The 57,649-nt window shown below is 42.8% G+C and overlaps 1 protein-coding gene and 1 pseudogene across 1 annotated transcript; both read right to left on the bottom strand.

The window, feature by feature from the left end:
- Nucleotides 1–21,936: 21,936 nt before the first annotated feature.
- Nucleotides 21,937–22,269, bottom strand: LOC136171459 (tumor suppressor candidate 2 pseudogene; annotated as a pseudogene).
- Nucleotides 22,270–34,285: 12,016 nt separating this feature from the next.
- ARL14EPL (ADP ribosylation factor like GTPase 14 effector protein like) lies at nucleotides 34,286–56,898 on the bottom strand. The gene is made up of 4 exons (XM_065941753.1): nucleotides 56,820–56,898; nucleotides 42,055–42,159; nucleotides 39,911–40,050; nucleotides 34,286–34,998 (listed from the first exon to the last, which is right to left on the bottom strand). The coding sequence occupies exons 2-4, from the start codon at nucleotides 42,148–42,150 to the stop codon at nucleotides 34,776–34,778; spliced, it is 459 nt and encodes a 152-aa protein (XP_065797825.1). The 5' UTR covers nucleotides 42,151–42,159; nucleotides 56,820–56,898; the 3' UTR covers nucleotides 34,286–34,775.
- Between the last annotated feature and the right edge of the window lie 751 nt (nucleotides 56,899–57,649).

Genomic DNA, 57,649 nt, shown 5'->3' with positions numbered 1-57,649 from the left:
AACCCTTACTGTACAAAGCAAATATAAGTAGAGCCTACAAGAATGGAAGCCATGGGAAACAGTCATGTCTGAATCTAAATTCAATTAAAATAACTTGGTTTGCAGCAACAGAATCCAACTCAATACAACTTGAAGGAAAACAGGGAATCATATTAGAATTCCTCAAGCTGGCACCAACTAGGTCAAGATACTCACATTCCCCCCAATTTAAAAGCTAACACATAAATCTATACTATCTTATCCCCTCCTTTCTTTCACTAGGACACACAGAATATTTGTTTACCTACGAGATTTTTATAAGAATATACTTACCTGACAAATACAGAATACCAGTGAATTTATGTTTAGGAAACTTTTCTCTCTCCTCACAGGCTCTAATCCCATAAATCATTAAGAGACTGGTAATAGGTAAGAGACTTTCTTTAATGAATACAGTAGTACTTTTAAATTTGAAGACAAGAGAACCTGAAGATTCTGAAGGCATAAGTCCGTAAAACATAAAAGGGACAAAGCGTATATAAGTCATCAGTTAATACAACAGAGTGACATATTTAATTTATGTGAATTTAAACAGGATTCACTTATATGACTTCAACTATACACTTTGTAAACAGAGAGAGAATACTAACTAAATAATTGTTTAGTCACTCAGTCGTGCCCAACTCTTTGCGACCCCATAGACTATAGCCCACAAACTTCCTCAGTCCATGGGATCCTCCAGGCAAGAATACTGGAGTGGGTTGCCATTTCCTTCTCCAAACTAAATAATTAGGTCCACCATTCCCTAAGCGAGTTAAGTCCTGCAGTCAGTGTGAGTGTGAGATGGAAAATGTCTGTTTCCTCAACGTGCACTTAGATCTCGTGTGCACTAAGGTGATTCCAGGGCTAAAAGACAGACATGCACTCCAAGTCTAAATGTTCAACTACAGAAGCAGCAAACAGCTCCAACAAACTTCTGAAGAAAAATAATACAACTGAAATTGGCTTATGAAGAGATGTTATGTTAGGCTCCAACTTGGTACTTTCCTAAGGAATTGCCTCTCCCTCCCGGAAACAGTCTCTATGAGATCATCACCTTCTGCATTGACCTTGACCTGTGAAGTCGCTCAGCTGTGTCGACTCTTTGCGACCCCATGAACTGTAGCCTACCAGGCTCCTCTGTCCATGGGATTTTCCAGGCAAGAGTACTAGAGTGGGTTGCCATTTCCTTCTTCAGGGGATCTTCCCAACCCAGGGATCAAAGCCGGGTCTCCACGCTACAGGCAGACGCTTTACCATCTGAGCCACCAGGGAAGCCCATTGACTTTAAAGACCCTAAAACCCATCTCTCCATAAGATTCCTTACATGTAAAAGAAAAAAAAGAAACCATCCATCAGTCTTTCTAACGTTAATGTGCAAGAAGTTTATGGGAGGAGCTGGCAGAAATGAGGATTAGGGACAACTATGTGGGTTAATAAAGGCAGTCTTTGAATGTAAAGACTTGGGTCAACCTGAATTATGAATCACTTAATGTAATTTTCTGTGACTACCATATACCTTCTTGAAATAATGACCTACAGTACCAGAGTTTCTCAATATGAGGAACAGAATAACAGTATTACTAATGTATAATCACTGAGCCACATGTTTCATTAAATTCAATGAATATGTACAATCTAACTTCCAAGTTTGTCAACTGATTCCTTTTAACATATACCAAATGAGGTGCTTTTTTGGCAAAATTAAAATAGTGATTGAGCACATAGAAAAATAAACTTCAATGTCCTCAAAATGTATAAGAAAGTGAGGTTTTTTTAAAAAAAAAAAAGAACATTCTTAAGATCTTCAAAAGCATTTTATTAATAAAGTACTTTGGAGTGAAGGGGGACAAGGAAACATTTATCTCCCCCCATTCACTGATACATGACACATGCGCCCTTAAAATAAGGTGGAGCTTAAAATATGTGAGCAGAAAAACAAATGGAGAATATAGCTATAAAACAAAGTTCCAAACACATCTTCATCATCTTAATCCAACAACAACCCTGGACAGATAAACATTAAATGTAAGTCACAGTATTTGCTTCCAACAGCAGGTTAACTCCTCCCTCTGTACCAAAAGTAACCCACACATACGTGGGCATTAAAGAGAACGTTAAAGAGATACATTCATTTTTATCCTCTCAATGGGAGAAAAAAATTAAGGCCCATGTTATAAAATGAGAAACCAAGTGTCCAAGAAACTTACATTTAAATGGAAAGTGGGTGCTAATTTTTCTGTATATAGAAATGCCAACAGCACCCTAAACACACTGTAACAACAACAACCAAAATCCTCACACATTTCTATATGCCGGGGTTTACACCTGTGATTGTCCTTTATGTTAACATACTAAGACCTAATTATCATAATGGGGAAATGCGGTGGTGCCCACAAGTCAATCTATCAGATAACTTAAAGTTTTAAAAGCAATCTTTCTGAAATGTATGGTACCCATTCTAGACTTCTGTAAACAAAGTATATTGGATTACACTAGTTTCTAGTAATAAATTGGGTATTTCTTGTGTCTGATTTTCATAATTCTTCTATAACCCAATAAAGAAATTAACTTAAGTTTGGTGACCAAGTAGTGAATTACCAACTATCAATACTTTCAAGATAACCACACCCTTGAAGTAAAAGTGGAAGAGAAAGATTATATACTGGTTGATAGCAAAACCACAGAATTATTATTAAGAGGAAGAATGAAATCGTGATACCAGAATTTTCCCAAAGCAAGTTCCACAAAATCTTTGTCACAAAACAGATAAAACAGTTCCATGGTCAAATATGTATGAAAAATTCTGCACACAATATTCACCCTTAAATATTTATTATTAACACTACCATAAAATATACTCTGAAAAGTTCCATAATTTTTTTTAAAAAAGTATTTTGAATGAAGACAGAATTTCCCAAACTTTTGATCATGGACTATCATCAAATTTTCTAGAGACCCAGTGTTTTGCAGTATTGTTGCGGAACAACACCTTGCAAAAAGTTCAAATAGAAACCTAGAGTTGCAGTGGAATCATAAGAACAAATTATAAGCTATAGAAATACAAACATACAAGCTTTTAAGGTGAAGTTTTTGAAGAATTTGGGTGAGCAATCGTGGAAATCTTCCTATATCTATTTCATTTATCAGGGACACTGCTTTTTCATGCTAAAGAAATTCACAAAACAAAGTTTTAAAATGAGTTTTCCCCAAGTGGTACTGTCATTGCTGTAAGTTCAGTTGACTCTAAGTTTTCATTTCAACAACTGACTGCTATAAAGGTAAGTCTGAGTGAAATTAAGAAAAACAGATGACGGCCAGCAAAGAAGACAGGACATTTCCAAAAGACATCCCTAGAAGTACTTCTGTTGAAAATGTCTATTTGGCAAATTTTCTCTTTCTTCTGGGCCAGGCAACTCTATTTAGGAAAGCTTGCACTCTGTGGGGAACCAGTTCAATTTAGGAGTGGGTGTTTATGTATCCCCTTAACTCAAAATAGAACTCTGAAAAGAGTGAGAGGAGGGAAGCGGCAATTACACCAAAAAAAGAAAAAAAAGACCGCTACATAGAAGATAATGGAATAAAAGCAAACACTAACGTACAATATCATTTGGGGTCCCTAAGTACACAGTTGTTTTAAACCCTGCTTAAAGGCACCCAAAGCCAGTGCTCTGGGACAACCCAGAGGGATAGAGTTGGGAGCGAGGTGGGAGGTGTGTTCAGGATGCGAGGGCCACATGCATACCTGGGGCCCATTCATTCTGATGTGTAGCACCATCACAATAATGTAATTACTCTACAATTAAAAATAAATAAAACCCTGCTTAACTGCAATCAGCTTCAAATTATGTGATAAGAACAATTCTATTGCACCACGTTGGCTATGGTTCACTGATGTAGTTTGTCACCCAGGACACTGGTGTGAAAGGAATTAGCTCTCAGAGCTCAGTCAAATAAGGAAAAGCTTCAAAATGACACGTCTCCTCTTCAAAAAAACCGCTCTCCAGTCTAGACACAAGGAAGTCATTCTTCAACCTGTTATACTTCCGCACTTTCCTGCGTCCACACACCACCTACACTATTACTTATCTTTCAATAAATGGAGTCATTTTTACTTAATTTTATTTTATACCAGAAGTTTGTATCACCACCATCGACAGCCGACCTTACCTACCACGAACAGAAATTAACTACATATATAAATGAACAAAAGGAAATAAAGTGAAAGCAAAAGCAATGTTACCAAATTCCGGTCAGATGCTGTTACCAGCTCCAAACTCCTGACCTGGAGCCTATTCTATCTGGATTGAAAAGGTGTATTTATTAACACGTGTTGGGTATTAAAGACCATCCAGGGACCAATGGGAGTCTCATACTCAGACTGAGGGACTGAAAGTGGAAACGGGTCGCCTTTCACGTGATTTCAGTACTACCCCAGGATGGCTTGGGAACCTGTGCTACAGCCGCGGGGAACAGTGACAGTGGCCAGACCTCAGCCTCCAGGCTCACTGGGAGCCCGCGCGAGGGGGAGCCCGCCTCCGCCGGGCGACAGCGGGGCACCCTCTGGCCGGCACTGCCAGCGCCGCCCGGGGACGGGGACCCCGCGCGCAGCCGGGGCGGCCTGGGGCTCTCCCGCAGGATCGGCGCTGCGGACGCCGCCAGCCGCACGGCTCCCGGGCCCCGCAGCCCGGATCAGCCGCCCGGAGCCCACCAGCGGCGGTGCCTCGCCGCTGCAGCGCCTGTGTGTTCGGGCGGCCCTCGAGGGGCCAGGGGGCGGCCCCCGCTGTCCTGCCCCATCGCTCAGCCATTCCGAGTTAAGGCTGTACACGAATTAATTTACTTACATGTACTTATTTACCTATTATATGTGTGTGTGTGTGTGTGTATATGCACACTTATATATATACACATACACACATGTTATATATTTACCTATTTTATATGTGAACGTCCAGATGTTCCTGCTGGTTATAGAAAAGGCAGAGGAACCAGAGATCAAATTGCCAACATCCGCTGGATCATCGAAAAAGCAAGAGAGTTCCAGAAAAACATCTATGTCTCCTTTATTGACTATGCCAAAGCCTTTGACGTGTGGATCACAATAAAGTCTGGAAAATTCTGAAAGAGATGGGAATACCAGACCACCTGACCTGCCTCTTGAGAAACCTATATGCAGATCAGGAAGCAACAGTTAGAACAGACTGGTTCCAATTAGGAAAAGGAGTACTCAAGGCTGTATATTGTCACCCTGCTTATTTAATTTATATGCAGAGTACATCAAGCAAAATGCCAGGCTGGATGAAGCACAACACAAGGTGGAATCAAGTTTGCAGGGAGAAATATCAATAACCTCAGATATGCAGATGACGCCACCCTTATGGCAGAAAGTGAAGAGGAACTAAAAAGCCTCTTGATGAAAGTGAAAGAGAAGAGTGAAAAAGTTGGCTTAAAGCTCAACATTCAGAAACGAAGATCATGGCATCTGGTCCCATCACTTCATGGCAAATAGATGGAGAAACAGTGGAAACAGTGGCTGACTTTATTTTGGGGGGCTCCAAAATCACTGCAGATGGTGATTGCAGTCATGAAATTAAAAGATGCTTACTCCTTGGAAGGAAAGTTGTGACCAACCTAGACAGCATATTAAAAAGCAGAGACATTACTTTGCCAACAAAGGTCCGTCTAGTTACAGCTATGGTTTTTCCAGCAGTCATGTATGGATGTGAGAATTGGACTATAAAGAAAGTTGAGCGCCAAAGAACTGTTGCTTTTGAACTGTGGTGTTGGAGAAGACTCTTGAGAGTCCCTTGGACTGAAAGGATATCCAACCAGTCCATCCTAAAGGAAATTAGTCCTGAATATTCATCAGAAGAACTGATGTTGAAACAGAAACTCCAAGACTTTGGCCACCTGATGGCAAGAGCTGCCTCATTGGAAAAGACCCTGATGCTGGGAAAGATTGAAGGCGGGAGGAGAAAGGATGAGATAGTTGCATGGTATCACCGATGCGATGGACATGAGTTTGAGTAAGCTCCAGATGTTGGTGAAGGACCTGGTGTGCTGCAGTCCATGGGGTTGCAAAGATTTGGACACGACTGAGCGACTGAACTGAACTGATTTTATATGTATGCACTCCATATGGAGTGGGGATATTTTTATGTATTATGTAGATAGTGTGTGTTTAAACAAATATTTAGGAGCGTGTACATACATATACACATAAATTTTTTTGTTTAAGAAAAGTTTTAAGCACTGTCCGCTCAGCTGGGCAGGCCGTGGGTCACTCTCCTCGAGGAGCCCAGGACAGCTCCAGCCTGTGTCCTGCTGCCTCTGCCCTTCCTGTGTTTGCATCCCTGGAGCTCTGCAGTGCCTGTGGAGCCTGTGCTCTAAGTCCCTGATTCATTCAGTAGTGTTTGCTGAGCACCCACTGTGTGGCAGGCACTATGCTAGACACTCAGGATGGAAAAGACCCAAATTCCTGACCGTGGCGTTTGTCAGCAGTTAGTTCGGTTCAGTCATGCAGTCCTGTCTGACTCTACGACCCCATGGACTGCAGCACACCAGGCTTCCCTGTCCATCACCAACTCCCAGAGCTTGCTCAAACTCATGACCCCTGAGTCGGTGATGCCATCCAACCATCTCATCCTCTGTTGTCCTCTTCTCCTCCTGCTTTTAATCTTTCCCAGCATCAGTGTCTTTTCCAATGAGTCAGCTTTTCACATCAGGTGGCCAAATGTATTGGAGCTTCAGCTTCAGCGTCAGTTCTTCCAATGAATATTCAGGGTAGATTTCCTTTGACTAGACAGACTGTTGTAGGCAAAGTAATCTCTGTGCTTTTCAATAAGCTGTCTATGTTGGTCGTAGCTTTCCTTCCAAGGAGCAAGCATCTTTTAATTTCATGGCTGCAGTTACCATCTGCAGTGATTTTGGAGCCCAAGAAAATAAAGTCTGTCACTGTTTCCATTGTTTCCCTATCTATTTGCTACTATACTGCATATTAGCTGAGATGAAATCCTGCAGAGACTGTAATTAATATAAATGCCTATATGTGGAATCTAGAAAGATGGTACAGATGAACCTATTTGCAAAGCAGAAATAGAAACACAGAGGTAGAGGACAGATGTACGGACACCAAGGGGGGAAAGTGGGTAAGGGCGGAAACGAACTGGGAGATGGAGATAGACATTGTTATACATTATTATGTAGGAAAATAGAAGACAAATGAGAACCTATTGTATAGCACAGGGAACACTGCCCAGTGCTCTGTGTTGGCAAAGAGGATACACGTGTGTGACATGTGTGTGGTGTGTGAGACATGTGTGTGACACGTGTGTGTGACACGTGGGTGGGTGTGTACACATATGTCTGATTCACTTTGCTGTATAGCAGAAAGTAATACAACATTGTAAAACAACTAAACTTCAATAAAAATAAAAAATTTTTTAATAAAATAAAAGGACAGGAGAGCAGAAAGACAACACGAGTTCAGGAATACCTTCGTCTCCCTTAGAGAAAAACAGCTAGTGTGTTAAGAGGATTCAGAGCTGGGAAGAGTGATAAGACGTGGAGGTTTGATCAGGTAAACTTCCTGGGGCAGGTGGCATGAAGAAGCCTTAAATTATCCGTTTGGTATGTACATTCAATCTGATAAGAAATGGGGAGTCATTAAATGTTTTCAAGCAAAGAAAGCTTTGTGTTGAGAGGTGTGTGTGGTTGTTGAAGGTTACTGTCAGCAGAATGATCATTGGATGGGGAAGAGGTAAGCAGTAGAGCCAGAGAGGGAACTACTGCAATAACCCATGGAAAGCGATAAAGTGCTCTGCAGTAAAACGGTGCTGGAGAATGAAAAGACGGTGGATGAATTAGAGTCACGTTTCAGCTGCAGAATCTTCAGGAGCTGAGAAAAGATTGATTTTTATTTTTGGACCTAATTATGTTTTACTTAAAATTATTTTAATTAGTTGGCATTCCAAGAGTAGCCCTGAAACATTCTAACTGAAAGGAGACGCCAGATTGCAAATTAAAAGTGAATAATCTAAAACTCCTAGAGGAAAACACAGACAAAACATTCTCTTGACATAAATCACAGCAAGATCCTCTATGACCCACCTCCCAGAGTAACGAAAATAAAAGCAAAAATAAACAAATGGGACCTAATTAAACTTAAAAGCTTTTGCACAATGAAGAAAACTACAAGCAAGGTGAAAAGACAGCCCACAGAATGGGAGAAAATAATAGCAAATGAAACAACTGACAAAGGATTAATCTCAAAAATATACAAGTAGGTTATGCAGCTCAATACCAGAAAAATAAATGACCCAATCAAAAAATGGGCCAAAGAACTAAACAGACATTTCTCCAAGAAGACATACAGATGGCTAACAAACACATGGAAAGATGCTCAACATCACTCATTATCAGAGAAATGCAAATCAAAACCACAATGAGGTACTGTCCCATGCCCCTCAGGATGGCTGCTATCAAAAAGTCTACAAACAATAAATGCTGCAGAGGGTGTGGAGAAAAGGGAACCCTCTTACATTGTTGGTGGGAATGCAAACTAGTACAGTCACTATGGAGAACAGTGTGGAGATTCCTTAAAAAACTGGAAATAGACCTGCCATACGACCCAGCAATCCCACTGCTGGGCATACACACCGAAGAAACCAGATCTGAAAGAGACAAGTGCCCCCAATATTCATCGCAGCACTGTTTATAATAGCCAGGACATGGAAGCAGCCTAGATGCCCATCAGCAGACGAATGGATAAGAAAGCTGTGGTACATATACACGATGGAATATCACTCAACCATTAAAAAGAATGCATTTGAATCAGTTCTAATGAGGTGGATGAAACTGGAGCCTATTATACAGAATGAAGTAGGTCAGAAAGAAAAACACCAATACAATATATTAAAGCATATATATAGAATTTAGAAAGATGGGAAAATGACCCTATATGTGAGACAGCAAAAGAGACACAGATGTAAAGAACAGTCTTTTGGATTCTGTGGGAGAAGGCAAGGGTGGGATGATTTGAGAGAATAGCATTGAAACATGTATATTATCATATATGAAACAGATCACCAGCCCAGGTTCGATGCATGAGACAGGGTGCTCAGGGCTGGTGCACTGGGATGACCCTGAGGGATGGGATGGGGAGGGAGGTGGGAGGGGGTTTCAGGATGGGGAACACGTGTACACCCATGGCTGATTCACGTGAATGTGTGGCAAAAACAACCACAATAGTGTAAAGTAATTAGCCTCCAATTAAAATAAATTAATCAATTTTTAAAAATTGAATAATCCCCACATGGGCTTCCTTGGCAACTCAGATGGTGAAGAATCTGCCTGCAATGCCAGAGACCTGGGTTTGATCCCTGGGTCGGGAAGATTCCCTTGGAGAAGGGAATGGCAACCCACTCCAGTATCCGTGCCTGGAGAATCCCATGGACAGAGGAGCCTGGTGGGCTATAGTCCACGGGGCTGCAAAGAGTCAGACACGACTGAGTGACTGACACCACCAATCCCACATGGATAATTGAGTCAATGGTAGAATGTGTTGAACACATACAAATACATTTGGTTCCACAACACTCCACACATTTCTCAATTTATGCAGTATCTGAAAAAAAAAAGTGCATGTGAATCTACATAAATTATAGATCTCTGACACAAACACAGATTACCTCACCTAACACCATTTTAATAGAGTCCCATGTCCCTCAATTTTTTAATCATTTCCCCTATGTCTTGATTCATTGCCTGAAGTCGAGCCGCTAACCAGCTAAAACTATTTTGAATCTCGAGGAGGAGGAGAGGTTAATCTCCTCCTCAGTTCCCTTCAGAACCATAGTAGGGATTTTGAGCCAAAGAGCATCAGGGTGGTTTGAGCCCTGAGTCTGTGTAACCTGAAACAGAGCACTTTACTGCACCGCATTTCCTATTCCTGCTCTGCAAAACAGAGGTGAGAAAAACGTCAGCTCCCCTGGGCTGTGGTGAGAATTAAACAGCCTGACTTGTATGTGTGAGAATCACTCCAGTTTCCCTTATAAAGCAAAGCACAGATTTCCAAGGTTTTCAGTTCAGTTCAGTCGCTCAGTTGTGTCCGACTCTTTGCGACCCCATGAATCGCAGCATGCCAGGCCTCCCTGTCCATCACCAACTCCCGGAGTTTACTCAAACTCATGTCCATCGAGTCGGCGATGCCATCCAGCCATCTCATCCTCTGTCATCACCTTCTCCTCCTGCCCCCAATCCCTCCCAGCATCAGGGTCTTTTCCAGTGAGTCAACTCTGCCCGAATCCTGCCACCTCACCTCAGAGGTCTCCTTTCTGATCCCTGCCCTGCCAAGTCTGGCAGCAAGTTGTAGGGGCTTTAAGATCACAGGAATAATTCAGCATTGCGAGGGGTCACGTTACTGAGAAAGTCAGCAACAGGCTGAGGCCTGGGGCTCAGTAGGGTGAGCATTTCTTCTCTGGAGATATATAACTTGAAGACAGCTTTACTCTTAGAGCGGAGTCTCAACCCAAGGGCTGCTTGGCCTTGAGTGCTTCAACTCTTAGTCGATGCAACATTTTCTATTCGCGTGTGCTCAGCTGGTTTACCAAAATGTATCAGAGCACAGGTTGGAGTGAGATTGGTTACAGCCCTGCCCTGTGTCCTGAGAACTCAGCATGACCTCTGTCCCAGTAGCCCCTCCACTTGGGGGGGGGGGCGTGGCCAGGCTGCACAGCACATACGATCCTAGTTCCCTGACCAGGGATTGAACCTGCGTCCCCTGCATCGGAAGCACAGAGTCTTAACCACTGGACCTCCTTGGAGCCTAACTCACCTAACTCACATTAAGGTCCCCATGGCAGTGTCCTGCAATGTAGCCTTAGTCTACAGCTGCCTTCTCCCCACTAGTACGATATATATCTTCAACACTCAGTGAAACAGAACCAAAGTGTGGGCCCTTTCTCCCCCCAAGTAGTCTCCTCCAACACTTAAATCAACCTTGGCTACATCAAGGAATCCCAGCCCAAATCCATTCCAGCCACAGATGTGAACGATTATCTTTGGAGGAAGGATAATACCTACTCAGCCATTAGAACAGTATCTGAGCCTGAGGAGCCCAGTCTAGCTGAAATGACCTTTTCAAAAGCTCTTGATAAGTGAAGTGAAGTCGCCCAGTCATGTTCGACTCTTTGCGACCCCATGGACTGTAGCCTACCAGGCTCCTCTGTTCATGGAATTTTCCAGGCAAGGGTACTGGAGTGGGGTGCCATTTCGCTCTTAATATATATAATCAAATCGAGGGGTACAGGCACTTCATTACAACCCAGGTCATTCTGGCTATGGGTTAGCTAAGGATTTGACCCAGGTCCTTAACAATGTGAAAGCCTGTAGTCCTACAACTCACGATCAAAGGTTGTTTAGAGTCACATCCTGGCAGAGGATGAGAACTGCCCGCCACCCATGCCCCATCCCCAGGTGACGAGCAAACATAAAAGCCACACTCAGCTGCTTCCAACAGTCAGTTGCAAAAGCCATTGGCCCAGTTTTCCTCCTTCCCGCCACTTCCTCATTTCCGCACCATCCTCAGGTCACACATTTGGACCTGCTTTTAGCTCTGTCGTCAGCATTTGCCTCATAAGTGAAAGTGAATCGGTTGGGTGTAAGGGAAAAACAGCCTTCTAGATGGTAAACATGTAATGTTTCCACATTTTCTCCCCAGACTCTCAGGGGAATGAAGTTTTAAAGTCACATATTTTAATTTATGAGTTGGTTATGTGCCTGCTCCTATTTAATGTGAGATGCGTTAGGAATCAAGAAAGCATAAATGTAAACGATTCCTTGAGTATCTGCACACCAGGATGTGAGGTGACAAGCAAGCGGGAAGCTTAGGGGAAGAAGAAAAGAAGGAATAGCGCTGGACGCCCCTGGTACCACAGTGGGCCCGACTCTGCCTGCCACTGCAGGGCACGCGCTGCGAAGCAGCTTAGCCCGGGGGCCACGGCTGCTGAGTCCAGGTTCCACAACCGCCGAAGCCCCTGCGCCTGGAGCCCGCGCTCCACCGCAAGAGGAGACACCGCAGCGAGAAGCCCGCACACGGCAGCGGAGGGGCCTCCACTTGCTGCAGCCCGGGGCTCACCCACAGCAGCAGAGACAGCGCAGCCACACATGAGTTCACTGATTACACTTTTTTTAAAAAGAAGGAAGAGTGTCAAGGGCGCAGGCCACATTCGTTCACACGAACAGTATTTATGTTCACCCACCTTTAACTGCATGGAGAGTGGGGGAGGGAATGGGAGGGAAACTTTTATTAAAACTTAAAATATATATGTACACTTTGTGATATATGAACAGATCCCGTTTCTAGTCTATTCTCAAATTTAAACTTGAAAACCATCTCAAATGATCACCTCTCCATGTTCATTTGCACCTGATTTCCTCCACTCACCCTCTCAGAGACCTGTGCCATTAGCAGGACTGGTATTCACACGTAGGATGTGTGAAACGTTGGGTGGTTTCTTCAGTAATTTTCATGAGTGAGCACAATTTGAAAAGAATTGGATGATGCTTTCCTTATAACCACATCCGCAGAGGCACAATGGCCGACTTCCCTCTACTCAATGACTAGTAAAGGATATTAAAACAGTAAATACCACAAATAGGAAACAGAAAAAAAGTCCACCCATCAACAGCGAACAAGAAGGGAAGAACCACGCAGCATTTAATAACACACTTGAAATAAGCATTTGCCAAGACAAGAACGAGCGTCTGTATTGCCTAACATGTATCCTAGAGGTGGTCCCCAAACTGCTGAAACAGTGCTACGATAAGAAGGCATCCACAAGCCAGAATTCTCTTTATACTCTCCAACTTGGGGAGGAGCAGAAGGTGTGGGGACTGTGCCAGCTGTCGGCCAAGGCGAATCATGGGACATCCTCAGAGAATACACATCTGTGAAGGCAGATGCAGAGCTCCATGGGGGATGGGGGAGCCCCCGGGGAGCTAGTCTTCTAGTGACCCTCGGGGAAGGGAAAAGTCGACCAATAAAGCAGGAAAAACAGGTATACTGCGTACGAGAAACAGATGAAAAGTTCAATCTAGAATAATACAAAACCTAACAGAAGAAAATGCCAGCTGCCACATGACTGCTCAAGACAGAACTTAATACGAAAATAAATTCAGTGGAACAAGAGCTAAAAGATAACCTGATGAAACAACAAAATTTGATGTAAAAGGCATTGCAAAATCAAAGAAAGAAATTGAGGACTACGAGCACATCATTTCCTAATATGTAAATCAGAAACTGGAAGAAACAGACTAGATACAATTGCAAACTGAATTATTGACAGAAAGGAAGGGCTATTCATAGCAAATGCAAAGGAGAGAGAGAAACGCAAAGTAGATGCTGAGAACAAAGAAAAGTCAACCTGAGGATAACTGTGTCCAGAGCAAGAGTCCAATAAAGACAGACACAGGTACATTCGGCCACTGTCATAATGGGTCTGACTCCATTTTTTCTATGACTGCTGACAGCTTTCAAGCCCCATTCTTTCCTCTTCCCTTCTGACCCACATCTGGGCAAACTGATGAGGAAGGCCCATCCCTCCCTCCTCAGGCACTGGCAGGACGTTCAAACTGCACAAGCCCCTAACTGTGTAGAACTCTCCTCCTGGCCCCCCCTCCCTAAACACCATAAAGCCCCAAGCCATTCACCTCCCCTGTTCTCTCCCTTTCTGGACCTGTTGGGAGCGGGTCCTGCTCACCCCAGAAAGCCTCATGCTGTGAGTAATAAGCCTTTTCCTGTCTTCTTGGAGTATATGTGTGATACCATCAGTCTCAACAGAAAACCGAATTTGGGTTGGGGAGTCCATCTCCCCTCTGTGAGATGGTCAAAATGAATATATACTCCTATAATGTGGGGGAAACTGACTGTACTTTGATGGAAGAGTAAAGTTGTATTTTGGAAGAACCTGACATAGAATGATGATGATGGGAAAAATTCTGGTGAAATTATCAAACTCCAAGGATAAAGAATACATACTTCAGGAATCCAGGTGAAAAAAGTAAGTCACAAGAGGAAAGAAGTCAACAAGTCTCAGACTTTTCCACAGCAATGTCTGTAAGTTTTGAGAAAAGCATATTATGTTCAGTCACTATGCTATTCAATTATTAAAGCAAAAGTCAGATATTCTCAAATATGATCGTATTTGTAGTTTTCATGAGTTCTTTTTGGGAAACCTGATAGTTAAAAACAAGCCAACCAAGAGATTATCAAAATAAAGAGTACAAGAATGAAAATGTGACAACACACAGTGGACATTAAGTTCATTTAGAACCAAGAGTTAAAGTGGGAATTATGGTAATGATAATTTCACACATTATCATTATCATAATCATTACCATTACATAACCATTACCATTACATAACCATTACCATTACCATTACAAACCATCACACATAATCATTACCATAATTAGATTTAATTAATCTAAATATTTTAATGTTTGAGAACATAAATTTAATCTATAGATAAAAGAGCTAATTTATATAATGCACAAAATAAGTGAAATAAAGTTTTAAGAGTACTGGTTTCTTAATCTTTCATGGCATGGTATCAGTCAATTCTATCTTAAGTGAAATACATCACTTAAAAAATAAATTGACTGTTAACTTCTTCAGTTCAGTTGCTCAGTCATGTCCGATTCTTTGCAACCCCATGGTCTGTAGTACGCCAGGCTTCCCTGTCTATCACCAACTCTCGGAGTTTACTCAAACTCACGTCCATCAAGTTGGTGATGCCATCCAACCATCTCATCCTCTGTCGTCCCCTTCTCCTGCTGCCTTCAATAATCTTTGCAAGGGTAACAGCCTAGAGAGCTGTCGGCTGAATATGGCTAATGGACTATGGAAATATTTTACTTCTTCATTTTCTTTGACCTACTCAGTGGTGACATTGCCAATGTAATCAGGGAGATTTTTATTTTGAAAATAATACCAACAATTTAATATCCATAGCTTACTTGTCATGTTGTCATATTGTCATTGTTTCCTTGGTCCTAAAGCTGCTTGAGTTTGTGACCTCTGCCTCAGAGGAATATTTGACTTTGTTAAAGAAACAACTTTTTCCAATCTGAAATTTCTTCCATTTCTCTTCTTTCCTTACCCACTTTGATAAAACTATTTCTATATAGCCATATATAGCTTTCAAAAACTGCATTGAGATCTAGAAAAATATCCATCTAGAGGTTACTGGAATTTGGTTTGGCTAATGTTTACAGTATTATTTCAGGTTGGTAAGATTTTCTATAATTTTTTACCCTCTACTTTGTACTTCTCTGTACTGCTTGAATTTCTAAATGTATAAAAACAATAAAGTTATTATTCAAAATAGGAGGACAAAATGAACTCGTTACACATTCAGGTTATTTTTTAATACATTCCTGAAAGAGGTTACATATCAATAAAAATATTTTGATCCAAGTATAAACATCATTCTCACAGTAATTTATAATATTAATTTATTAATTATAAAATTTACTTAAGATATTTTTGTGTTCAAGGAAAAGTCCAAAATAAATTATGAATTATAATTGCATTTGAAGGGAATGCAATCATATGTCTCTTCAGCGTAACTCCCTGTTATTTACAGAAGATTTTTAAAGGCTTTCTCTATACTGTGTGCTTAGATTAATAAATTGACCAGACGGCATAGTTACTATCCTTGAGGAACAGTCAGAGTAGCATTACCAAAGACAAAGCAGTGCTTCTAGCCAGCCAAACAGCCAGAGAGGCCCTAACCTGCCTCCTTAGAGCCACACATAACAACACGGGGCTTGTCTGATTCTTCACCCAGCTTCCTCATTGTTCTAATCATATAGGACAATCCAGTCAAATCTAATCTGCCCATTCTCAGTTCTATATCTAGAATTGAGTAGTTTCTCCTTTGCAATCTGAAAAAGCATGGGTTTTCATTAATATTGAAGTATCAGTACTGGTACATTAATTGGTTCATTAATTACAACAAATATGTTGTATTAACCTAAGATGTTAATAACTGGGAAAATTGGGTGGGTGGTACACTCTGTACAGTATCTGTAATTTTTCTGTTTTCTAAAACTGTTCTAGAAGAGGTTTATTTTTTTTAAACCAATTAACTATTTGCAACCTTTTGAATTATAAAGGAAATACTGCTGTTAAAATGACAGGTATAAAACTTAGAAATATCATCAATTCCTTGGACTTTCTCAGATCAGCATCTCTTGATCACGGGGGCGGGGCAGGGGAATGCCTTGCTGTGTAGTTCATTTCCTCCCCACAAAGGAGGGTGATATTCCCCCAGCTGCTGAGAAGGTTGTCAGGCTTCTCCATGGATCTCCTCACCTAAAGAGCTCGAGGTCACTTCCAATTCTCAGGGCGGCCTGACTCCAATCTCTGTAATGTAAATGCTCATGTTGTTCTTGTTCAGTCGCTCAGTTGTGTCTGACTCTTTGCGACCCCATGGACAGCAGCACACCAGGCTTCCCTGTCCTTTACCATCTCCCAGAGCTTGCTCAAACTCATGTCCACCGAGTCAGTGATGCCATCCAACCATCTTGTCCACCTTTCCTCCTGCTTTCAATCTTTCCCAGCATCAGGGTTTTTCTAACGTGTCAGCTCTTTGCATCAGGTGGCAAAGTATTGAAGCTTCAGATTTAGCATCTGTCCTTCCAATGAATATTCAGGAATAATTTCCTTTAGAATTCTCTGCTTTGATCTCCTTGCTGTCCAAGGGACTCTCAAGAGTCTTCTCCAGTACCACAGTTCAAAAGCATCAATTCTTCAGTGCTCAGCCTTCTGTATGGTCCATACATGACTATTGGAAAAACCATAGCTTTGACTAAATGGACCTTTGTTGGCAAAGTAATGTTTTTACTCTGCTGCTTTTTAGTATGCTAAGTTGGTCATAGCTTTTCTTCCAAGGAGCAAGCATCTTTTAATTTCATGGCTACAGTCACCATCTGTGGTGATTTTAGAGCCCAAGAAAAAAAAAAGTCTGCCACTGTTTCTGTTGTTTTCCCATCTATTTGCTATGAAATGATGAAACCTGATGTCATGATCTAAGTTTTCTGAATGTTGAGTTTTAAGCCTTTTTCACTCTCCACTTTCGCCTTCATCAAGAGGTTATTTAATTTCTCCCTTTCTGCAGATACGGTATCATCTGCATATCTGAGGTTATTGATATTTCTCTCAGCCATTTTGATTCCAGCTTGTTCTTCATCAAGCCCAGCATTTCACATGATGTACTCTGCAAAGAAGTTAAATAAGCAGGGTGACAATATGCAACCTTGACATACTCTTTTCCCAGTTTGGAACCAGTCAGTTCTACCTGTTGCTTCTTGAACGGCATACAGTTTTCGCAGAAGGCAGGTAAGGTGGTCTGGCATTCCCATCTCTTTAAGAATTTTTCAGAGTTTGCTGTGATCCATACAATCAAAAGCTTTAGCATAGTCAATGAAGCAGATGTTTTTCTGGCATTCTCTCACTTTTTCTAAGATTCAACAGATGTTGGCAGCTTGATCTCTGTTTCCTCTGCCTTTTCTAAATCCAGCTTGAACATCTGGAAGTTCTCTGTTCAGGTACTATTGGAGCCTCACTTGGAGAATTTTAAGTATTACTTTGCTAGCATGTGAAATGAATGCGATTGTGCAGTAGTTTGAACATTTTTGGCCTTGCCTTTCTTTGGGATTGGAATGAAAACGGACCTTTTCCAGTCCTGTGGCCACTGCTGAGTTTTCCAAATTTGCTGGCATATTGAGTGCAGTAGTTTAACAGCATCAGCTTTTACAATTTAAAATAGCTCAGCTGGAATCTCATCACCTCCACTAGCTTTGTCTGTAGTGATGCTTCCTAAGGCCCACTTGACTTCACACTCCAAGATGTCTGGCTCTAGGTGAGTGATCACACCATCATGGTTATCTGGGTCATTAAGATCTTTTTTGTATAGTTCTTTTGAGTAATCTTGGCACCTCTTCTTAATATCTTCTGCTTCTGTTAGGTCCATACCATTTCTGCCCTTTATTGTGCCCGTCTTTGCATGAAATATTCCCTTGGATCTCTACTATTCTTTTTTTTTAAATTAATTAATTAATTAATTTTACAATATTGTATTGGTTTTGCCATACAATGACTTGAATCCACCACGGGTGTACATGTGTTCCCCATCCTGAACCCCCCTCCCACCTCCCTCCCCATCCCATCACTCTGGGTCATCCCAGTGCACCAGCCCCGAGCACCCTGTCTCATGCATCCAACCTGGACTGGCGATTCGTTTCACATAATGATAATTTACATGTTTCAATGCCATGCTCCCATATCATCCCACTCTTGTCCTCTCCCACAGAGTCCAAAAGACTGTTCAATACATCTGTGTCTCTTTTGCTGTCTCGCATACAGGGTTATCGTTATCATCTTTCTAAATTCCATATATATGCGTTAGTATACTGTATTGGTATTTTTTTTTTTTTCTGGCTTACTTCACTATGTATAATGGGCTCCAGTTTCATCCATCTCATTAGAACTGATTCAAATGTATTCTTTTTAATGGCTGAGTAATATTCCATGGTGTATATGTACCACAGCTTCCTTATCCATTCATCTGCTGATGGACAGCTAGGTTGCTTCCATTTCCTGGCTATTATAAACAGTGCTGCAATGAACATTGGGGTGCACGTGGCTCTTTCAGATCTGGTTTCCTCAGTGTGTATGCCCAGCAGCGGGATTGCTGGGTCATATGGCAGTCCTATTTCTCTACTATTCTTGAAAAGATCTCCAGTCTTTCTCATTCTATTATTTTCCCGTTTCTTTCCATTGTTCACTCAAAAAGTGAGTAAACTATTCTTTGAACTCTGCATTCAAATGGATATATCTTTCTTTTCCTCCTTTGCCTTTAACTTCTTTTCTTTTCTCAGCTATTTGTATGACCTCCTGAGACAATCATTTTGCCTTTTTGCATTTTTTTCTCCTTGGGGATGGTTTTGATTACCACATCCTGTACAATATTATGAACCTCCATCCTAGTTCTTCAGGCACTCTGTCTTTCAGATCTAATTCCTTGAATATATTTCTCACTTCCACTGTATAATCATAAGGGATTTGATTTAGGTCATACCTGAATGGCCTAGTGGTTTTCTCTACTTTCTTCAATTTAAGTCTGAAGTTTGCAATAAGGATTCATGATCTGAGCCACAGTCGACTCCGGGTCTTGTTTTTGCTGAGTGTATAGAGTTTCTCCATTTTTGCCTGCAAAGAATATAATCAATCTGATTTCGGTTTTGACCATCTGGTGATGTCCATATGTAGAATCTTCTCTTGTGTTGTTGGAAGAGGGTGTTTGCTATGACCAGAGTGTTCTCTTGGCAAAACTCTGTTAGCCTTTGCCCTGCTTCGTTTAGTATTCCAAGGTAAACCTGTTACTCCAGGTATCTCTTGGGTTCCTACTTTTGCATTCCAGTACCCTATGATGAAAGGGACATCTTTTTTGGGTGTTAGTTCTAAAAGGTCTTGTAGATCTTCATAGAACTGTTCAACTACAGCTTCTTCAGCATTACTAGTTAGGGCACAGACTTGGATTACTGTGATATTGAATGGTTTGCCTTGGAAACGAACAGAGATCATTCTGCTGTTTTTGAGATTGCACCCAAGTACTGTTGACTATGATGGTATTCCATTTCTTCTAAGGGATTCTTGCCCATAGTAGTAGATATAATGGTCATCTGAATTAAATTCACCCATTCTGGTCCATTTTAGTTCACTGATCCCTAAAATGTCAAAGTTCATTCTTGCCATCTCCTGTTTGACCACTTCCAATTTATCTTGATTCACAGACCTAACATTCCAGTTTCCTATGCCATATTGTTCTTTACAGAACCGGACTTTACTTTCACCACCAGCCACATCCACAACTGGGCAGTGTTTTCTCTTTGGCTCCATTTTTTTGTTGTTTCTGGAGTTATTTCTCCACTGATCTCCAGTAGCATATTGGGCACCTAGTGACCTGAGTTCATCTTTCAGTGTCCTATCTTTTTGCCTTTTCATACTGTTCATGGGGTTCTCAAGGCAAGAATGCAGAAGTGGTTTGCCATTCCCTTATCCAGTGGACCATGTTTTGTCGAAACTCTCCACCATGACCTGCTCGTCTTGGCTGACCCTACACGGTATGACTCAAATAGTTTCATTGAGTTAGACAAGGCTGTGATCCATGTGATCAGTTTAGTTAGTTTCCTGTGACTGTGGTTTCCATCCTGCCTGCCCTCTGAGAGATGAGGATAAGAGGCTTGTGGAACTTCCTGATGGGAGGGACTAGCTGGGAGTAAAACAGGGTCTTGCTCTGGTTGGCAAGGTAAACACTCCTACCATGGCCCATTTCAAATCAAAGTTTTGCCAATGAATGCATATTTGGGAAGAGATACATCAAGCTCTCCTCTCTGGAGCTAGTAGGAGCCAGCTCCAGCACACCACTGTGTCTCCCTGAGGTTAAACAGGGACCATGTCAAAGAATCATTTCAGTTGCAGAGCTTCTTGGGGCCAGCTGAGTGCCTAGTCTGTCTGCATTGCAGTCCTCCCTCTCCCTCCAGCTAATCCTGCTTTCTTCCCACCCCATTCTAGGTGTCAAACTCAAGAACCTTTCTTAACCAACTTCCTGCGTGCTAACTGAAGATCAGATTCTACTTCCTGGGGAACCTAAGTTGCAGCAGGGATTCTTTTTTTTTTCCAATTTATTTATTTATTTATTTTTTTGCAGGGTCTACAGTTTTATTGAACAAATAACACAACAACCTTCCTAGATTGAGGACTACTCTCCCCAAGCCATTTCTCACATGCTTAAAGCACAGAGTTTGCACAGTAAGGAATTTAAAAAAATCATTTCTATGTAGAAATCAGACTCTGCCCCCAACAACATCATAGACTAAACTATTTACAAGCTTTCACATCTTAAGTATTCCTATTATGGTTGTTCTCGCCTTTCTGCCCCTATCCAGGGGCTCCAGTACTTTTCTTTTGATTGATCCTGAAGGGAGCGGTATACTGTAGGAAAAGGGGTGGTGGGCCCCTCAGAGCTACTGGCACCAGCCCTAGGGTGCTGTGCCTCACCACAGGGTGGCGGATGTGTAAGGGCAAGGGGGATTAGATAAGTAGGTGGGATGGGGCACAGGCATCTGGAGCCCTTCCTGATCCCCATCCTATGCCCTCTCAACTTGGGGTGGGGGTGGGGGGGGCAACTAGTTGCAGTGGGGAGGGATCGGGCCAGCCCTGGGTAGAGGGAGAAACCTCCCACACCAGTCCCTATTAACAGTCAGCAAATTGTCCATCCATCTGGGGCTGGGAACAAATGGGCAGGTGGGCAGGAAAAATCAGGCTTGTTCTGCCTCCAGCCTCTGTCCAAGACAGGAGGAATCGAGGTAGCAAACGGCTGAAATGCTCCAACAAGAGGGTAAAGGAAGTGAGGGAAAGGAAGTTCCCACTTTTGTAGAGCTCCCATTGCCCTGGGGCTGGAAAAAGGCAGACCTTGCTTGTAAAGTGCTGCAGCCTCTAGCAGGGCTGGGCCCTAGGCAAGCTTGGAAGAATGCAGGCCAGGCAGGGGCACAGGAACCAGGCATTCCTGACCAGCATGTGTCCTGCCATGCTCCTTGTAGGGACTGCTGGGAAAGGTGGACTGGTAACTCTGCCATCAGCCCTCACCAGCTTCCAGCCACCTCTGGTCCACATGCAAACCAACACCCAACCAGCACTGTAGGACTGCCCTGCTCACAGCTGAAGGTTCCAGGCCAGCGGGGTTTATTCACTGTTGTGGCCCCAGCCTAGGTTCCTCAATGGAAGCCACACCTTGAGTCTGGGGGTGTCTTGCTGGGGCAGGGGGTGTTTATGCCTGCCACCCCCCAGGCTCACACCTCATAGAGGATCACAGGGAAATCCACGTGGATGCAGGGGGATCCAGCTTCACGGTGCCCTGAGGAATCAGGTTCTTATGCACCCGCCTCAGCTTGGCCGGCTTCTGCCCGTTCTTGGTGACGATTGTCTTCTCATAGAACTCGTGAGCCAGATCCCCATCCTCGTCATAGAACATGGAGCCGCCGCGCGTGAATACGAAGTGGGGCACGACTCGGGCCTCGCGGTCGCACCAAAGCTTGCTCAGCGACCGCCGCCTCTGGGCCACCGCCCCCCGCCGCCGAGGTGAAGGGCCACAGGCCCCGAGCTTTGGAGCCGCTGGCGCCCATGTCAGGGCCGCCGGCGCACGGCCCGCGGTAACTTCGCTCTTACAAGGCCGTCGGCGCCACCATGCCCTGCCTGGGCCTTGGCTTGCAGATGCCGCCGCCGCCGCCGCCTTCCGCAGGCTCTGCTGTCCCTCCAATTTATTTTTTTATTGAAGGATAGGTACATATATACCCTCTCCCTTTTGAACCTTCCTCCGATGCAGAACCCCTGTTTGTGTTTCCTGAGCCTCACGGCAAATTCCCGTTGGCTGTCTATTTTACATACGGTCATGTAAGTTTCCATGGTACTCTTTCCATATGTCTCACCCTTGCAGCAGGGATTCTAATTGGACAAATTTTCAAGATTATTATTCAGTGATCACATCAAGTACTTGAAGACAATTCTGATGATGGTGGTGAAGGTCATGGTGATAGGAAGACAAAGGAAAGGAAAAGTTCTTATCTGAAAGATTCTTGAATTTTATTTGAACAAGGTTCAGGATATTTGTCAGGTGGGACCAAAAAAATAAAAATGATAGCCATACATGAAAAAAATGTATGCTACTATCTAGGAAACCCAGAGGATCTTTCATAACCAAGCCAACTTTACTTTCATATTCCCCTTAGCATGTGGCCCATGATGTCTATCACCTTCACCCAATCTGCATTTATCCAGCATCTTCTGTGTGCCAGGTTCTGTGCTAAGGATCTACTATCCAACAAGCACAGTCTTCCTGATAAGGAAGTTACAAACTGATGTAACTAATGTGAGGTCTAATAAAAGAAAATGCAAAGCAAAAAGGTGCCAGGATTGATGTGAGCATGGGCCAGGGTAGATGCTCTGAATACACAACGATAGCCACCACTTATCAAGCTACTCTTATTGGGTTCCCAGCACTGTTTTGAATGCTTTGTGAGCATTGTTTCATTAAAACCAACAACAACCCTGCTGGCAGGTCCACTCTCACCGAAGAGGAAACTCACGAGTGGCTTTCCCACAGTGACTCAGTGAGCGGCAGGTGGAGCCAGGATCTGGACCACACGTGCTAACTCAAGACCTGGGACTCCCAACCTTGGTCCTGGTGAGAGGTGGAGAACGGCTGCATCTAACAAGCAGTATGCAAGTGGGCTGAAGACAGAAACGCTGTGATGAGAAAACAACAAAAGGACCACACAAGAGACTGGGAAAAAATGGGGAGGAAGGAGGGGGAAAGAAACAAGGGCAGAGATGGTCTCAAAAAGCAGACCAGAGCCAGCAAAGTCAAATACCAAAATAAAGATGTGAAGGTCCCTGGGCTTTAACCACAGTGTGGTTCTTGGGGGTCTTGCCCAGGAAAGTTTTGGCTGACTAGGGGGAAGGCGGAGCTGATAACAGATAGCAGCAGTTGAGAAATGAGTAAATAAATAACCAAGAAATAGCCGAAGCATTGAATATTATTGTTAGAAGCTCAGTCTTGGCAAAATGGGGAGGGGTAAATAGACAGGATGAAAGAAGAGACTTCTCTGTAACAGGTTTTTGCTTTGGTTTTTCTAAGAAGGGAGAGACTTGAGCATGGGTAGTGCATAGATGTTGAGTTAACCTGACTCACTTCCCTTTTATTTTTTTTTTGCAACAGCCCCTGGTTTTATCTGAGCCAATCCCCTTCTCCCATTCTATGCTGTTTCGGTGGGGGTGCTACACTGAGTGGGTTCTGACCTACTGTAGGACAGTTCAACACTTTCCCTAGGGATTGACACCAGGACACACAGACACACAGACACACACAAATGCTTAAGAGTTGATTCATCTGCACAGTGATGAGATGTATAGCTCCTGGTTAAAAAACCTATGTGTGACTTTTCAGGCCTGACTATGGGCAATGACTATGGACTGAAGTCATGAAATTAAAAGATGCTTGCTCCTTGGAAGAAAATTTACAACCAACCTAGACAGCATATTAAAAAGAAGAGAAATTACTTTGCCAACAAAGGTCCATCTAGTCAAAGCTATGCTTTTTCCAGTGGTCATGTATGGATGTGAGAGTTGGATTATAAAGAAAGCTGAGTGTCGAAGAATTGATGCTTTTGAACTGTGGTGTTGGAGAAGACTCTTGAGAGTCCCTTGGAGACAGGGAAACCTGGCATGCTGCAGTCTATTGGGTCACAAAGAGCTGGACATGACTAAGAAGCTAAACTAAACTGAACTGATGGGCAATTACAAGAGCTCTCCATGGATGCCTCAAGGGAAGGCCTCCCTCCCCACCTTGGAAGACAGTCAGTTCACTGCAATCTCTGAGGGTGTGGCAGTCAAGGATTCTCAGACTCAGTACTCTGGACACTTGCATTCCTAGCCCCAGGACCTTCTTCAATCCTTGTTCTCTTTATCTGAAGCCTTGGGCACTTGTTGTTATTGCTCAGTGCTCAGTCTTGTCCAACTCTTTGCAACCCCATGGACTGCAGCACACCAGGCTTCCCTGTCCTTCACCATCTCCCTGAGCTTGCTCAAACTCATGTCCATTGAGTCGGTGATGTCATCCAACCATCTCATCCTCTGCCGTCCCCTACTCCTCCTGCCCTCAATCTTTTCCAGCATCAGGATCTTTTCCAATGAGTCAACTCTTTACATCAGGTGGCCAAAATATTGGAGCTTCAGCTTCAGTATCAGTTCTTCCAATGAATATTCAAGACTGATTTCCTTTAGGATTAACTGGTTGGATCTCCTTGCAGTCCAAGGGACTCTCAAGAATCTTCTCCAACACCACAGTTCAAAAGCATCAATTCTTCGGTGCTCAACTTTGTTTATAGCCCAACTCTTACATCCACACATGACTACTGGAAAAACCGTAGCCTTGACTAGATGGACTTTGTTGGTAAAGTAATGTCTTTGCTTTTTAATATGCTGTCTAGGTTTGTCATAGCTTTCCTTCTAAGGAGCAAGCATCTTTTAATTTCATGGCTGCAGTCAACCATCTGCAGTGATTTTGGAGCCCAAGAAAATAAAGTCTGTCACTATTTCCATTGTTTCCCCATCTATATGCCATGAAGTGATGGGACCAGATGCCATGATCTTAGTTTTCTGAATGTTGAGTTTTAAGCCAGCTTTTTCACTCTCTTCTTTCACCTTCATCAAGAGGTTCTTTAGTTCCACTTTGATTTCTACCGTAAGGGTGATGTCATCTGCATATCTGAGGTTATTGATATTTCTCCTGGCAAACCTGATTCCAGCTTGTGCTTCATCCAGCATTTAGGGAATCCTGAAGACACCTTTTGGCTTCTCTTCTTTTCACAGCTATTTGTAAGGCCTCCTCAGACAGCCATTTTGCTTTTTGCATTTCTTTTTCTTGGGGGATGGTCTTGATCCCTGTCTCCTGTACAATGTCACAAATCTCCGTTCATAGTTCATCAGGCACTCTGTCTATCAGATCTAGTCCCGTAAATCTATTTCTCACTTCCACTGTATAATCATAAGGGATTTGATTTAGGTCATACCTGAATAATCTAGTGGTTTTCCCTGCTTTCTTCACTTTAAGTCTGATTTTGGCAATAAGGAGTTCATGATCTGAGCCACAGTCAGCTCCCAGTCTTGTTTTTGCTAACTGTATAGAGCCTCTCCATCTTTGGCTGCAAAGAATATAATCAATCTGATTTCAGTGTTGACCATCTGGTGATGTCCACGTGTAGAGTCATCTCTTTGTGTTGTTGGAAGAGGGTGTTTGCTATGACTAGTGCGTTCTCTTGGCAAAACTCTATTACCCTTTGCCCTGCTTCATTCTGTACTCCAAGGCCAAATTTGCCTGTTACTCCAGGTGTTTCTTGACTTCCTACTTCTGCATTCTAGTCTCCTATAATGAAAAGGGCATCTTTTTTGGGTGTTAATTCTAGAAGGTCTTGTAGGTCTTCATAGAACTGCTCAACTTCAGCTTCTTCAGCATTACTAGTCGAGGCATAGACTTGGATTACCGTGATATTGAATGGTTTGCTTTAGAAACGAAGAGAGATCAATCTGTCATTTTTGAGATTGCATCCAAGGACTGCATTTCGGACTCTTGTTGACTATGATGGCTACTCCATTTCTTCTAAGGGATTCTTGCCCACAGTAGTTGATCTAATGGTCATCTTAGTTAAATTCACCTTTTCCAGTCCATTTTAGTTCACAGATTCCTAAAATATTGACGTTCACTCTTTTGCCATCTCGTTTGATCACTTCCAATTTGCCTTGATTCATGGACCTAACATTCCAGGTTCCTATGCAATATTGCTCTTTACAGCATCGGACCTTGCTTCCATCACCAGTCACATCCACAACTGGGTGTTGTTTTTGCTTTGGCTCCATCCCTTCATTCTTTCTGGAGTTATTTCTCCACTGATCTCCAGTAGCATATTGGGCACCTACTGATCTGGGGAGTTCATCTTTCAGTGTCCTATCTTTTTGCCTTTTCGTACTGTTCATGGGGTTCTCAAGGCAGGAATACTGAAGTGGTTTGCCATTCCCTTCTCCAGTGGACCACATTTTGTCAGAACTCTCCACCATGACCCAAGAAAAATAAATGCAAAAAAGCAAAATGGGTGTCTGAGAAGGCCTTACAAATAGCTGAGAAAAGAAGAGAAGCGAAAGGCAAAGAACAAAAGGAAAAATATTCCCATGTGAATGCAGAGTTACAAAGAATAGCAAGGAGAGATAAGAAAGCCTTCCTCACTGATCAGTACAAAAAAATAGAGGAAAACAATAGAATGGGAAAGACTAGAGATCTCTTCAAGAAAATTAAGAGATACCAAGGGAACATTTCATGCAAAGATGGGCTCAATAAAGGACAGAAATGGTAGGGACCTAACAGAAGCAGAAGATATTAAGAAGAGGTGGCAAGAATACACAGAAGAACCGTACAAAAAAGATCTTCATGACCCAGATAATCGCAATGGTGTGATCATTTACCTAGAGCCAGACATCCTGGAATGTGAAGTCAAGTGGGCCTTAGAAAGCATACTCTGAACAAAGCTAGTGTTTGGAATTCCAATTGAGCTATTTCAAATCCTCAGAGATGATGCTGTGAAAGTGCTGCACTCAGTATGCCAGCAAATTTGGAAAACTCAACAATGGCCACAGGACTCGAAAAGGTCAGTTTCAATTCCAATCCCAAAGAAAGGCAATGCCAAAGAATGCTCAAACTACCCCACAATTGCACTCATCTCACACACTAGCAAAGTAATGCTCAAAATTCTCCAAGCCAGGCTTCAACCATGAACTTGAACCATGAACTTCCAGATGTTCAAGCTGGATTTAGAAAAGGCAGAGGAACCAGAGATCAAATTGCCAACATCCACTGGATCATAGAAAAAGCAAAAGAGTCCCAGAAAAACATCTGTTTCTGCTTTATTGACTATGCCAAAGCCTTTGACTGTGTGCATCACAATAAACGCCGGAAAATTCTGAAAGAGACGGGAATACCAGACCACCTGACCAGCCTCTTGAGAAATCTGTATGCAGGTCAGAAAGCAACAGTTAGAACTGGACATGGAACAACAGACTGGTTCCAAATAGGAAAAAGAGTATGTCAAGGCTGTATATTGTCACCCTGCTTATTTAACTTATATGCAGAGTACATCATGAGAAACGCTGGGCTGGAGGAAGCACAGGCTGGAATCAAGTTTGCAGGGGGAAATATCAATAACCTTAGATATGCAGATGACACCACCCTTATGGCAGAAAGTGAAGAGGAACTAAAAAGCCTCTTGATGAAAGTGAAAGAAGAGAGTGAAAAATTTGGATAAATGCTCAACATTCAGAAAACTAAGATCATGGCATCCGGTCCCATTACTTCATGGCAAATAGATGGAGAAACAGTGGAAACAGTGGCTGAGTTTATTTTGGGGGGCTCCAAAATCACTGCAGGCGGTGATGGCAGCCATGAAATAAAAAGACGCTTACTCCTTGGAAGGAACATTATGACCAACCTAGACAGCATATTAAGCAGCAGAGAAATTACTTTGCCAGCAAAGGTCCATCTATTCAAGGCTACAGTTTTTCCAGTAGTCATGTATGGATGTGAGAGTTGGACTATAAAGAAACCTGAGTGCCAAAGAATTGATACTTTTGAACTGTGGTGTTGAAGACTCTTGAGAGTCCCTTGGACTGCAAGAAGATCCAACCAGTCCATCCTAAAGGAGATCAGTCCTGGGTGTTCATTGGAAGGACTGATGCTGAAGCTGAAACTCCAATACTTTGGCCACCTGATGGGAAGAGCTGACTCACTGGAAAAGACCCTGATGCTGGGAAAGACTGAAGGCAGGAGGAGAAGGGGATGACAGAGGATGAGATGGTTGGATGGCATCACCGACTCAATGGACATGAGTTTGAGTAAACTCCGGGAGTTGGTGATGGACAGGGAGCCCAAGCGTGCTGCAGTCCATGGGTCCGCAAACAATCAGACACGACTGAGCGACTGAACTGAAGACATCTCTCCCAACTCTGACTCAGTACCCAGTATTCATCCACTCCTAGTCCTCTCACACCCAGTCCCAGGACTCATAAAACTGCAGGAACCTCTTGTTCTGGACTTGTGGATGGTAAGACGCCCTTCAATGATTGCCCAGTCCACCTGACCCTCCACTGTGGAGAAAAGAGAACAGGGTGACAGGGGTGTGGTGCTTTGCTTGGTTTTAGCCCCTTGCATATCACCATCTCAGTAAGTGATTAAAGACTTAACTCTTCCCTTTTTGTCCCCTTAATTGCCTGCTCTAACTCCTGACAACTCAGCTCTTTCTCCCAGCTCAGTAAGCTTCTGACAATTGGTCCTGAGGTCACTGTCCTCTGTGCACTGCTCCCCAGCTCCACAAAGAATCCGCTCTTTCCAAAGTGGGCTCTTATACATTACCTCACACGTGGTGGATCCTTTTTTGGCTTAAATTAGCCAGACTGTTTGCAGTTCAAAAACTGTAACAGATGTAAGCATGTCTGTATGCTGATCATGAAAAGCTAACAAAGACTAAGTGTGCAGAGATACAGAAAAGAAAGAGAAATAACAATACAGTGGGGCTCCAGAAGAATCAGGGGAGATAGGATCCAGAGATCAAATCTTTGGCAGGAGAGAAGCTAGAGGCATGGAGGCAAGAAAAGAATAGAAATTGCAATGAAGATTTGGGGTAGGGGAGATAGGATGTCAAAGTTATCTGTGTTGGGAGACCTCTATCCTTTCTAAGAAAGAGAAACATTGCCCAGATGATGAAGAGGTGGTGAGTTTTAAATGGCTAAAGCTTAAATGGTTGTCGTGGTGAGCAGCTGAGGAGCTTGTTGGACCTGTTCGCGTTGCCATGGGTACATGTAATGGCATCAGTCTGCATAACTGGTACATTCACCACAGATAGCTTGAGAGAAAGTCAAGGTAAATGGAATCACACATTTCTATTTGAAATACTTTCTAAACTTTATGTTTTTGCTAAATGTAGCCTTTGTTTTCAGTTATAACTTTGAAGGAAAAGGTAGCACCAGAATAAAAACGTGGTTACCAAATTGAAAGACTGTCATAGATTTGGAAGCATTAAACTGAAAAATTGCACTAAACTTTGCAGGGTGAAAAACCCAAATCTGTTTCCATAGCGGGGTCTTGGTTTTTGTTCTCTGTGTAAAACTTACAAAGTACATAGGACTGGCCAGCAGAGGGAGCCAAAACCATGCATATAACTTTACAAAGTTTTTTAGGAAAGAGGACTATTAAAAACTGCAAAATCCAAATGAACCTTATCTTCCAAGAATATATGCAAAAGTTGCAGAAATCCTATAATTTAATGCTACTCTGATGCCAAGCACATTAGAGAAATTTCAAAGCTAGAAGGATTCTGAATCTCAGTTCAAAAAAGCAGCATCCCTCCCTCCCTCCTTTTCTCTCTTCTCTCTCTGGGGCTGGTTTGTAGTAACTCCCCAAAGCTAGGTCATTTGTATTCTACTTCAGTGGAGACAGTCTGTGAGCTGCAGCAACACTTTTTTAGCTACTGCTGCAGGAGCATACTGGTTACAGGTGTGTTGAAAAGAAACAGCAAGAAACAGGTCTGGCTCAGACCTCTGAGCTCAGGCTTCAGACACAACTTAGGAAAGAGCTGAGAAACATTTCTGGTGGCAGACTGTGGTTTTAGAAAAGCTGCTGCCCCTCAACAGACATGTGTTTCCCTTTTCTGCATCATACCTGCGTGCGTCAGAATACTTATAATCCAACTTCGACATCCTCTGAGCCACCAGGGAAGCCCCTTGACTAACTCAGGAGAATGGAATTGATTGAAAGATACTGGTTTGTACCACCCTTTGAACAGTTTATAACTAAAATTTGGGGAAATATTTATAGTGAAAAATGATGAGTTTATTTTGAACAAACTTATGTTCACAAATATGAAAATTCAGATTTAATGGATAATTCCAAAATTGACATTAGGATAGAATATAACTGTTTTTTACAAATGTATGTATTATTAAACACCTTCTTATAAAAACCAACCAACCAACCTCAGATTCAGCGGTTTCACTGGCCAGTTCCAGCAGATATTTAAGGAAACCACAATCATCTGAAACAGTCTCCCAGAGAAGAAAACAGACAGGAATTCACAACTCCTTCCGTGAGATAGGCATTATCTCCACATCACAGACCACAAGGGACTCCCACCTCCAAAAAGATCGGGTGGACAGATGTTCTCTCATTTCTCTGAGGAGGCACAGGTGGAAGGTTAAACAAATAAACACAGGATGACTGAAAAATTGAGAGAAAGGCAGACTGGATAGAGACTTTGAATCTGAGGAAGGACACAGTTTAAGTAGCTTGCGTTTTCTTTCTACTTCATATGTCCCAGCTTTATGAATTTTTTTCTTACCCACTGTATCCTTAGCACCCAGTAAAGTAGCTGGCAGACAGGAGGTACTCAAATGTACAAATGAATGATCACTAAGTAGTGCATCTATTAAGCATTCAGGGCTATTGAATTCACTATCCAAGGAATAACAATTAAAATCAGTCTCTAATCTCTTTGAATTTATTATATCTGATTTAAGCATTGGCCAACTTTAAAAGAACCATACAAAGCAAGCAGGGAAATTCTGCTGAAACTACAAACCATAAACCCAAAATAAACCACTTGTTAGATATAGACAGTGATGGTAACAGAGTGAAAAAAAATTATGGAAAAAGCAAAATTGTAGGAAATGTGTGAATATGAAAAAGAATAATCCAAATCTAGGATTAAAATGTAGATTATGAAAAACAAAGTATGAAAACTGGTTTGACCAGATAATATATTTGGAGTACTGTTCACACTCACCTGAAAACTGTAGTCTGCTGTTAAAAGACACCACACAGAAAGAAGGTAAAAGAAACAGTAGCAGGGGAAAAAGCACAATGTAGGGCTATCCTTTTAATTATTTTATACAAGACAAATCCACACATCAAGGGCACCTGCTATAATAGAAGAGCCACTTTGCTGTGCTCCCTGGGGAGTGGTGGCATTATAGTATAGTATAGTATATATGATAACATAGTATATATAGTACAGTCCCCATGAAAAGCACCGTGTAATAGCCTGCATGGCCAAACACTGCAGTCCTGCCCATGCGTTTACGTTTCCAAGGCATTAGAGAACTACAATCCATGATAGCCACAAAATATCCAAGTTGCATTCTTCACTTTCCACAACAAGTAAATAAATATATAAAGGAGAGATTCAGTGATTTTTCCAAGAGTTTGCATCCAGGATTTGTATTGTGGGGTAGGGGGAGGTACGGATTTTTTCTCTTACAAATTAAACTCAGATAAACTATTATGCAAATTGATGTGATATGCCATTCCACTTGCACTGGAATAAATCTTTGTGTAAAGGAGTACTCAGTGACTTTAAATCCTTCAGTTTATATTTTAAACAACCTATGAAATAGCTTTCCTTACAATTTCTATATTCATGAAGACACACCAGTCAACACTGAAAGATCACCAGGAAGAGAAAAAATCCTATTACACTGACAAGACAGTTTCCTTAATCAGATGGTACAGCTCTATTCCTTGTTAATCTGAATTTAGTTCAAATTAACTAAAGAGCTTTGTTCAGCCTGTGATAGAACTAGACACAAAATAAGTTTCTGACAATTCACATCAATTTATTTTTGCAATAATCATTTATTGCAAAAGGCTTTTAAAAAATATATTGAATTGGTATTATATCAAGATGAAATAAACTGCTTTATAAAAAAAGGACTTCATCAAAGATTTTACTAGGATTCCATAAGAGCAGTATGAGATATCTGTTTAATAAATATGTGCATTTATTTTTTGCTTTACTTGGAAAATCTGCCAACGTAATTTGCCAACATGTTTTAAATCAGATTCTCTCATCTAATGTTTAATAGGACAAGAGGAGACAAACGGGAAAGACAGTTAAATGTCAATTTGCCTGATTATTTTTTAATATGCAAGAGTTTTCACCGGACAAGTTTTCACTGGACAAATTGAACGGGGAGGTTAATATGAACCAGTTCAGTATCTATTTCCCCATTTCAAATCTTTATCATTGAAGAATAGTTTACCCTGTTCATGCTGACTCCAAGTGTTCTAAATTTGAAGTTACCAAATACATGTATATTAATAAAAAGTATTTTTAAAATTATATATATATATGGTAAAGCAATGTTTCTCAGACTCACCTGATCATGAGACCTACTTGGGTAGGTCTACTTGGGTGCTCGTTTTAATGTGTGGATTCCCAAGCCTCCTCCCTGGGGGTTATGATTCCCATACAGTTTAGGGGCACTCAGGAACGCACACTAGTAAAAGCACTGGCGTGAGTTTACTATCAGGCCAATCAGGGACATATGTGATGTCACAGAAACAATGCTGACCTAGTCTTAGGGGGCAAAACACCAAGGCTGCCAGGGCTTCTGTTTGTCCTTAACCGAGTCATTTTAATCTCACTGGGTCTAAATTTCCACAATTGTGGGGAAAAAAAACCCAGACGTTTTTAGTCTCTAGACTCCGTGAAGACAGAACCAGCTGAGTTCTTCGCACAGCTCCATCCCTGTGCCTCGCACAGAACAGCCTCTTGGTTATAATCTGTTGACAAATCCCTAGTTAGACAACCTGGAAGATTCCTTTTCGACTTTAAAATTACATTATCCTAAAATAAGTAATGAAACAATTCACTTGGTCAGTCATTTACAAAACAACGATTATTCTCAAAGCAAAACATAATATAAGCCAAAAAAAAGGGACCCCATTTCTTTTGACTGGTCTCAGGGCTGCGTGTTCCTGATGGGCATTTCAAAGGATCTAACTTGGGTGATTTGATTTCTTCCTTCCAGGGCTGTGATGGTTAAAGGCAGTGAACTGGAAGCATAGAGCACAAAGTTGAGTCTGGAAAACTTCGTAAATTCTGAGAAAAAGAGTCTGTTTTCCTGGTACATGTACAGGAATATTGGCGTCACAGCCTGACTTGCAGGATTTTTGTTACTTTAGCCCCAAAACGTACTGTTAAGTAACAAGTCCAGAACTATCACGAACCTTCCCCGGCATTGTGCAGTAATAACTACTTTTGAAACTGATTATGCAGGAAAAAAAAAAGAAAAACCTCTGAAAACTAACATTTCAGGTCTCCACAGAAGCAGCATCAACCTCACCTGGGGAATGCAAATTCCAGAGCTCTGCCCCAGACCTAGCAAATGCGAAGTTGGGGGTGGGGCAGAAAGGTCTACCCTATACCCAGTCTTCCAGGTGATTCTGATGCACACTGAAGGATGAGAACACTGAGGCAGTAAACAGGACGCAGAAAAACACATTCAAAGGAAGCTGAGTCCAAGACTCTATAAACCTCCTACCATGTATCAGAGCTGAAAAAACCTACATCATGTATCTACTCAGTCAGGTATCAACACACTCAATCAGCCAACATGCTTTCATCAAATAACTTAAGATTTCTCCTTTTGAAAAAATATTCTGAAAATACTGATAGGATATTCAAGTCCCGCTTCCATGTTACAAGTAAGACACAAATTTTTAATACAAACATTGTCAAGTATTACCAGATTTTGTTTTATTATTATTAAAACAGTAACAACAAAAAATGAGACTGGGTATGCAGTGTCGCGTCAATCCAAAAAGCAGTGCTGATCTAGAACTGGGGATGTGTAAGAGCCTAAGGGTAACTAACTATTGTGAAAGTGTGACTCTACGTTGCATGTCAAGACAAGCTCTCAGCTACAGAATTCTGAAAATCCTCACACTCTGTCTCCTAAGGCACCAGCAAAGGGGAAAGGGACTTTTAATTTGAGCGCAGAGTAGTGATGGAGGTGCTGGTACTCATAACCACCCCGGGGCTCACTCCTGGGTTACCAGGGGAGGAACCGAGATATCACAGCGGGAAGGTTGGAGAAGGCGGGCCCGTTCCACACAGCTCTGTGGCTTCAGAGAACATGAATCTTAAGTTATGTTTTTAAACACCGTTTCCCCCAGTCCTAAAATTCACCCAGGAAGCACAGGCTGGCTTAACCTTAAGCAAACAAGAGAAAACTGATCACCCTGCAGGGCTGCATCCTAGTCGGGAATGTCAAACGGCTGCTCGCTGATGACCTCCCCAGCCTCAGTGACGATGGCATCGTAGACCCAGCGGCGGTTGCAGCGGCACTCCGGCCCGCACTTGTTGGAGTTGCACTTGGGGCAGGGGTAGAAGCAGCCCAGGCAGTTCTTCTCCAGACAGTCGCACAGGTCCGCGTCGTTGCAGATGAGCCTGCCACTTTTGTCGTACTTCTTCACGACTCTGCAGAGGCAAAGAATGGCGCTAGCAATCTGCCTAAATGAGCTCCCTTTGTTCTGAAGAAGCAGAACCCTGAAGATGACCCAGGCGCCCTTCAGAACTTTAGAAGACAGTATGTCCTGGGAAATTCAGTCCATACATTCCCTGACCAATGCAGTCAGGCTGTCACTGGGAGCGATGCTCCATCCTTCCAGCATGCTGGGGGTGTGATAGCCAACCGAAGCCAATTGTGAGGAATAGCTGATTGAAAGCTACTGAAAGCTTCCTTCTACAAAATTTCACTTAGAAATATAACCATTCTTAATGGGATTTTTTTCTACTACATTCTTTTTTTTTTTTCCTTTCGTAAGAAGAAGCACTCCATATACCTAAAACTGGGCTTCACCTGGTGGCTCTGTGGTGAAGAATCTGCCTGCCAATGCAGGAGACACGGTTCCTTCTCTGATGCGGGAAGATTCCTCGTCATGGAACTAAAATGCTGTGCCACTGGTCTTGAGCCTTTGTTCTCAAGCCTGAGAGCTGCAACTACAGAGCCCAAGCACCACAACTAGAGAAAAGCCCACACAGCAACCAAGACCTAATGTAGCCCCAAGTAAATAAATACATCAAATAAAAATAGTGGTCCTTTTAAAAAAAAAAGGAGGAAGGAACTTCCCTGGTGGTCCAGTAGTTAAGAATCTGCCTGCCGGTGCAGGGGACACAGGTTTGATCCCTGGTCTAGAACTGAGATCCTACATACTGCGGGGCAACTCAGCCTGCCAGTCACAGCGCCTGAGGCCCGAGCACCGCAGCGCCTGCACTCCCAACGAGAGAAGGCACTGCCTGAGGGGCCCGGCCCTGCAGCGTGCTGTGACAGAGAAAGCCCACGTGCTGCAGCAAAGCCCCAGTGCAGCCGGAGATAAATAGATTTTAGAAAAAGAGAGAACGGAAAAAGCACTGTGTGAGCGCAATCACATTTCGAGTGACTCAAACACGTGTCAGAACTGCTAGTTACTGCACGGACATCACTGAGACAAGAACGGGCAAACCCAAGCCGCCTCTGCTAGCCACCACCTGAGGCCCTGGCTTTTGTACCTGTCTCACTGTCTTTCACCCAGTGTGGGGCAGGAAACGCGACGAGTGGAGGACACGAGAGATCGACCTCATGCTTCGCGGGACCCTTGATGCCTTCAGCCTCTACAACAAGTCCAGGAAGCAGAAGTCTTCCACCAGAACTCTGCCACCCTCTCAAAACCAAACCATTCTGAAACAAATCCTTCATACGGAGCTGCTTGAAAGCCCGAGAATGACAAAAGTCCCCATATAGGGCCTGCACACATGATTCCCAGCTCAAGTCAGACAGGCTGTGAAACTCTGACCTTCCGCACCCAGGGTCCCCAAGCATTACCTCCCCTCCCTGTTAGCGGAGAAGGTTAAGGGGCACTACACATTTGCCTGATCATCTCAATGTAGCAGGACAGCCTTCCAACGAGGACTTACACTGGAAGCATTTCATCTGAGGAATGAGAGCGCCTACACACAACAGGAAACGCAGGTGTCAGTAGCCAAGGAGATGGAAAATCTATTATGGGAACGACAAGGATGGGGAGCCACGCAGCCGGCAGAGCCCAGCTTAGCCTCTGAGCTCCCTGCGCCTTCACCCAAACACTTCCCACCACGACTCAGGCGTCAAGACGAGTCTTGGCTTCCTGCCCACTGATGCTATCTGCTCTAAGAGTCTAAGCTACTATATGCACAAAAGTTGTACAAGACACACTCACAGATCAATAAAACACATTTTCACGTGCCTACTGCCCAGCTTAATGAAGGGGTGTCGCGTCTTTGACATCTTCTTTATGCCCCACCCACTGCATCCCTCCACTTGGCCAAAAGGAATCTCATCTCCTTGTTTTACTTTTTGTGATGCCATATGCATCATTCAGACGCAACATTCAGAAAATTAAGATCATGGCATCCGGTCCCATCACCTCATGGCAAATAGATGGGGAAACAATGGGAACAGTGAGAGACTTTATTTTTTGGGGGCTCCAAAATCACTGCAGATGGTGACTGCAGCCATGAAATTAAAAGATGCTTGCTCCTTGGAAGAAAAGCTATGACCAACCTAGATGGCATATTAAAAAGTAGAGACACTACTTTGCCAACAAAGGTCCATCTAGTCAAGGCTATGGTTTTTCCAGTGATCATGTATGGACGTGAGAGTTGGACTATAAAGAAAGCTGAGTGCCAAAGAACTAATGCTTCTGAACTGTGGTGTTAGAGAAGACTCTTAAGAATCCCTTGGACTTCAAGGAGATCCAACCAGTCTATCCTACAGGAGATCAGTCCTGGGTGTTCACTGGAAGGACTGATGCTGAAGCTGAAACTCCAATACTTTGGTCACCTGATGTGAAGAACTGAGTCATTGGAAAAGACCCTGATGCTGGGAAGGATTGAGGGCAGGAGGAGAAGGGGACGACAGAGGATGAGATGGTTGAATGGCATCACCATCATCAATGGACATGAGTTTGAGCAAGCTCCAGGACTTGGTGATGGACAGGGAGGCCTGGCGTGCTGCGTTCCATGGGCTCACAAAGGGTCAGACACGACTGAGCGACTGAACTGACTGACTGACTGATGCCATATATATATGTATCTCCAAGCACACTGCATTTTCCCTTCTGTAATTTTCTTTTTGAATTCTATATCATGATTTGAGATTCATCCATGGTAGCGCATGTAGCTATATTCAAATATTTTTACATCTATATGTATTCCACTCTACCAGCCACTTATCTTTTCCATAATGAATAGGCATTTGGATTATTACTGCTTTATTTTCTTTGGTATTGCAGAGATGAGTTTGTTGAACATGTCTCCTGTTGTACATGTATGGGTTTTTCCAGGATATATACCCAGGAGTGAAGGTGTTAGGTCATAAGGTACATAGGCAATGCAAGCTGTTTTCAAATAGTGGTTGTCCTATTTTACACTTTTTCATGTCCCATGGCTTCATCAACAGTGATATCAGAAGACTAAACTCTTCACCCATCTGGGCAGTGCAGTACTTCCCACACAGTACTGATAAAGAAGCTTCAGCATCCTGAGTGTTCACTAGCCTGTGTATGTGTGTGCGTGCCTGTGTGTGTTGCTCAGTCCTGTCTGACTCTCTGCGACCCTATGGGCTGTAGCACAGCAGTCTCCTCTGCCACGGGAATTCTCCAGGCAAGAACACTGGAGAAGCCTTTCCCTTCTCCAGGGGATCTTCCCAACCCAGGGATCAAACCCAGATCTCCTGCATCGCAGGCAGACTCTTCACCAGCTGAGCCACCAGGGAAGCCCAAGAATACAGGAGTGGGTAGCCTATCCCTTCTCGAGGGGATCTTCCTGACCCAGGAATCGAACCAGGGTCTCCTGCATTGCAGGCGGATCCTTTACTGGCTGAGCTACCCAGAAAGCCGTTTCTTCTATGAAATAAATACCTATTCACTGGTTCATTTTTCTCTTAGGATGGTTATCTTTTCCTTCAGAAATAACTTCTCCTACCGTGTGATATCTCTCTCATTATTTTTAGGGTATCTGGCAAAGGGCATTAACTCTTAATTTTAATGTAGTCAAACATATCAATGTTTTTCTTTATGGTCTTCTTAAGTTATGCCTCTGATGTGCTAGCAATAATTGAATTTTTGATATTCTGTGCCCTTCTGATACTTGAATTCATTCCTATGGGTATATTATTTCTCCTGATTGAAAGGGACAGAGTAAAGGGACAAAGCAGGTGATTAAACTGTTAACTTCACTAGAGGACCATAAGTAAAGAAAGTATGGAAGACCCCTGTAAGTTAACGATCACTGAATTAGGCAGGCTGGCTTACCCACAAAGCCAAGCAGGCTTGCTTAGCAGCACCACCATCCAACAACAGCATAAAGAATAAAACAGGGTGGCAGGAGGCCCACATTCCGCCCAGGGAGCTCAGGAAGTTAATGACCCCTAGGACGTGCCCTCTGGATACGTGAAAAACAGTCATTTATGGAAAGAGGATATTTCCAAGTGAAAGGCCCTCACTGCACTGAGGCCTGAAATAATTGTTCCATAGTGTCATGACAGTCCTGGCTTGACCAAGTAGGGACAAGAAGACTCCCTGCCCAGCCTGGCGGAGGAGCTGATGAGACAGCTGAGAAAGAGGAAAAAGGCGGTCTTTCCCTCCTCCTCACTTTTCCTTTCCGGGCCTGGCACCCTCTCGCCTGCCCACAGCCCTTCCAAGCATCCTGTTCTAATGAATCACTTCTGATCCATCACTTTGCCTCTCCCTGAATTCTTCCTGCACTGAGACACAAAGGACCAGAGTTCCTGGGAGCCCCTGAGGCGCCCCCTAGAGGTTACATAGCGACATGTGCGCGCTAAGTCCCTTCAGTCACGTCCAGCTCTCTGCAGCCCTGTAGGCTGCAGCCCACCAGGCTCCTCTTTCCACAGGATTCTTCAGGCGAGAACACTGGAGTGGGCGGCCACGCCCTCCTCCAGGGGATCTTCCTGACTCAGGGACTGAACCCATGTCTCTTATGACTCCTGCACTGGCAGGCAGGTTCTCTACCAATAGACCTACCTGGGAAGCCCTTCATAATTATGTACCTTTCTTCATTTTAATTATCTTTCATACTATATCTAGTACTCCAGTGCAAGGAATTCTGAAGCATGTTTTTTAAAAATTGATGCCTAATTGGGGATTACAGTCTATTTCTTGAAATTGCTAACTTCCAGACATATGGGGTGATATTGTACTTTAGAAAATACATTTTTAGTATATGTGCTACTGAAGCAAGCACAGAAAATACATTTTTTAAATCATAAAAAACAGGCAACGTTTAATTACTTTGTCAAGGAGAACTCATGCATTTTATAATCCCACAGATCAAATATAATAAATCTTGATCTTACTTGGAGTTTACAGAAAAATACTCATTCATCTGTGACATTCGTGCTTTCTTTTTTTGCTGCCTTGTTTCAGGATTAAAGTCAGCTACCTGTGGTCCAGGATTTTGAAATGCCAAGCATTTTAACTGCCGCTCTATCTGTTGCTATGAAACAAATAAAATGTATTAGTAGTAAGAATCTGATAATTTTCTCTGTTTTACATTGCATCAGGATGAAGTTTCTGTAACTTTTACCATAATGGCATGACGGTTCAGCTCTTTACCTAGAGAAATAAACAGTTTAATCTGATTAGTTTCAAAAGATGATGTAAAATTTTTCATATGAGGTCATTCTTTCTGAATAAACAAATACATAGTGTAAAACTACATATAATTTAAAAATGAAAAACAAGGGGGAACAAAAGAATTTCCTTTAAACCTGGAAAACACCTCTTGACTTCACAAAACTGGTGGGGATGAAGTAAAAGACCTTCCCCCAGGCAAAGTGTCTCAGAACATAGTGAGAACACAGCACACAGAGCCCTCCATTCCCAAGCTCCAGCACAGGGGCACCCAACCTCTGGGATCTCACACCTGATGATCTGAAGTGAAGCTGATGTAATTAACAATAGGAGCACACAATAAATGTAATGCACTTGAATCATCCTGTAACCATCCCCTCCCCCCACCTCAGTCCATGGATAAACTGTCTTCCATGAAATGAGTCCCGAGTCCCCAAAGGGTAGGGGACTGCTGCTCTAGGGATGTCTCCAAGCTCACTGCCCTGGGGGTGTGGACCCCACCAGGGTATCGATGCAGAATACAGCCACCTGAGGGATCCTCTCTCAGTCAAAGCCAGTCTGCAGGAAGAAAACTCTTGCTTGAATGACTTTCTAGCGTGTTAGTGGAAATTTTCAAAATATCTGTTTGGGGACATTTATAATCTGAATTGGAGAAGGAAATGGCAACCCACCCTAGTATTCTTGCCTGGGAAACCCCAAGGACAGAGCCTGGCGGGTTACAGTGCATGGGTCACAAGAGTCAGGCACGACTGAGTGACTAACACAGACACGTAACTTGAAACTGAGGCTTCCCTGGCGGGCTCAGCGGGAACAGAATCTGCCTGCAATGAGGAAACGTGGGCTTAGTCCCTGGGTTGGGAAGATCCCCTGGAGAAGGGGACAGATACCTATTCCAGTATTCTTGCCTGCAGAATCCCATGGACAGAGGACCCTGGTGGGCTACAGTTCATGGATCGAAGTCAGACACGACTTACCGATTAAACAACAACAAACTGGAAAGGCAAGTAATAAAGATGCTTCAGTCAATCCTGAGAACTAATTTTGATCATGCAGCACACATATCAGGAAGGAAGACAATGAATGCTCTTTCAAAAGTTGCTAGAAGAAAGTAATCTGAGTTGCCCCAAAAAATTCAGGTTACGGCATATGTGAAATAGGACATTTCTAACCAAAGGGAAACTTTCAATGTAACAAATTAGTAACAGAACCTCAGGCTTTTTTTTAAAAACAGTCTAGTCACTCTAAAAGAATGTGCACATGTTTCTTTAAATTTCATTCTGGTTGGTGTGTATGGCTCTGTTTTACAGACAACCTGAGGAAACAATTCTGTATTTAGGTATAGGTGTGCAATAGACAGAGCTGAGCATCATCTACTATTTTCTCTGCAGCACAGCGAGGGACTAGGTGTCTCTGCTCAAACCCTGGCTCCGCCACTCTTACTGGGGTGCTTTAAGCACATTCCTACTTCTAAGACTCAGTTTCTTCCTTTGCAAAATGGATTAACAGTAGTATCTCGTGTTAAGGGTTAGATGTGTTAACATGGGCCAAGTTTTAGAGCCAGGATTAGCGTATCATGGGGGAAAAACACAATGATTTGTTAAATGAAAATACTTGATCATATTCTTTACAATTATTCTATTCCAAGGGTAGGACTTTATTGCACAGGACATTGGGAACTGAGAGGCATAGAGGAGACAGGTGAGATGAGACCACCCTGGCAGTGAGCAGGGTGTAGATGAGGGAGCAGAGCTCTTTCCCATGGAATCCTGATGCGGCCACCTTCCCACCCAAATCCAAAGCAACTCAGAGACTCCTCACATTGAGGACTCCCCAAACACCACAGCATCATAGTATCCATGTACCATACCAGTTGCTTCTGTCCGATCTTGCTGTTTTTCTCAGGAGAATTTTGACCTGCAGGTCTCTCTTTCTTGGAATTGTTTTTTCCTGATTGTTCACTCATTTCTGATCACTAAAGAGAAGTAATTGAAAAAAATAAATACACATTAAATCATACATTCCGAGTAACTTAACCCTGTGACTTTCCTGCTCTCTCCCTACATCTTACTCTCTTTCAAAGCCAGACTTACTGGAAAAACCATTGCTTTCCTGGCTCTTACTTTTTCTTTACCACTATCCTGCATCTGACTTCCTCAGAATGCTTTACTGACGTCTTCTCGGCCTGGTGTTCAATGAGCAAAGTACCTGTGAAGTTCTTAGCACTGAAGACCTCTCTGGAGCAGGTGACCCTGGGGCCATCCACTCCTGCTCAAGAGGACTAGAAATTCTTAGACCTGGGTTCTTCCCCCACTTACATTTACTTCCTTGAAAAACAGTAAGACGTGTTAATGTCATACACACATCTTCAGTAACTTTGTGAACATCTCTGCTCCCATGGTTTCATTATCACATCTTCCGAAATCATTGCCCAGGTTGCCTCCAAAAGCCCCAACTTCCTCATTCAAGTTTTCTGACAAATTTCTAACACAACTTGTGCTAAATGGAAGTAATCAGTTTTCCATACAACTCAGCTGCTTACATGCCTGTAATTTACTTTGAAATACTTCAATATACATACAAGTTGTCTCTGCAGGCACGTGTGTGTGTGTGCACACGCGCATCTTAGGTGAAGCTAACACACGGTGCCAATGATAAATGCACACTCTGAGCTTCTCTGCAGTGTTCTGCCAGAAAGGACCAGGCTCCAGAGACGGTACCGCCGCCTTGCTGGCTGCCGCCTCTCTCATCAACCACCCATGCTGGGAGCTGGGCGCTGTTTCCAACACAGGACCTGAGGGTTACGCTTAGTTATGACCAGTCCATCCGCACCCCCGCTCTGCCTGCCAACCGGAAGCTCCAACCCCACCGCCGCCTCTGCACGCTCCCCTGTCTGTGCCTCTAGAGTGGGCTGCCCGCTCTTCTGTGCCCTCTCCAGGTCCCAAAGTGGCTCAGAAGTCACGTTGACTTCTCTTTCCTTGAATCCCTGACACTGACTCTTCCTTCCACTCTCTATCAGGTAGTTGGTGTTGCTGTTTAGTCGCCAGTTCGTGTCTGACTCTTTGCAACCCCATGAACTGCAGCACGCCAGTTTTCCTTGTCCCTCACCATCTCCTGGAGTTTGCCCAAGTTCGTGCCCATTGAATCACTGATGCCATCCAACCATCTCATCCTCTGAGCCCTCTTCTTCTGCCTTCAATTCTTGCCCAGCATCAGGGTCTTTTCCAATGAATCAGGCAGAAGCTACCCCAAAGACAGCAGTTAATAGTAGTAACAGCAGTACTGACCCGGATGAGCGTAATGTTCACCTCAGTCTGACTAAACTTCCACCTTCTCTGACTCTGTGCCTTGACCTCCCTTTTCTTACATCCTTTCTTCAGAAAATGTGTCACTGTGAATTCTTTCTCTGCTCCACTGAGATGTAAATCTCCTCCCAGCCTCCTAAGGCTAGTTTCACAAGCCCAGAAGGTCTTTCTCAAGGACTATGAACTATCCCTTTGAAATGTTATCAGCCAGAAAGACCAGGAACCCATTCGTCAGTTTCTGAGAGAAGGTAGAAGCCTAACTCGCTCATTGGTGGAGTGGTGAGTGCCAGTTAGTAAACACAGGTGGCCTAATCACAGAGAAGAACATTTGCAAGCTTTGGAATTACTCAATATGCTCAACACATCCCATGGATCTCTCCCCTAAAATCCTCTAATATTTCACTCCCACCTTTATTTCAGTGGAGTTGAGTTCAGACTGAGTTCTGGCTTTCCTTCTCTATGATAGCATGGTATAAAATCTACTTGGCCTGTTTCATTTGGTCAGGTGCAGTTTTTGCTCTGACACTATCCCATGCAATTTCACATCTCATCAGCCAGACATTCCCTGGGAGCATTTCCCCAGCCATCTGGAGATAAAACCACACGGAACTATTTTAAAAATGATCAGTTCCTTGTCAGATGCCAGCCCTACTGGCGTGACCACTTGTGGAGGAAAATCGTGATGATCTGCAATAATTAATAAGTTCCCCAGATGAATCCTTATCCTTAGGAAATTACAGGCGATGTTAGGATAGGCATAATTTTCTCCACTCAGTTTTGCCATCTCATCCTAAAATGACTGCCCACAATTTCTTCCTACCCTAAATTTACACAGAACATTGTGGTCATGCTGATATTCTTAAGTCAGAAATGTCTTTATCTGATTCCTATGAAGACTTCAGTGACTCCCCTCTGCCAATAACATCCCACATCCCTGGCGTATCAAATGAAGGTCCATCGAAATGAACTCTGGCGACCTATCTAGGCTCACCTCCCCACATTCCTTTCCTTGCACCAAAGCTAGTGAGCTACCCACGCCTGTTACCACCCCTCCCATCTCTTATCTAAATCTAGCCTTCCCCTTGGAACTCTGGTTTATCTCTTTACTCCAAGAAGCCTCCCCATCACTCTCATCCTCAAAGAATCCTTTCTTTCTTGGGTTCAGTTTGAAGCTTCCTCTAGAAAATTGCCCCCAGAGGGATCCTAAACCTTCTAGCTTCTTCATGTAACAAATTTTCTTCCACATGGGAATAGACATGACTTAATGATCATCTTTGCAAGCAAGAACATCATTTGAAAGAGAATTCATTTAACTGCATTGGGAGAAATGAATACTTTAATGCAAATCCTTGACCCAACATGCCTTCAAGTCCTTCATGAAATGTAGTTCTCCACAAATAGATTAGATTAGGCAAAACTTACTCCTTCCTACTCTGAATAAAGCAAACGTAATTTTTAGTAGAATTCCACCAGGTCCTAAAAATGTAACTGGATTTTATTAGGAGTCCAAAATATCTGTCCCAGGAAAAGTAATAAAATGGTTCAGAACTCCACGTATTCCCCTGCTTGGCATTTCCCATGCAGGGGTTCCTAACCAGAGAAAGAAAGCAGGGGGCCCTTGAACTTGGATGAATAAAGAATACATATTTATTTTCACTCGTCTTTAACTGAAATTCTGATATTTCCTTTTATTATAAGGCAACCAACAAACCACAGCAGTGTCAGTCATACTTTTGACAGAAGTTTTTATTACTCATTTGAGGATATGCCAAAATGTTATTGAGACTCATCATCCCTTCAAAATGATGGTAGATCTGATTTGATGCATTAATAATAAGACATATGCATGATAAGTCACCTGAGTCTTGTCCAATTCTTTGTGACCCCATGGACTGTAGCCCACCAGGTTCCTCTGTCCACGGGATTCTCCAGGCAAGAATACTGGAGTGGGTTGCCATGCCCTCCTCCTGGGGATCTTTCCAAACCAGAGATCGAACCTATGTCTCCTGCATTGCCAGGAGGGTTCTTTACCACTAGCACCACCTGGGTAGCCCCAATAGAACATATATCACCAACATAAATTGTTTTTTAACATTTTGGCAAGTGTATTTCAATATAATTGGTTTTCTTTATAACCTTATAGATTTTTTTCTGTATGATTAAAACCATCATTCTGGACAAAAAAAAAGACAAGAAACAAAAAACATTCTGAGAAATGGTCCATAGATACAACAGCTGGCCAAAGGCATGCACGACACAAATGAGATTAATATTAAGAATACTGGAGTGGGTTGCTATTTTCTTTTTCAGGGGATCTTCCTGACTCAGGGACTGAACCCATGTCTTCTGCATCTTTAATGAAAGGTAGATTCTTTACCACTTAGCCACCTGGGAAGCCCAGTACACAGCTAGTACTCAATAAATATCTCATAAATATCATGCTAATAATGCTAATTGTTAGGCTCCTACTATGTTCCCCACACTTTGTTAACCAGCGCTCTGCATATATTACTTCATTTCACTCCACTACTGCACTCTGAGCTAGACACTGCTGTCCCTGTTTACAGATGAGGAAACTAAGGCCCAGAAAGACCACGTCGGCCACATGGGCTTAACATGCAGGTTTGTCCGACCTCCTAAACTGAGCACTTTTCAGAAAGTTACACTGCTTCAGGCTTTGTTTTTATGATGACCACAGTGTATCACTTAGGGATGGGATGAGTCACATGGAGCCTTTTCAATGAAAGCTGGACAAGGAAGATGCTTTTAGATCAACTCAAGTTCACCTCCTCCTCGCTCTCTGTCCCAGCATACACCTCCAAGATGTGCTGGAAAAGGGTTCCCATCTCAGACACATGAGCCATAACTGACCTCAGGATTGGATTCAGAAGTCAGCTGAAAAGAAGAAAGTTACATACAGGTAAGATTACTCTTAAAAATCCTTTCAGAAAATGCTGACTGGGAAGAGCCCTGGACAGACAGACTTTTCTTCAGTTTCTCAGGTTAGGAATCAGATGAATAGTTGACTTATACATACAGGTGGCACCAGTGGTAAAGAATCTGCCTGCCAATGCAGGAACAACAGACCTGGGTCTGATCCCTGGGTCGGGAAGAACCCCTGAGGAGGAAATGGCAACCCACTCCAGTATTCTTTCCTGGGGAATCCCATGGACAGAGGAGCCTGGTGGGCTACAGTCCATGGGGTCGCAGAGCCGGACACGACTGAGCACACACACGCTACTACTACTGTGCGTACATAGGAGCCAGCATGACCATTATGTTCCCCTTTAAACTCCAGATCCTTGCACCCTGGCAAGGTCCCCACTCTGCAGGCCTCCAGAACTAGGTCACCCCAGAAACAGCACCGGGCCCTGAGCCCCACATTTCTGCTCGTTCTCAGGCACCCGTCATCGAGGGCAATGCAGTGAAATGACTCACACCATAAGCATTTAACTCTCCCTTCGGGTTGCCCCCAGCACGGTGTGGTTGAAGTCAGCTGATGGTATCTTGCACAAGGTAAAGTGCTTTTAACACTTTTATCCCTGAGGATATTTTCAAATTTTCAAGGGAGGAAAAGTCTTCAGTTTAAGCTCTAGCTCAAAAGTTGGTCTCCACTTTTATTCAGTAGCAAATAAAGGGGTTTATTCAGAGACGCTCTCAGTAGACACCCCTCAGAAAGCATTTAGAAAACACACACACACTTTCATTCAATGCCCCTGAAGAAAAGAGTCAAGTTATCTTAATCTCACTCTGTCTCTAGCCTCAAGTTTCCATTCTTGGTGAAAATGACAGATCACTGAGATAATTGACAGGTGAGCAAATCCCACCAGGGACATATTTGGGAAAAGAAACAACTTTGGTGCTGATGATCAATTTAGGCCATTCCCTTGCTGCTCCTTTCTGGCTGACTCATTGTATTCAAAGCCACTAAATCACTCGATATCTCCAACAAAATCTCAATCGCCCTTTGTCCATAAGAATTAAAAGTTCTGATCCAAGTTTTTGACAGCGTTTTTAGGTAAACAATGTTAATGCTTTAGAACATCTTTATGTGCAATGTACAAAGATTCCTAGGAACATTTTTATTGCTAGATTTGCCACACACACACACATGCAAAATGGCCCAGCATAAACAATGTAAAAACAGCTAACATAAAGTAATTTGAAATGCACTCAGAAGAGAATTTGATAAGCTGGGCAACCATACTGTTGCTTTTATTCTGTTTTTTGTTAGTGCCAGGAAGGCTGCAGCATTCTGTGCCCAGTCTGAATGAAACCAAAGCCCCTGAAGGGCTCACACCTCACTCATTACCTGGATCTCTTGAGTTATACATTTAAACTCCTCCTTAGATTTTAAGGATTATAAAAAAAAAAAGAAAAAAAGACGTCTGCCTGATGACTCTGCCCCATCAACGGAAAGCAAAGAAAGAAGAAAACTGGTTTATGAGAACAGTAGCCTGGGCCATTTCAGCCTTATGCTGCTAAATATACATTCAAATGCGTCCTGGTAAATATACTTCAGAAGCACTCATCCCAAATTTCAAGTGTGGAGGTCCTTTTCCTAAGGCCCTTGTACATTCATTTCTTAGTTTTCATTTTTGTTTTACGACACTGCAAAAAAAGCACCCCAATTTTCTTCTGCTCTTACCTACACGACATTGACTGTGGCAATATCTATTCAAAATCAACATCCTGTGGCTTGCTTTTGCCTCTCCTCTCTCTACCAGCCTCAGAGGGACTCAAGAGCATCATTTGAAAAGGAGGGTCTTTCCAGTGATGATTTTCACAATGTTGTGAGTGCCTACTTCTCAATGAGAGTTGCCTTGCCAAGCTCAAGCAGTGGGAAAGAAAAAGCACACATACCTTTATGCCTGGATGATAAGAAGAGAAGAAGAACGGACAAAGAGAACTGGGCTGCCCTGTCTCCTTTGTTTTGCTGAGAAACCACAGAACCCTCTGGGGGAAAAGTCAGAAGGCCCCTAAGGTACTCCTACAATTTAACGCTTTGTCAGAGTGGCTGAGAGGAGGAGAGGTGGAAAAACGGAACAGGTGGAGGGTGGGTCTAATTGTTACCTATCTCTTCCACCAGGAGTCTATCTAAAATCATGTAAAATCAGGCAAAGATCATTTCATTTGCTCACCCATCTTCATTCGCAATAAGCAATGAATCTAGAATTCACAATTTAACTCTACTGCTCAATGTTATATCTCGACTTCAGATATTCAACTAACGTTAACAGTAAGTTGGTTCCTAGCTGTTTTTATATTTCAGTGTAAACAGTCCAATATATATATATTATAGATACATATATGAAGTAAAGGCTTCCCTGATGTCTCAGACCATCAAAGAATCTGCCTGCAATGCAGGAGACCCAGGTTCCATTCCTGGGTGGGGAAGATCCCCTGGAGAAGGAAATGGCTACCCACACCAGTATTCTTGCCTGGAGAACTCCATGGACAGAGGAGCCTGGTGGGCTACAGTCCATGGGATTGCAGAGTTGGAGTATGACTGAGTGACTAACACACAACACACACACACAGTAATCTTGCAAAGAACAAAGAAAGGCAACAAAACTGTCAGTTACAAGAGCTTCCAACCCAGGGATACAAGACCTAAAGATGGTGCCAGAATTAAGTGTATTTGACCTGAAATTTTATATCCATTAAGTAACTGTTATATTCTTGAGATTACACAGTAAGTATTGCATATAAACATATATATGTTTATATACACATTTAAGCTAAAAACCATTTAGAAAAAGCTTGTTGTCTCAGAGGAAAACTAAACCACGTTTCTAAGCTGTGCCTAAGACATACAGTAACCTCTAAATTACAGTCCTCTAATCATTCTCCTGTCACCAGGACTCAGATGTTGTGATTTGAGTCATTAAACCACTTTCCAGAGAGATTAACACCCACCTCATTCATTTCTGAATTATATGGTAAAAACCATCATTTCACTCCTAATAACTTTTGTCACAAAACAAGGAAAAAGGAAACAAAATCTTAGTTATAAGAGCTTGCAATCCCTTTGGCAGTGATGTAAAACCTTAAGGAGGTACCAGAATTAAGTATGTTTGACCTGAATTTTATAACCATAAGGCAAAGACTGTATTTTTGAGATTACATAGTAAATTTTGCCCATAAAAAATACGTCATCTTGTCATGTAAGAACTGCCAATTCCATCTTGCCAGTTAAGGATTAACAATCCTCAAATCAGGTAGAAATCGTACCAGGTTTTTTCACAGACAATAACACATTACAAAAATGCATCTTTGGCCAATGTTTGGCTTTGTTCTTATATGCATGACAGGAGAATGTACTCTTCAATGATCTGACCACACAAGACGCTACAGTAAAAACAAACATACATCAAGGGCCAGATACAAGGCATTATCCTCTAAATCTGAAGGAAAATCCTCTAAAGGATACGAATTGTAATCAACCAAGAAAAGTCCCAACTGAAAATCTTTTTTAAAAATTTAAGTGCTAAGAAATGTGTGTCACAAGTTCAAAAGTTACTGCTTCCTCTTATTTCTTCAATTTGAAAAAGAATATAAATTATACAAAATAATTTTCCTGTATTATTTTCAAGTTTCTCAAGCAAAATCTAATGATTTCTTTAATAGCAGAGGGAACTATATATCTTACAATAGCTTATAAAGAAAACGAATCTGAAAAAGAATATATATTTATGTGCATAATTGAATCACTGTGCACTTGAATTAACACAACACTGTAAATTACCCACACCTCAATAAAAAAAGGGGGGGGAGAGGCCTGCTTAAAAAAATCTAAAGCGTTGCAAATTAATCATGTAACTAGCAAAGCTTCACAGGAACTTTACATCATTTTTTAAGAAGATAACAGTATGATTTTTAAAATGAAAGATAGTATTTTGTAAAGTTAATTATACCTTGCTAAAGTTCCTAGTCCTGAATATATTGCACTTTGACATGACTTTGACTAAGAAAATAATTTTCTCTCTTCAGATGTTCTCAGGTTTTTTTAGAGCTTCAGTGGAGGTAATTTAAAATTGGCTGCTTTTTTAAAATTAAGAATTCACACTGTTAAACATTCCTCAGTTACCTGTTAATTCTTGGAGTGTAAAATCCTTTATATTCATAAGTTATATTCATTTGTCAGTGTGTAGCTATCTGAATACGAACTTGTGACATAAACTGTATAGTTAACCCTTGAACAATATGGGTTTGAACTGCACAGGTCTACTTATACAGGAATTTTTTTTCCAATGCCATAATACTACATGATCCATGGACTTTCCAGGTGATGCTAGTGGTAAAGAACCTGACTGCCAATGCAGCAGATTTAAGAAATGAGGGTTCAATCCCTAGGTTGGGAAGATCCTCTGAAGAAGGACACGGCAACCCACTCCAGTATTCTTGCCTGGAGAATCCCATGGACAAAGGAGTCTGATGGGCTTCAGCTCATAGGGTCACAATGAGTCGGACACAACTGAAGTGACTTAGAACACAGGCACACACATGATTCACGGATAGCTAAATCTGCTGAAGGTTGAATCCATGGATTCTGAGAAACCTTGGACACAGAGGAATTCTGGATATGCAAGTCTGGCTACAAATTATGATCAGAACTTTGCCATTGTAGAGGGTCAGCAGTTCAACCCCCACATTGTTCAAGAGTTCAACTGTTACTTTAAAAATAACACCACTCATAAACTTATTTACTGTAGTATTTCTTAAACTGGGAAATATTGGAATGCCCATACATACAGGAGTGGTTGAACAAAGTATGATGTAGCCACACGTACTATGAACATAGATGACTATGCAGCTGTGAAAAATAATGAGGAAGATTTTTATGACATATTTCCAGAATATTCTATTAACTGAAAATAACATAGCACAAATGAGTATTTATCCTTCATGTAAGAAAGTATACTACCTTCATGTGAGAAAGAAGGGGATATAAGAAAATTTGTTACTTGCAGCCAATTAATTTTAATAAACCCAATGTGATGTAGCATGTGGCTTATAAAGTAATTAAACAGTCACTGATTTTGAGAGTCAGGAGCATTGAGGAAGGGGCTGCAGTACGAAACTCTCTCGTTTAACTTCCTAAATGCACTAGAATCCTTCTCAGCAGCTACGGAAAAGGCTCTCAGTGGGTTTATCTAAGCCTCTACTAGAAGGATCCCAGTAAGATGAATCCTTACTGTCTGGTACTATTATATTATTACAGGTTATTGTTTGATTAAGATACTGTTCTGTTGTGAAACTCTTAGGAGTCGTACTTTTGAAAGGACAGACTTCCCAGTGGGAATCACCATGAAGGTTCAGACGTGAACAAAGCTGATAACCTGAACTAGGACCAGTGGCTTGATCACTGGAGGAGCTCACTGGGATCTATTATGACTCCTCTTTGAATCATTCACTTAGCAAGCATTGATTAAATACCTTACTGGCGAGGCACCCTGTGAAAGATAAAAAGACAAATAAGACATGATTCATCTCTTTAAAAGAGTCCTATCTCTGATTTGATCTCTCATTTCAAAGAGGAAAGTTTCCGAACTTTTTTTTTTATTCCATGGAGAAATTTGTTCATGTTTTCTTCTTCTGTATGGTGTATTTGTTCTGCTGTGTGTTCTTCACCAGTTATTTGGTTTTTTTCCCCAGTGCCTTTGCAGAGGCCCCACTCTAATCATTTCTGATTATCTCTGCTCATAGCATGGAAGCCATTCTTTCTGGCTTCGCATGTGCTCTTGGCTTGCAAGTCCTCCGACTTGGAATGTCCCTGGTCCTTTTACTGATCGAGACCAGTAACTGCACGACTGACTGCCACCCTGTCTCCCCATCCTGCCACTCCAACAGCAACCATCGCTTCTGTGCATCTCCACACTCTGCCCCATCTTCCTGGTCGCTCAGGTGCCAAGGACGTACTGTAAGTCTATGGAAGGGAAGGGCTTCCAGGTTCCCCCAGGGTCTGCTACTTGGTATCGGAAGGCTCTGCATACTGTCAAGGCTCCATGGGTGCTGCGTGCTCAGTCGCTTCAGTCATGTCTGACTTTGTGCCCCCATGGACTGTAGCCCTCCAGGCTCCTCTGTCCATGGCTTTTCCAGGCAAGAATACTGGAGTGGGTTGCCATTTCCTTCTCCAGGGGATCTTGCTGACCCAGGGATCGAACCCAGGTCTCCTGCACTGCAGGCGGATTCTTTACTCCTGAGCCACTGGGGAAGCCAGATCCACAGAACCATATATTTGCCCTCATATTTCTTTCACAATTGGGTCCAAAGTTTATTTAGCAGTAATTAGTCACGGGATGTGATTCCTAAGTTCATTAAATAAGGCATTTTCATCTCTGTTTCATACTCCACACAGTTACCAGGCCAGCTTGGGGCCCTAGCCTGGTTTTTCTGCCTTCAATCCTTCCTGCTATCTCCACACATGACTACCATGGTCATCCTCCGAAAATCGCCTTACACTGTGTCACCTTCCTTCTCCAACACGATGGTGAAATTTTGTGAACCTCAGCCTTTGTTACATGACCTAAGTCTGCTTTCCCAGCCTCACGGTCACTGCATCCTTCCGTTAACCTGTTACTAGATGTCACTGATCCTTTCTGCAGTCCTATTGGGCAATTAGAGTCAGCACCCTGCTTCTATGTTTCCAAGCTTGTGTTGTAGCTATTGTTTGTTGCTAAGTTGAGTTCGACTCTTTGTGACCCTATGGACTATAACTTGCCAGGTTCCTCTGTCCATGGGATTCTCCAGGCAAGAATACTGGAGTGGGTTGCCATCTCCTTACGGGATCTTCCAGATCCAAGGATCGAACCTGGGTCTTCTGCACTGGCAGGCAGATTCATTATCACTGACCTACCAAGGAAGCCCTGTGTTATAGTTAGTTGTCTATATACTGGTCTTTGGTACTGGACTTATTTCAAAGCAACAGATTTCTTCATTTATTGTCCTTTTTAACACACTGACAGATTTAATTTAAAAAACCAAACTCTATTGAATCTGCTAGCATAATATTCTAAATTATATATCAAAAAGGCTAAAAAAAGAATTAACAAAAATACATGAAAACATTCAAACAAAAAACATAGAGTTGATAATTTTAATTTCAAACTTCAAGATGAAAAGAATTAGGAAGGACAAAAGAGCGTCATTTTTTATATTTATAAAAGATATATAGCCCCAATATAGCTATGATGATAACAGAGCCTTATGTACATAAATAACATAATACTGATATAACACAAAGGCTGTTGGGAGTGAGGAGAGAGGGAGATTTCTCCAGCTCTGGAGCATGTGTCACAGCCACGTGCACACGGGGCTCAGTGCCTGATCACTGACAGAAGGGAGCAGGCCCACCCTGGACCAGTAACCCAGGGAGCTGCTTCCCGGGAGTCCAAGCAGTAAGACGCTCTCCGCAGGGTCTGACCCACACCCCACCTGGACTGCCTCCCACACTGCCACATAAGTCCGAAGGTAAGATCCCTGTGTCGTGTAACTTGCACAGCAAACCTTAAGGTTCACACACAACAGAACCCAAGGGCACTCCCACCCCGTGAATCTCATATCTGCAAAGTGCCTTCTCCTTTTACTACAGCCGCAACCCAAATGAGCAGAGTACGGATCTCAAACTTAATTTTTTTCTTATTTAAAACAGAAACAGACTCACAGACATAGAAAAACAACTTATGGTTACCAAAAGGGAAGTGGGAGGGATAACTTGGGAATGTAGGATTAACAGATACATACTACTGTACAGAAAACAAGATGAACACATACCTACTGTAGAACAGAGAGAACTATTTCAGAAGCTTGTAATTGTAATGGAAAGGAATCTGAAAAACAATAATATGTGTGTGTATATGTAAATGAACTAACAGAGCACTGTAAACCAACTATACTTCAATAAAAACAAAACCCCTGAAAACACAAATCAAACCTAATCATGACATATTCATGCGTTGTGTGTCCTTAGTCATGTCCAACTCTTTGTGAGCCCATGGACTGTAGCCCATCTAAGCTCCTCTTTCCATGGAATTTTCCCAGTAAGAATACTAGAGCTGGAGTGGGTTGCCATTTCCTACTCCAGGAACATATTCTTATGTGTATTAAAAAAAAAAAAAACAAAGCTAGATATTAGTAGTAGTTATCTCTGGATCTTTGTTTTATGCTAGATTATTTCCTACACTTACCCACTTCCTGTAATAAACATGCTTTTTACAATTTTTTAAAGTATTAATAAAGAAAAAAAAAATAAAGATTTCAAAAAACACTTCTGAGAATAAATGTTCTCTTGTAGCGTGGAAAATATGTCCAGCAGATGGCGCAAAACCTTAATCCAGAATTAAAAGAGATTAATAAAAACTGATAACCCTACTGCTTCAGGAATGCACATGTGGAGGGGATGTTTCTTGGTGACCACAAATCAGTCACCGTGCACACTGGCTCTAGAAGTTTTGTGTTCCTCGAATGGAATCTGTTTGACCTCTTCTACAGCCAAAGGTGAGTCATTTCAGAGGAAAGACGACTATAGACGGGGCGTATGGAACTTCCAGAGGCTGCAACACAACATGATTTATAGAGTGTCAACGTGATGTCACACCTGCAAAGGGTTTTGCAGGTTGTAGAGTCCATCAGTTTTCACACATTGTTTTTTAGATTCTTCTCAGAGTAAGGAAATGGCAGCCCACTCCAGTATTCTTGCCTGGAAAATCCCATGGACTGAGGATCCTGGTAGGCTACAGTCCATGGGGTCACAAAGAGTCGGACACAACTGAGCAACTTCAGTTCTCAGAGTAAACCCCAATATATTGAGCCAATAAAACTCCAGGTATTCTAGCTGAAGTGAGGGTTAGGGACAAGAGCCATCCTGAGCCTACTCTTTGTCCAAGTCTCCCCACCCCTATACCCATAGCTGGCACAATCAAGAATTGGCTATACTAATCAACAGCTATACAGTCCATAAAATACTTCTAAGAAGCCCTAGAGAAACCCCCTAAGAGCAGTGCCATACTTTCACTTTACTACTCTCCTCCTCCTCAGAGGAGAGTTTCCAGTTTGAAATGGAAACATGCATAAAAACCAAAAAAAGTCACTCATTGCTTTTAAAAGAAAAAATCAGTAAGGACATTCAAAATGCATCAATAAATTCAATACTCATACATTCCACACATTTGACATCTGCAATTAAAATTTATGTTGAATTAAATTAACTTTGGATTCACTTAAATCCTTTTTATGATTTATGATTTAAAATCCTTTTCAATCCTTTCCATGGTTTATGCAGACTACAGGAAGTCAGCATTTCAGCTATAGCAAGCTTTTGTGAGAAATATAACCATATTCTTGGATAAGCACATTCATTTGTATCAATAAAGTTTACTTGTATCAATATTCTTAAACTGTACTCTCTGTACCATCTATATTGCAAAATGCAATTATAAACCATAATAAATAATGATTTAACAGCAAGAAACGAGTTTTTTTTTTTTAGAACTCTTTGAATGCCATAAAAATCTGACTAGATAATGTTTACAAAGTAGAAGTAACAACCTATTTAAATGCATTCGCCTAAAGTTTCAACACAAGTCTAAATTTAGCTTTAAGGGATTATTTTTAGAAAGTTTTCCTTTGTTTTGAACAACGTATCTACCTGAAGCACCGCCTGTTATTTCTAAGAGTTGCCTGGCTGGTTAGCTGGACTTAGTTGCTCAATCTTATCCTCTTTGTGACCCCATGGTCTGTAGTCCACCAGGCTCCTCTCTCTCCATGGGGATTTTCCAGGCAAGAACACTGGAGTGGGTTGTCATTCCCTCCTCCAGGGGATCTTCCCAACCCAGGTCTCCCGCACTGCAGGTGGATTCTTGGCCACCTGAGCCAAGCTGTCTGATTTATGGCAAGGTTGTGGATTAGGGCTTCCCAGGTTGCGCTAGTGGTCAAGAACTCCCATGCCAATGCAGGAGACATAAGAGGCACAGGTTTGACATCTGGTTAGGGAAGACCCCTTGGAGGGTGGCATGGATTAAAAGGTTTCACCTGTGGCTTCTCAGCATATTAACCATGTTCCAAGCAGACAGTCGGGGGTTTCCCCGATACCTCAGCTGGTAAAGAATCCGCCCACGATGCGGGAGACCTGGGTTCGATCCCTGGGTTGAGAAGATGCCTTGGAGAAGGGAAAGGCTACCCATTCCAGAATTCTGGCCTGGAGAAGTCCATGAACTCGGGTCGCTGAGTTGACACGATTCAGCGACTTTCACTTTCAAGCGGACGGTCAAAACAAAAATACCGAAGTAAACGGGGTTTGGCAGTAAATGAGCTGGTCTTAAATTCTCACTTCTGGGGAGGGCAGCTTCGCCGACAGAAAGGGCAGCCACAGCGTCGGCCAGTCTGGAGTGGTCAGGAAAGCAAGGCCGAGGCTTCCCCTCAGAATCAACAGATAATGTCAGGTCCAGTTCCGGTGTGGCCCGGGACGCCGGTGGGGCCTTAAAAAAAAACAAAAAACTAAACCGACTTCTGCTCTCGGTGGCACAGGTGGTAAAGAACCCGCGTTCCCAACGCAGGAGACACGGAAGAGCCGCGAGTTTGATCGCTGGGTCGGGAAGGGAATGACGACCCATTCCAGGGTTCTTGCCTGGAGAGTCCCAGGGACAGAGGGAGCCTGGCGGCCGGCAGTCCATGGGGTCGCAGAGAGTCTAAGACACGACTTAAGAGTTTAGTCTCAGAGTTCAGACTGAAGAGTCTAAGACACGGCTTAGGCAACTGAGCACACACGCCGCCTCTGCCAGCCCTGCGCCTTAAGCCTCTGTTCCCCCAGGTGTTAACATCAGAATAGTTAGACTGACCTGAGTGGGGGATTAAGCGGTTATCTCTCAGCTGCAAAACCCGCCTTCTTCCCCTCCGCGGTGTGCGGTGTGACGCTAGGACCGCTGTTCTGCAGCCCACAGTTGGACTCTGCCGACAGGGGGCGCCGGCGGGCGACAGAGGGCTGGCGGAGCTAGCGCGCATGCGCCTTTGGCTGTTTCCTGTTTCTGCAGCAACGTATCCCCCTCACCGCAGGGGCTGTTGGGCTACCGTTCTCAGGACCCCGCACCCCACCCTCCGCCCCCGAGACCCAGCCTAACGTGTTCCCGCAGAATTACCAGCACCAACTGCCCCAAGCCCCGC

Source organism: Muntiacus reevesi, chromosome 7, assembly GCF_963930625.1.
Source record: "Muntiacus reevesi chromosome 7, mMunRee1.1, whole genome shotgun sequence".
Taxonomy (NCBI): domain Eukaryota; kingdom Metazoa; phylum Chordata; class Mammalia; order Artiodactyla; family Cervidae; genus Muntiacus; species Muntiacus reevesi.
This window is presented reverse-complemented; position numbering and strand designations above follow the sequence as displayed.

Bases quoted from the DNA above. Each gene is read 5' to 3' on its own strand.
- ARL14EPL (XM_065941753.1), bottom strand. From the start codon at position 42,150: ATGAGTGAACAATCAGGAAAAAACAATTCCAAGAAAGAGAGACCTGCA. The intron at 40,051-42,054 runs GTATGGTACATG...TTTGTTTCATAG, and splicing joins AGATCGGACAGAAGCAACTG to CAACAGATAGAGCGGCAGTT. The intron at 34,999-39,910 runs GTAAGATCAAGA...TTGCCTCTGCAG, and splicing joins TATTTTTCTGTAAACTCCAA to AGTCGTGAAGAAGTACGACA.